Below are 72089 nucleotides of genomic sequence, written 5' to 3' on the forward strand. Positions count from 1 at the left end.
AAAAGATGGGTTTTAAGAAGGCATATCAGTTTCCCTCAAGCAAGTGTTGGCCCCTAGTGGACCAAAAGTGACAACACACTTTTTGACCACGGGTTGACTGTGTCACTGTGTTTTGGGAAAGCGGATTGCTAATCTAGAAGAAAACGAAGGAAAACAAATCATTTTTCCAAATCACATAAATGCGTTGGATGAAGTCACAAATTAATATTAGCAGAATTGACTCCTTGATCAATGTAAAACTTAGCTATATAAAAAACTTCAAAAACAAAAAGTCCAATGACAAACTGGGAAAAACAAATATGACATTCAAATTGTGAACATTCTCAATATATAAAGAACTTTAAAAAAAATAGGCACTATAATAATTAATAAATTTTCAGTTTCCCACAGATATAAGATAAACTTACAAAAATAATAGCATTTCTCAATAACCAATATACAGCAATAACCAACTAGAAAAAAATTAAAAGGAGATATAGGAGTGAAGCAATAAATACCTGGGACCTAACCAGGATACACAAGATCTCTAGGGGAATGCTTTTAAATTCTAATAAGAGACATAGATAATTATATGAATAAATTATTTTAAATAGGTTGATTTAATTTTACAAAGACGTCAAATTTCTCAAAGTTAAATTAAATGTACCCAAATCCAATGTAATTCTATTTAAACTTTCAACTTTCTTTCAGAGAAACTAAATAAACATTATAAAATTAGTTGAGTTTGTCTTTAAGAAAGAAGAGTAAAAAGGAAGGACTTGTTCTGTTAGATACTAAAGCATAGTACAAAGTCACAGTAATAAAAAAATGTATGGATTATAAAGAACAAATAAATGAACCAACGGAACAGAAAAAGAGAGTATAGAAATAGATGCACACATTTTTCAAATTTATATACAATAAAAGTAACAATACAAATTAATGGGAGAACAATTTTTTAAAAATAGCATTATAGAAATTTGTGTACATATAGCAAAAAATAAAACTGAATTTCTGCTTAACACCAACTACTGAAGGTAACCTACTCAGACTAAACAGCTACATTTAACCAGGAAAGAAAAGGATTTTAAACATAATAGAAGGCAACATAACATATACTAATGATGTAGGATGAGAAAAAAAACAAAATGTCAAAAGCACAAATCAAAAGGGAAAAGTTTATAAATGTGTTTGCATCAAAATTGAAGATTTCTATACAATAAAGAAATAATTTAGCAGATAGATGACAAGACTAGAAGACATTAGCAAACTGTAAAATTGATCTGCATCTACTATCTTGAGCAATTGTTTACAATGGAACTTTCTGCAATATGAAAATGTTCTAAATCTACACTATCCAATAAAGTAGCCCCTCGCCACGTGTGGCTATCGAGCACTTGGAATATTGCCAATGCAATTGAAGAAGTGGATTTTTAATTTTATTCAAGTTTAATAAATTTCAATTTAAATAATCCTTATAATGGTAGTTAACCACTGAACAGAGCAGACTATACAGGAGACTTGGAAATCTACAAGAAAAAAAATCAGGTACTATAGAAGAAGATTTATAAAAGCCACATTAGAACAATATACACAAGAGAATATCCGAGCAAAGATGCTCAAATGCCTTAGTAATCATGAGATGCAAATTAAAACAAAAATAAAAATAAATGATCACTTGGACAGGTAAGTATGAAAGGGATATGTGGACTTAGGAAATCTCATTCATTGCTCTTGGAAATTAAGACTGGAATAGCTATCTAAAGAACAATTGACAAGTTTAAAGTAAAATTAGGTATGACCTAATCTCTCTCTCTCTCTCTGTGTGTGTGTGTGTGTGTGTGTGTGTGTGTGTGTGTTTTCAAAAAACTTCTCACAGAAGTTCAACAAAGGTGGGGGGGGGGATATTTATTGTAGCAATTGTAGCATCATTTGCAATGGCAGAGGAGGGAGAAATTCAGGGGGGAATCAGAATGACCCCAGTATGGAGCCCTTTGCAGCAATTAGAAGTAGCTGCATAGTTGAATCTTTAGAATAATTCTAAGGGAAAAAGAAGAACCAGAATTAAATGTAATACCTAATATGATTTGATTTAAATAATCTGAAGATGCATGCTTGCACTAATACCCATTTTACAACTCAATATAAGTAAAAGGATATGAATTGAACAAACTAGGAAATTTGCATATATGTATGTGAGAAGGGGAGAAAAATGGGAATCAAGAATCCAGATAAAAGTGAATAACACTGATGATGTCCATAAAAAGAGGAGTGTCATTAACTCAACCATTTACAATATATGTTCAATAAAAAAAAAATGAAAACCTTAATAGCCTAATAGAAAAAAAAAGGGAAAAGAACATAAAGAGTGACTGTGCAAATAAGGAAAAAAAATATGAGACACAATATTCAACTTCTCAGTATCCATAGAAATAAGAGTATGATGATAGTTTCAACTATCATACAATAAAAATGTGTTAGTGAAAGTATCTTGCCTTTGTTGGAAGAGGCCCTCATAAAGTGCTGGTGGTTTTAAATTGAGAATCCTTTCCTGAAGGCAACCTGGCAGTATATATATCAATAATTTTAAAAGATAATCAAACTGTTTAACTCTGAAATTCCTTTTCAAGGATCTTTTAAAAAAATTGACCACCGAATAAGAGGAAAAAGATGTAAGTATGTCCACAATTTACAATAAAAGTAAAATGAACTAAACCCCCAATGGTGGGTAAAACGTTAAACCATTATGATATGCATCCATAATGAAAGAATATGAAATATGACATGTTCAAATAATATTTAATGCCCAGTAAAATGCTCAAGAAATAGGGATATAGGAGAAAATACAAACTTTTATTTATATAGACTAGAAAGTCAAGTTTATTAAATAAATTTATGTATACAAACTCATTAAAAGCGGTGCCAGAAAATACATAAGATATTAATAACAGTTACTGCTGAATAGCAATATTACTAAGTTTTTAAAATTCTTTCTCTGTACATTTATGTATTGTCTAAGGTCATGGAAAAAATATATGTTTCTATTATGATTTAGAAAATACACATTGATTTAGGAGATATGGGAATATCTTGACTTGTAATGAATGGGTAACCTGAGAAAAAAGATCTATGTAGAAATACTACCTAAGGATGACAAATGCTTGATACATTTTTTGTAGCTACTGTTCTTTAGAAGCCAGACCTTTATGAAATACACAAGAGGAAAGAAATGTGGGCAGGATTCCCATTGTTATTGCCAGATCACTTAGAGGAGCTATAATGTGCAAGCAAAATGAAAGCCAGAGATAGTCTGTATTCTGCTTCTTTTCCATCACAAAATGTCATCACAACACAAGGGGTTTTTGATTAATACATCCAGTGCCCTTTTCAAGCATAAGGGTGCATTATAGAACTATAGTTTCCACCTCAAAAAAGAATTCAAGGTAGTTCTGATAATTTCTAGGAATCTATGTACCTTCATTTCCCCAGTATCAATTACAGGTACACCTGGACATCCAGATTCAGAAAAACTCATTGCACCATTTGAAGAGTTATTAAAGACAGACTTATAAATATAAAGGACATGGAGACTAAGGTACATAAGTACCTTAGGTTATATAACCCTTGAAATGCTATGCCTTTTACAGACTCTATATTGCCTTATAGAAACTCTCTATAGCTGATAATCTTATCTCCAAGGAACATAAAGAAAAAGATAATCAATTTAACTATGCAGTTCTTCTTCAAGCAATTTATCCTAAGTATGTCATTGGATAAGAAAATGTAAATATGTTCACTGTTTACAATAAAAAATAGAAATAAACTAAGCTAATAGTAGGCAAAATGTTAAACCATTACAATACATGCATTATGAAGGAATACATAATATGACATGTTCAAAGAATATATAATATACAGTAAAATTGCCATGAAATAGGTATAGGAGGATAACAGCTGAGAGAGAGAGAGAGAGAGAGAGAATTGATGATGTGTATAGAAAATGTATATAGCTACTAAATAACTCAGATAGTTAATGAACTCAGATTTTAATTCTGGAAAAGGACTTGGGTTTATAATCCATGATGGTGGACAAGGATGCTACCAAGATGGATACAGGACATCAGAAAGGAACAACTGTAGGTGTGTAGCTTGTAGGTGGAAAAGAGAAACTCTAGAAAGGACAGGAGAAAAAAAAGAATAAGGAAGCATGAGAGGGCACCGGTGTAAAAACAAGTCAGCTACCCTTGTCATGTATGAAAACTTGATCATCAAAAATAAGTAGAGCAGAAATGACAAAAATATATCACCTAATGACAAATATATCACCTAAAGAAATACTTCTACACCCAAGTCTCAATGGCTAATGATATAATCTCCAATGGACATGAAGAGAAAAAATAATCAATTTATGAAATCCTATGTAGTTTATAAAATCACTATTTTTATTTCTGAAAGTTAATAAAATAGAGCAGTAATGAGGTGTATCAAGACTCAGTAAAATTTTTCAAGAGCTAAATTAAACGCTTTGCAAACAAATTTTTACTAATTTGTGGAATTGCTTCATAAAGAACCAACTAAAAAGACTGGAAGAATGTTGTTCGATGTTCAGAGGAAAAGACCTATTTGAAAATGTGATGGAAGTGGATGAGATGGAACTCCTGGATGTCATGACTGACCCTGGAAATGAAGGGTCAGAGCTCGGGGAGGGGCCCAGGGCCTATAAGGCAAGACAAGATCCCAAGGACAGGTAGCTTCTTGGAATAAAACTCCACCCTTTCACTTGCTAACTTTGTAACTGTTTAGTAAATAATTCCCATGCACCTGGCTCTTTGCAAGGTTTAGCAATATTATTTCCCAGTGCTCTGATGTTGTCCCTTGCCAAAACTTTAAGTATGGCTTTCTTAACAAAATGTGTAAAGAACCTTTTCTAATTCCTGTTCCACACTAAGTCTCCCTCTTGTCAAAGCAAATTTAATTATTTTCATAATACTATGTTCTTATTTCTAGTATTTCTATTTTGTTACCATTTTGTTTCATAATAAGCTGTTTGTTGCTTTGGGTCTATCTTCTCTTTGGTCTCTGAGGATTTTGGGCACAAGGACAATAATCACTCTTGTATTTGTCGTCCCTAGGGAGTGTTATGCTCTTTGTAAGCACTCTATACTATTTGGTAATATTCAGTTCTGCCCACAGATCTCTGACTCTCTGAGTATCCTGCTTCACAGATTTGTAATGGGAATCAAGCAAGAATCATGTGTCAGTGCTTGGCACAAGCAGGTACTTAAGTTGACACAGGCCTTTCAAGCATCCAACCTCCTTACCCTGGTGACAGCACTTCATTTCCTTTTGGGAAATCACCTTTTTATGTGTGATTTAGTGATACAAAGTCTACTTTCCCCTGCCCTCAAACCTGCTTCCTAAGGTTAGGTATGCCCAGAGCCAGCTTTTTCTCAAGGCCTTTTGCTGTAATAATTAGTAAGATACTGTCTTGTTTCAATGGTGTCCAAAATGACTTAACTATTAAGCTTTGAGCTGGAAGGATTGCCCACATGAATAGCCTGCCTGTGAACACTCAGTTTCTAAGATTTCCTAAAATGCTCTCAATTGTAAGTCAGACCATTATTTTATGTACCACTAAGAATAAAGAAATGTAAGAAAAAATTTTAAGTTACATCTGAATTTCAGGCATGTGCAAAAGAAAGGGAATACATGCATTTCAGAATTGATGTACCAGCATAGAAGAAAAAGAAATGAGAGACATATCACATCTTGATGACACTGTTTGCTCCCTTACATCCATCTATGCCTAAATCCTTGAACTATTCCTGAAATTCTCAAGTATAAGAAGGTGTGTTTAATTAGGGCTGCCATGACAAGGGATCACAAACTGATTGGTGTAAGAAAAAAAAATTCTTTTCTTAATTTTAGAGGCTAGAAGTCCAAAATCAAGGTGTAGGCAGGGTCAGTTTCTTCCAGATCCCTTTGCTTGCAGATGGCCCTCTTCCATCTCTGATCTCCATATCATCTTTTGTTTATGTGCACTTATATACAAATGTCCCCTTCTTATGAGGGCATCAGTCATATAGGATTAGGGAACCTCATTTATTAATGACCTCATTTGTACTGGAATACTGCTTTAAAGGCTCTGTCTCCAAATGAAGTCACATTCTGATGTACTGGGGTTTGGGACGCTCATAAATTTGGGGGAGGGGGTAATGGGGATTGAACTCAGGGGCACTCAACCACTGAGCTACATCTTCAGCCCTATTTTGTATTTTAGAGAAAGGGTCTTACTGAGTTGCTTAGTGCCCTGCCATTGCTGAGGCTGGCTTTGAACTCTTGATCCTCCTGTCTCAGCCTCCTAAAGAGCTGGAATTGCAGGCATACGCCACTGTGCCAAGCCACTCATAAATTTTTGAGAGGGAGACACAATTCAACCCATAATGCTGAGAATGAATTTTCTTTTTATAAAAGTCAATTTGATTTTTTTTTGTCATTTTACAACTAAGGGCTCTTCTGATCAATAAAATTTAATTAATTTTCTTTCCTTAGGTAACTAATTCTTTCAAGCTCCAGCAAGTTTCCAGGAATGGATGATAACACACATAGTTTAATCAGTTCCATTCCTTCTGAGTCATGCTTGAAGAAAGCCCCAGCCAGGATCAGGTAATGAAGGACAAGATCTTGGTTCTAATTTTAATTCTTCCATTACAAATGAAGTTGGCCTAATCATTACTAAAAGAATATGAATTTCATTTTAAAGGTAAGCATGAGATTATGAAAAGGACTATAATCTAAATATGAAAATATCTTTTTGGATGAAAGATCTTGACTTTAATATTTGCTGTATGAAATTGGGTGAGCCACAGGGTGTTGTCAAGAGCTCATCTTCCTCATTTGTAGCAAACTTGGCCTATCTCATTATGTCATTGTGAAAGGCAGATGAAAAATGTGTTGAAAGCTCTTGGCAAACCATAAATCACTATATGCAACTAAAATAATCATAGACACTTTAAACATATTGAGTGTAAGAATCCAGATACTGTACTATAAATTTTGCATGCATTGTCTCATTTAATATTCACAATCCTGTGGAAATGTTGCCTTAGGTCTATTTTCATCCAAGATTTCAGAAAAAGAAAATGAATAATGAAGAGATAAAATACTATTTCTAAAATCATTAAATAAATAGCTAATAAGTAACATAGCTCAGATTTGAATCCAAGTCATGTTTATCCAGAGGTGAAGCTCTTAACCACATAGGGTAGTACGTAAAACATAACAGAAGTTATCTACAGAGATATAGATATGCATATAAATTTGCAAAAGAACAGTGGAAAAACTGGCCACAGATGTTTTGGTGAAAATACTTATTAGATTTTAAGTGGTAGGATTAAGGCTTGTGTTTATCCTCTGCTTCTGAAAATAGAACTGCTGGCTGAGTCAGTCCCTTGGAGGCTGAAAGACCAATAAGTGGACAGAAATCCATTACTCTGTCATTCCAAGAGCAGCTGCTGCATGCAGAATCTGGCACTTATTACTCAAGCACCACTCTTTGCCTTGCAATCAATGTGACTCCTTTGTGTAGCTGAGCTTCTCCATCTTGTATTTCTACTCACTAAGCATTCTGTTGCTGGTTGTTTTTCTCACTCTGTTGATGTATTGATGCTGGTTTTATTGTTTCAGGTTATATTTCACTGAGTTTTCAGTAGAAGTGTCTCTTCTAGCTATCTGGTGAATGAATGTCCTTTATCGGTTTACCACCTTGGAACTACTATTCTGATATCTTATTGCAAGTTACACTTTTCCATTAAAGGCCAACCAGTAATATCTATTTTGTGCCTGTGACTGAGTCAAAAGTTCACAAGGATTATGAATTGCATTCTCTAAACTTCTTGTGTTTTTTAATTTTTAAAAATGTCAAAATCAAACCAAACCAAAAATTTATGTTGAGATGAGTGAATTCTTTGGGCCACAATAAGTTATGATACCACTAAAAATCATTAGAGATGTAATTTCTGCTTCAACAATTGAAAGAGGAGATTCCAATGGACAGTTTATTAAATGTACAATTTATTATAATCTCATTTAATAATGAAGCTTGAAGTTATGATTTCTATAAGGTTCGTCCCCCAAGAGTTCATGTATTGGAAACTTTGTCTCCAATGTGGCTGTATTTGTTGTGGGACGAGTTGCTCAGAAAACACACCAAGTCCAAGTATTGTCCAAATTGAAGAGTCTTTATTTAGCTGTCCAGCCAGCGACTGACCCCTGCAGGAACCATAACTATCTCTGCAAGGAACAGCCCTGAGCCTGAGTATTTTGGGATATTTAAAGGCAAAAATCACATCTGGGTTGACATAGCTTCAAACAAGCAGGTACAGAAGTTGAACTGGGAAGTCGGCAAGACAATGCAATGGGTACATTGGTATTTCCCACTGGACTTTCCAGGTTGGTATAGCAGCAAGTAAGCAGAAGAGAAGTGGACTAAAATGACCCTAGTTCAGTACAAGTTAGAGAATGGTTACTAACTTAATCAATCTCTTACAAGGTACATTGCCCAAGAAAAATGGAAGCCAAAGAGAACAATTTTACCTTGTATAAGAATTGCTATTTCTTGTTGCCAAGTATGTTATGCTCAGTAACTATTAATGGGTACAGAGGCAGGGCTTTCCCATGGGAGAAGCATTTCTCACATGATATGGAATCTCAGGGTAAAATGGAGTCTGGTCATTGCCCATATAGCCTGGCCCATAACATATTAAGAAGCATTTTAACCCTCAAGGGGTGAGTTTAATAGAAGGTAATTAGAAATAATGTAGTTCTTACAGGACTTCAGTTCCCAAGAGAGAGTTGTTACAAAAGAGCAAGACTCCTCCACACTTTCTGGCTTTCTGTCTTACCCTGTGATCTCTCCCTCTTGCATGTATCCCAGTCATGGTGCCATCTGTCATTTTGTGATGCAGCCAGAGACTCTTTCTAGAGAAGAATACATGCTGGTGCATGCTCTTGGATCTCCAACATTGCAAACTAAATAAATCTTTTTTTCTCTAAAAGTTACTCAGTCTCAGATAATTTGTTATAGCAATGGAAAATAGATTAATATGCTTGCCATGATCTCAAGGACCCATCCCATTCATTTACAAGAAGCGTACTTGAGAGTGAGCTTTGAAGGCCAGAGATAGAAAGAGATACCCAGAACTTCTCAGTTGGGATTATGTCTACTACTGTTCTAATTCCATACCCAATTATAGCCTGCCACCAACTGGAATTGTGGACTACTCCTCTTTTGCAGGGTGCTAGCACCCCACTAGGGTAATTTCCTGCTCAGAAGGTTGTGAGACACCTAAGAAAAAGAAAGTCTTAAAGAATTAGTAAAGAAATAAGAGTCAGAGCCAGAAATTAGATTTAAAGGATGTAGAGCACCTGGTAGATCCAGTCCACATAAGAGCTGGAACTGAACAACTAGAAAATGGCTCCTTATTTAAGGGAGAGTACATCAAAGGCAGGGATAAGATTTCAGTGGGAGGAGTCTTACTGCAAACAGGTTGATTGTCATCTTGGCAAGCCACACCCATCTCTGAGACTCTGTGGGGCTGTTTAGCTCCATCAGGTTATCCCATTTCCAGGGCAGTGCTGAACCTGACAGAGCTGAGTAGGAAGCCACATGTAATGGGCAGTCTCAAGCCGGCAGGATTGCTGCTGGGAGTTTCCAGATACCAGACTTTCCTACCCAATGGCTTCCATGTTGATTTGGTTCATGCACATTTCATGGATGGCTCCCCACACTTCTTCTTTCTGGAAGCTCACTATTACCTAGGTAATACCAAACCCTATGTGTCTTAGTGAAGGATATAGACTTTTCAAGTCAGACAGTTCTAGTCTAAATCTTATTAAAATTACGTCTCATAGTAGCTTTAGGACCATAACAACATTATCTATTTCTCTCTGCTTCAGCTTTTTCTTCTGTAAATGGGGAAATAGTAGTTAATTTTCCAGAGCTATTTTGAGGATGCCATGAAGTAACACAGGCCAAACACAGTAGTTTATAAATAAAAGTTGTTTCTTTCTTCTTCCCAAATAATCTTAAAAAGAAATTTAAATCATTATGAAATGGATCAGCAAACTGATAAATTTGAAAAGGCTGCTATGATATATTCCTCTATCACTGCATGAATAAATATATTTAGTGGTCATATAAAGGTAGTAGCTAAAATCATAGACTTTGTATCCAAATAGATTCAAATTCTTTTGTACTTCAGTTGCCTCATTTGTAAAATGGGTATAATAAGTGTACCAATCTTATAATAATGATGTACTGAATAAGCTAAGTACATAGAATATGTTCAAGAAATATACTAATTGCTTCCTAAGTGTTATAATTAATGACATTAATAGTAAAATTTATTATTCAGAAGATGGAAAGATAACATTGAATCTAGTATTTCAATTACTTAAGAAAGGTTTGCTGTATACCTATGCCAGTTTCTCTAAAATGTATATTTTGATGGATGCTATATTATTTTTTATAAGTGTCATTCTGGATAAATACATACATAACATTTTTGCAATAGGAAAAAAAAAGAAATGCTATTTAAAAATCTCTTTTCCTTCACAGTAGGAATAAGAACCTATATTATTTTGTGTACATTATATCTTACATTGTTTAAATATTACTCACATTGACTACTTTTGGGATTGCTTAATTTTACTGTAGAATAGTAAATGTTATATTATCCATATGCCAACCTCTAAAAATGTCAGTGAGTATTCAGATATAGGATATTAACTAATTTCAATATTCATTAATTAATTCATTCAACCGTATTTACTGGGTGTCTGCTGTGTGAAAGGCATTGTTATAGATGATGGATTAAAATTCGTTGCCCTTATAAAGCTTTTATTACAGTGGGTTGGCAGATGGTCAATGAACAGGTAACTAACATTTGTAATATATCAATTATGGTATGTATCACAGAGAAAGATAAATCAGATAATGGAAATTTGGACATTGTAAGACAAAAATAGAATTTGGAATTCAAATGGCATGGTTAAAGAATGCCTCTATTAGTATGTTTCTTGTATATATTCAATGTACTTAGCTTGTTTAGTACATCATTATTATAAGATGGGTACACTTATTATACCTATTTTACAAATGAGACAATAGAATTTCATCTAGAATTGAATCTATTTGGATAAAAAGTCTGATTTTAACGGCTACTTTTATATGACCAATAAATATATTTATTCATGGAGTAATAGAGAGAAGGTATCATAGCATAGATATCAGCAAAGGCATGAGAGAAGTAAAGTTCGGAGCATAGTGGATATGTGGTCGAAGGGCACAGAATATTCAGAAGACCAGAGATGGAAGTGCACTTGAAATGTTCGCAGAATGGCAAGGAGGCTAGACTGACTAAAGTAGAGCAGGCAAGAGTAAGAGTAATAGCAGCTGAAGTCACATGCTCACAATCACAAGATTGTTCAGGGAAGTGTTATTAATAATAGCCCAAATCTGGAAACAACTCAGATATCTATACATGGTAGAACAAATACATGACAATGTAATTATATTATGTTATTCTAGAGGAATGAACAAGAAAAAATTATAGGTTCTCTCAATAATACAGATGAATCTCAAAAACCCACTTTTGAGAAAAGAGGCCAAAATAAATAATTCCGTTTGTGTAATTTTTTTACAAACAAGGAAATATTAACATATACAATAATAAGGCAGAGTACTAGTTACGGAAGACAGAGATATGTGTGCTCAGAAAGGAAGAAAAAGCGGTTTTATGGGGGACTGAAAGGATATGAAAGGAATCATAGCTTGTTTTATGATAATTTTCTTAGAATTTGTGTATCTTTCTGCGGGTATGTTTTACCTCAATTTTAAAAAAAATCTGTAATTGTAGGTGAAAAACTTATGATAGCAAGTATTCAGATAATTCTTGCAAAAGTTTTACTTTAAGGGGAGCAAAGAAATGGGGTGATAGGTGAAGGGTCATTTTAAAGATGGAAAAAAATGAGTGTTTTGGAAAGTTTGCTTTCTTATGTTTGCCATTAATGAGAAAAATCCATCCTATTTTTTACTTAATATGTTTTCTTTAAATCAACTCAGTTTCAACTTAAATTTATTTTTTAAAAATTTCATATTGACACTATAAATACGACTTGCCATACTGTAAAAATATAATACAAAAGTCATTCAATTAAAACAATTTAAAAATGGAAAAACAACTGGACGCAAATAAGAATCAGTGTAATTTAGCTACAAAGATGGGCACCTAAAAATAAATTCCTTGATCAGAAAACTGGAGGTGCTGTAAGCAATTTCTGAAAATTATTAAGATTCAGAGTAAGTTAGGGAATAAATTAGAAAGATGTATGCTACTCAGGCACTTGATAGGCAAAGTCAGGATGGGAAGAAGTTATGTCTAGTATATGGATATTTAGGGTGCATCAGATTCTGTTTAGATAGTGATTATTCTGAAAGTGATTATTTTTTATAATATTCAGATTTTATTTTTCTTTAACTATTGCTATAAAATGTATTGGTTACTTTCTTTCCTCTTTTTATGAATTATAATAATCACACTTAACTCATGTATTTTGTCCATTTATTAAACATTTTTTGTTAACTACTACCATATGGAATACAAAAGATGAAAATATCACATTCTTAGTTTGAAAAGAAAAAAAAATAGAGAGAAAAAGAAAACTGGAGCTCTTAAGGATCAGTCAGAAAATAGGTAACCTGTTCCATATCGGTGTAATAATCACCATCGATGCTCACATTTTCCTTATCTTCTCCTTAGTATTTTAAGCATTTTTTTTATACTGGGAATTGAACCCAGGGGCACTTAACCATTGAGCCACTTCCCTAGCCCTTTTTAAAATATATACTTTATTTAGATACAGGGTTTTGCTGAGTTGCTTAGGGCCTCACTAAGTTCTGAAGCTGGCTTTGAACTTGAAATCTTCCAGCCTCAGCCACCAGACCTGCTGGGATTACAGGTATGTGCCACCATGCCCAACCTAAGAATCCTTAAAAAAAAAAAAAAACACTTATATTGAGTTTAACAGAAGAACAAAATAAAGCAGTCTTGTCCCAAAATGATTAAAGGATGCCGAGCTGGCCAGCACTTGAATCCCTAATTCCAAGTCTTTCAGGTTTGGAGGTAAATCAGCCTTGAGAAAAAGCTTTCCCATACTGCTATCTACCCATACATCTGACAGAAAAGAATATACTCCCACATATTTCTTGGAAAGTATCTGGTGTGCATCAGTGTACATGTGGGGGCAAATGGTGCTCAGCTCTGATTCTAGCAACAACTGAAGGATATTATCCAAAGCCTCAAACAGTCACCCAGAGTCCCAAATCACATGCTGTTTCACATTGTAGAAAATACTGTTTTATAACAATGGAGTCAATATTTTCCATATTAAAAATAAGGACAACCAGATGGATAATTTAAAGTAGGAGCTAAACCCAAAACTCAAAATTATGGTGGCATACCTAGGACATTCGTTAGTACACAAATTTAGATTTTTAAAATAAAATTAACACTACTGACAAACACCAGGTACTCTGGTTTAGATGTGGTTTGATTATATCCCCTAAAGTTTCATGTGTTGGAAGCTTGGTCCTCATTATTGCAGTGTGGAGGTGGTGAGACATTTGAGACATGGTTAAGGCCCTGGGTTTTGTTACGGGATAGACAAATGCAAATGGTGGGAACATGACGTTAAGAGATGTGGCGATGTGCAAAAATGCAACTTATGCAGTCGAGGGGGAGAAATAAAGAATATCCAGGGGCTGGGGATGTGGCTCAAGCGGTAATGCGCTCGCCTGGCATGTGCGGGGTGCTGGGTTCGATCCTCAGCACCACATAAAAATAAAAAAATAAAGATGCTGTGTCCACCGAAAACTAAAATAAATAAATAAAGAAAGAATATCCATATGCTTCTTCCCTTTTCAATGCTTTATTCACTCAAATCACTCAATAAAATTTCACTCTATAGGTTCTTTTTTTAATTAATTTTTTTATTTATATGACAGCAGAATGCATTACAATTCTTATTACACATATAGAGCACAATTTTTCATACCTCTGGTTGTATATAAAGTATATTCACACCAATTCATGTGTTCATACATGTACTTTGGATAATAATGTCCATCACATTCCACCATCATTTCTAACCCCATACTCACTTCCTTTCCTTCTCATCCTTCTGCCCTGTATAGAGTTCATCTATTCCTCCAATGCTCCCCCTCCCTACCGCACTATGAATCACCCTCCTTATATCAGAGAAAACATTCAGCATTTCGTTTTCTTGAGATTGGCTAACTTCACTTAGCATTACTTAGCATCTTCTCTAACTCCATCCATTTACCTGCAAATGGCAAGATTTTATTCTCTTTTATTGCTGAGTAATAGTCCATTGTGTATATTTGCCACATTTTCTTTTATCCATTCATCTATTTAAGGGCATTTAAGTTGGTTCCACAGTTTAGCTATTGTGAATTTTGCTGGTATAAACATTGATGTGGCTGTGTCCCTGTAGTCTGCTCTTTTTAAGTCCTTTGGGTATAGATCAATGAGAGGGACAGCTGGTCAAACGGTGGTTCCATTCCCAAATTCCAAGAAATCTCCATACTGCTTTCCATGTTGGCTGCACCAATTTACATCCCCACCAGCAGTGTATGAGTGTACCTTTTTCCCTGCATCCTTGCCAACACTTACTGTTGTTTGTCTTCATAATAGCTGCCATTCTGACTGGAGTGAGATGATATCTTAGAGTAGTTTTGATTTGCATTTCTCTAATTACTAGTGATGATGAACATTTTTTCATATATTTGTTGACTGACTGTATGTCATCTTTTTGGAAGTGTCTGTTCAGGTCCTTGGCCCATTTATTGACTGGGTTATTTGTTTTTTCGGTGCTTAGCTTTTTGAGTTTTTTATATACCCTAGAGATTAGTGCTCTATCTGATGTGTGAGGGGTAAAAATTTGCTCCCAAGATGCAGGCTCTCTGTTCACCTCACAGATTGTTTCTTTTGCTGAGAAGAAACTTTTTAGTTTCAGTCCATCCCATTTATTAATTCTTGATTTTAATTTTTGCACTAAAGGAGTCTTATTAAGGAAGTTGAAGCCTAATCCCACACGATGGAGATTAGGGTCTACTTTTTCTTCTATTAGATGCAGGGTCTCTGGTTTTATTCCTAGGTACTTGATCCATTTTGAGTTGAGTTTTGTGCATGGTGAGAGATAGGGGTTTAATTTGATTTTGTTGCATATGGATTTCCAGTTTTCCCAGCACCATTTGTCGAAGAGGCTATCTTTTCTCCAATGCATGTTTTTGGCACCTTGTCTAATATAATTGTAATTTTATGGGTTAGTCTCTGTGGCCTCTATTCTATACCATTGGTCTACCAGTCTATAGGTTCTTAAACAAGAAAATGATAATCATTAATGCTAGTCACTGCAATAGACATAAAAAATCATAGTAAAAAATTCTAGATTAATTTTAAGCACTGCAAACACACTTAATCATGACAGGCTCATGACAGGCATTTCCTCTGCATGCTCAGCTCAAGTGTCAGATCAAAAGTCTCAAGCCTTAGGTTCTAAGTCCAGCAGATGCACACTCACTCAGACCATGGTGATCAGATCAGGAACAAAGGCAGGCTTCTCCTGGGGTGGAGCTGACAGCTGGCTGAGGAGGCGGTCATAGGGAGAAGTCCTTTCTCACCAGAATCAAGAGCTGTGAGAATAACGCAGTGGATCAGGCAGATGAGAGGAGTTGGGATGTCAGTACAGGTGCTCATCAAGCTCTCAGGCTGATGTGCATCAGTGTCAGCTGGCTGAATGTTTGTTCATTTGCTCCATCATTTATACTAAATTTTGGGGCTTCTGACCATCCCTTTAATCCCTATCAGCAGCTACCGAATTTCTCAGTGACGTCATTCGTCCTGGGGTTAAAGCATCTGGTCTGGTGGTCCTCACCCTGATTTTCTTGCTTCTCCTGCTTATCAGGATGTGGGCAACAGGCCAGAGACTTCATTTTGAGTTTGTCAGAGTGGGGAGAAGTGACTTGTTTGTGCCTGAGGGCGAAATGAAATACTCCATAGGTGTCCCTGGTGAGACTGCAGGTTTCAAACCGGAGTTTTAAAACGGACCTGCTTAGGCTAAGGCTAAGGCCATCCTTACAAGAGAATAATTCTATAAAATGGGTCAACTAAGCTGACTCCCTGTCTCGAGGGGGCAAAATTGCGAAGTATGCAGTTGAGGGGAGAAATGAAGAATGTCCACGCGCTTCTGCCCCTTTCAGTGCTTTATTCACTCAAATGACTCAATACAGTTTCACTCTATAGGTTCTTAATCAAGAAAACAACAATCCTTAATGCTAGGCACTGCAATACACATAATCAATTCATAGAAAACAATTCTAGATTAATTCTAAGCACTGCAAAACACACTTAATCATGATAGGCTAATGACAGATATTCCCTCTGCATGCTAATTTCAAGTCTTTAGCCTTAGGTTTTATGTCCAGCAGATGCACACTCACTCAGACCACGGTGATCAGGTCCGGAACCAAGGCAGGCTTTTCCTGGTGTGGAGTGGACAACCTGTTGAGGAGAGGGTTGTAGGGAGAAGTTGCAGTTCTCACCAAGGTCCAGACGAGGCAGTAGAGTTTTAGAGTGGTGAGGCTCATGCAGAGGATCAGGAAAGATTGATGACAAGTGATGGCATGTCAGGTCCTCATCAGGCTCTCCATCCTTGTTTCCGCTGGCTGAGTCCCCGTTCATTTGCTCTATTATTTATATAAAATTTGGGGGCTTTTGACCCCCCTTTTAATTCTTATCAGCTACCACTAGGATTTCTCAGTGACATCATTTACCTGGGGTCAGAATCATCTGATCTGGTGGTCTCCACCCTGATCTTCTCGCCTTTCCCTCTTATCAGGTGAAGACAGCCTGCCAGGGGCTTCACTCTGTTTATCAGGGTCAGGGGAAGTAACTTGTTTGAGGCCATACTAGAGAGCTCTGTGGGTGTGCCTGGTGAGACTGCAGGTTTCAAAATGGAGTTTTAAAAATGGAGTTGCTTAGGCTCAGGCCTAAGGCCATCCTCACACCCCCATATCCTTTATTTTCCAGGAAGCAATTTGTCTGAAGTTCTACCTGGCCTAAGTGGACAGGCTGTCACATTCCTCAGCAAAATTTCTGTTATCTGCAGGAGAAATGCAGACCCCCCAAAAAATGTTGATAAGAGGAGCTCAAGTATCCAGAAACTTGGTGGAGATAAGGGTAATTCCTTCTGACCATAAAATCCGTAAGAATGCATGGTTAAGAATCTCTTTATGATTAAAACCAGTCAGCGTGGGCCAAAGTGACCTAGGGTTGTTATAGCCTGGAGAGTTGAGTCTAATGTCATTCTGCTCTAAGTCAAGAGGTGGACCTGGGCAGGATTCTCTGGTCATTTCTCTGGTATCCCCAATAAAATTGGAGTGCAGGAGAGGTACACTGTCCCTCTCCTGAAAGGACCCATTCTCTCCCTGGAGTGACCTTTTCCCCTTTCCTATCCATTCAATAAACTCACTTCTGTTACTCCGAGGAACATATCTGAAATCTTTCTGACTTGATTGCAAGACTTGTGGTTGAAAAGGGGTATCAGTATCTTTGCACTGCCTCAGTTTTCCAGAAGGCCCCAGCTCTAACAGTTTGATCCCCAACACCACACACACACACACACACACACACACACACACACACCCCTCAAAGAAAAGGGAAGAGTAATAAGTTCTCAGGTATTAGGAGTACTGAAATCTAGCCCCATGTGGCCACCAGAAGTTCAAATACCCTTATAAAAGCCTGTACACCATAAGGCCCACTTTACTGTCTGATTATAAAGGTAAAGTTCTCCCCAATTTATGTCTTTGAGGCTGAACTCTAGGTAAAGTGGTAAAAACAGACTTTAATCAATAATACTACTGCAATACAGAGTCAGGCATAAACTGAAATTAATTTCAATTAGTACAGAAGTTCAAGAAAGAATTAAGGAACTGGGGGTGAGCAAGCGTGTGAAACCAAAGGACTAATTTCAACTGGGTTCTTTTTCCTTGTTTTAAGAACCTCAACATAAACACGCAAGGCTCCCAGGGTTTCATCCTCTGGAAACTGACTCTGCAGACGGCGGGAGAACTACAACTCCCAGCAGCCCCAGCGAGGGCGAAACTTCCAATTTCCAAGGCGCCGTTCTCCGTCAGCCTGCAGCGTTAGCTTAGCTCGTGCCTCTAAGAAGGGGCACAAGGTCAGAGAAGGCAGCAGCAGCCCTGGCCGAGGAGTTGCCAGCCCCACAGAGGCCTGCAGAGTTCCCGTGTCAGGACCCGGATAAACGGGAGGCCGCGGGAGGCGGAGCCACGTCGCAGGATGTGCGCTGAGGTCACGTCCGCTGGGTGGGGCTGCAGCGATCCCGCGCAAATTGAAAGGGCCGGCTCTCAACGTGCCACCGGAGCCGGGCTGCCGGTGTTCTGCGTCCCTGGCCCAAGTAAGCGAGGGGCATGGCAGGCGGGCTTCGGAGAAGCCATCTGGCTCTACTGCCCACAGGCGAGCGTGGAGAGCCTTTCTCCGAAAGTTAGGGGAGCTGGCTGTGCGGAGGCTGATGGTCCCCGCGGGGCTCGATATACACGTCACGCCGATTCCCTGCTCCGGATTCAAGATTTGGGGCTGGAGGTGGGTTGTGGCAAGCGTCTGGAGCGGTCTTTCCGCCTGTGTTGCAAAACCCTTAGACCCAGGGAGGCCAGCGGAGGGATGCTTTTGGTGGATGCAGGGAGAGCCCGCGCTCCCTGCAGGCGGGTCCCGGGGAACAGGCGCCAGGGTTGTGCCACATCTCACGTTCTCAGCAGAGGCCGGCAGTCCAGGTTTACATGCACTGTTCCCACTTCTAATTGTCACAAACAAGTAATTTTTTCCCTTAATTACAGGCCAAAGGAAACCTGGTATCTGGAATGGGCTTGTGGCCACGACTGCACGTCCCGGAGAGAAAAGGATGAAGTAGTGAAGTCGTTTCTGCTGTTTCTCCTGTGCCACCGGTGATCTCTATGAGTTGATATGCGCCAATTGGCACGCATTCTTACTATGTCAAAGAGGAAATGTTTACTGGAGGGTATTTACCTTGCTTAGAAGAAACTTACCTGTTTCATGAAATGTATGTCATCTCCAATTTCCTCAGCATGAGCAACAACTCGTGTTAGAGACATTTCTGAGAGGTAGGAGACTAATGGTCAGAAACTGACTTGACCGCCTGCATCCAGATCACCTGGGTTTAAATTCAGGCTATCCTATCACACTCCAAAGGTAGTGAGTCACTGGAGTGGAGCTGAAAATCTGCCTACATCTGAAATTTGAAAACTGCTGGACTAGAGAATCAGCTCTAACAGGGTGGCAAGAGGGTAAGGATGACTTCTGATCCTGTACTTTCTTTTCTTCCTTCCAAACTTGATGTTTCATAGTAGACACTTGTCTTAAGAAATATCAAGCAAATCCTTGGTGCCTATTGCTATCTTGTCTTTATCCTGTGGAGTTGGAATGAGAGGGAGTAGTTGCTTTGGAAAGGACAGTGGCAGCTCTGGAATTTCCATGTAGGTCTCAGTGAAGTATAACCTCATGAGAGGGAATGGGAAGTTAAATCATTTGTCATTAGAGCTATATTTGTACAGCAAGCATAGTTTTAGATTTCTTTGGGGAGTAACTTTTTTATGACTTGTCCCTAGGCATCACCACTGCTTATTATCAGAATGTTTGGTGGTAGTAAATTTTAGTCCTAAAAAAGTACAGATCTCTTTCTGTAATTATGTATTTTATTTATTGAAATCCCTACCTTCCTACAAACTTTTTCTACTCTTATGTGACTTTGCATGTTGGCCTTTTAATGCCTTCTGTGGAGGCAATATAAAACCACAGCAGGCATATTTTGTAGATTTTTAACAATGCCTTTTTTGATAAAAGCAGAGGTTTATCCATTTTTGAGTTCGTTCTGTGTGCTTAGGACTGTTAGTATCTTGGAACACAAGTTATGATTCTTAATATAAAAGCACTTTGGAAAGAATAAATATTAAGCAACTATCAAGTGGCATTAGAGGTAGTATTGTTGATTAAGGTAAATTCTAACCTATGGAATTTGACAGGGAACAGGCCAGTTATTAGCTAAATAATAACAAAATCTCTGTTCGATTGCAAGCTCCTTTTCTTCATTTTTCAGAAGATTTTTGGTAAGCATTTTGCTTTAAATATTGCTCTTTTTCCTTTCATATCATGTAGTTAATTTGGCACTATGGGAATACAAGGACTGCTACAATTTATCAAAGAAGCTTCTGAACCCATCAATGTGAGGAAATATAAAGGGCAGGTAGTGGCTGTGGATACCTATTGTTGGCTTCACAAAGGAGCTATTGCTTGTGCTGAAAAGCTAGCCAAAGGGGAACCTACTGATAGGTAAGTTTGGACCTTATATTAATTCTTTGAGAATTTGGAATCAGACTTAAAGAGCTTACACCCATTCCTTCCAGGAATGGATTTTTATTCAGTGCTAGTAGTTATTAAGAAACAAGAGTGTGTGTTTGAAAATATTGCAAAACCAGGGATGACTTCTTTCTGTGACATAGACTAGTCTTAGTTCTTTGTAATAAGCCAGAGAGTATCAGGACACCAATTGACAGATAAGAGATTGTCTCCTTTATTCTTTACCTAAGACAAACTTTTTAACAATGTTTTGAAAATCCATGATGTTCAGACTCTGTACTCTTAAAGAGTACAGACAACACACTGCTAATCTCTGGCAGCAAAACAAGGCAAAGGGACAGAATATTCTGACTTCCTTTTTATTTCACTTATGGCCAAAAATTGGGGGCCATGTACATATCCAGTCCCAGTTCTGTGATCTCATTTGAGGCAGGTTCAATGTACTAATGCCCTCTATTTTTTAAATAGAAATATTAGAAAATCAAGCAAGTATAATTTTTGGATAGAGATTTTCCACAGGGATTTGGCCAATATTATGAGGGCTTTTTTTTTTTTCCTTTCTTTTAAGTATATAATTTATCTCCTGGATGAAAAACTCATGGATCTTAATACTAATTAATTAAGCATAATGTATAGTAGGTAAATTATGTTAATCCTGTTAGTTTCCATTGAAGAAAGGTGGGGGAGATAATCATTGTTGAATGATGAGTGTTTGGGACTTTTAGGCCTGTCAGGTTAATGCAACTGACAGTAACCCCTATCAGCAGTGTCTGAGGGATCTGAATAAGCCAAGGTACTTCTTCCACTCTAATTGCTAAAATGATCTTTTTCATGCTGGGGATTAAACATAAGGACATTATGCATGCTAGACATGTACTCTAACCACTGACCATGCACCCTCAGCTCCAAGATAACCTTTTTTTTAATTATTATTATTATTATTTTATACTAGGGATTGAATCCAAGGGCTGCTTTATCACTGAGCTACATCCTCCCTTTTTATTTTTTATTTTAAGATAGGGTCTCACTGACTTGCTTAGGGCTTCGCTGAGTTGCTAAGGCTGGTCTTAAACTTGGAATGCTCTGCCTCAGCCTCCTGAGTTTCTGGGATTACAGGAATGAATCACTGTACTTGGCCCCAAGATAATTTTTTGAAAGCAATTCTATTTTTACCCTGAATTTAAACTATTACAATAGTGAATGTCTACAAGTTTTTTATTACTACTTTCAATGTTTCTTTGAATCTTTCTTCATGGGGAAAAAAAAGCTTTATATCTATTTTTTTATAAGTTTTGATTACTAATTAGAAGAGGTGTTGAAAATACAGGCAATATCTTTTATTAATAAAGATGAGAGATGAAATCCACAGGACCTGCCCTGTAGTTGGTGCTTGGTGAATATTAATTGAAGTAAAAAGTTTTTGGATTTTCAACACAGTACACACTGTGTGTTTTAATTTTCCCCTAGCACCTAAGAAGTCACATTTAGAACTGGGCACAGTGGAACATACCTGTAATCTCATCAAGTTGGGAAGATAAGGCAGGAGGATTGCAAGTTCAAAGCTGGCCTCCACAACTTAATGAGACCCCATCTCAAAATAAAAAGGGATAGAGTTGTAGTTTAGTGATAGGGCACTCCTGGGTTCTGTCTTCAGTACCAGGAAAAAAAAAATGTCACATTTGGTATAATTGATCTTTTTCACCTTTGAATGGAGAGAGGTATTAGCCAAAAAGATTACCACTTCAGAAAATTGAAATAAACCTTTATCATTATTATAAAGGTTGAGGTAAATCAGTGTGCACTAACTTGGAAAGATGTGTGTGAAATATTTAAAACAGGATGGCTTGTATTCTGTTTAGTATAAAGAAAAAAAAAAAAGTGACCAGATGCAGTGACTCATGCCTACAATCCCAGCAGCTCCGGAGGCTGAAGCAGGAGGATTGCAAGTTCAGTGCCAGCCTCAGCAACAGTGAGGCCCTAAAGCAACTCAGGGAGACCCTGTCTGTAAATAAAAATACAAAAAATAGGGCTAGGAATGTGGCTCAGTGGTTGAGAGACACTGAATTCAACCTTTGGTAACAAAAAACAAAACAAACAAACAAAAATGTTCTTTAAAGTTAATTATCATTTTGTATTTGCTTTCTCCTAATTTTTGCTTAATATCAGCAGGTGCCAATCATTGTTCTCTACCAATGTAGGTCGATTATCATTGATCTACAACAAATTGAAAAATAAGGATAATGTAATGAGTCTTTCAGTAAGATTCAACTTCAAAGGCTATATGTTTTTCTACTATATTTGAGCTAAAATGTCTTTTTCTTTATGAAGGGTAGAAGTTTGTTGTTAATTGCGTTGTCAGAATAAAAAACTGTATACAATACATGATCCTTGATTGGATCTTGGGTTTAGAAAACTAGTAGCAATGGTATGCTGGATCCAACACATACAAGCTATACATAATCTCTTCCCAACTCAGCATTGACTGACTCTATATTGGTAGCTTTCCCACTGTTGTGAATATTCACTTTAGGGAAATCAGGCACCCCAACTCCCCAGAACTGGTTGTTAAACATTTACCAGGACATCACTGGTATGAAGAAGCCTTATTGGAACTGTTGGATAAATTTTAATGTAGACTATATATTAGATAGTATTTTGTATCACTGCTAAATTTCTTGGGTGTGGTATGCTATTGTTGGAAAAATCAAGTGTCCTTATATTGTTCTTAGAACTTTTTTAGATTTTAAATGATTCAATTTTTTTTTTAAATGAGAGAAAAAGTGTGAGATTGAAACAACAAAATGTCTGAATCAGAAAGGTAAAAGCCCTTCAATCTAAAGATGAGGGAAACTAAGGCTTTAATGTCTAAGGCAGGATTTGAACCCAAGTATGAGTTCAAGTTTCCATTTCATATAAAAACACTTGTTTTAAAAAATAAAGTAAAATCAAAATTGTCTAATTTGGTCTTAAATAGAATAAAAGTATTACTTTAAGAGTTGCAAGCATTTAAATGTGTTTTTCTTTTTCCCCATAGGTATGTAGGATTTTGTATGAAATTTGTAAATATGCTGCTATCTCATGGAGTCACACCTATTCTTGTATTTGATGGGTGTACTTTACCTTCTAAAAAGGAGGTAGAGAGGTCTAGAAGAGAGTAAGTTGATTCTATACTTAATATCTAACTTAACTGTGCTAAAGTTAGATGTTGTAGGCTGTATACCATATTTTTTTAAATCTTAACTTGTTGAAGCTTGTTTTATAATCTAGCACATGAACAGATTTCCTAAAATGTTCTATATTAGATCATTCTTAGTTTTTAAATAAATATCTCAGTTACTGTGTTTTCATTTGATATAAAACATCACTGTGAAAAGGTTTGACAATAGTTGTATGTGTGTTCATGCACATGTGTCTATATTTTAAATCACTTGTTTTTGCTTAGAGGCCCAAAGGATCTGGGTTAATATTCTTGAGCATCTGGTTATGCATTTTCAAATGAGTCAAACTTTTTTAATTGTAGCAAAATTTCCTGAATTATACTCTTATTACAGTTTTTCAAGGAAGCCTCTTAAATATATATTTTTTTAATATTAAAAAAATATTATTACCTTGCAGAAGACGACAAGCAAATCTTCTTAAGGGAAAGCAGCTTCTCCGCGAGGGGAAAGTCTCAGAAGCCCGAGAATGTTTTACCCGTTGCATCAATATTACACATGCCATGGCCCACAAAGTAATTAAGGTAAGTGAATAGAAAAATAAAGCTAAAAGAACAAATGGCTAAAGCTCATTTAAGCTACTTCTAAGTTGCTCATTAATGGAAGGGCAAGAAAATCACAGGAGAAAAATTATTCTTGTCCTAACCTCAAGTAAAGAGGTTAGAAGAAAAGATGAATGGTACTATCAGAGGAGAGGAGTCCAGCTGTTTCTAAGAGAGAAATCCCAAGGAATGAGTAAGGCCTTCCCTCTTGAGGTAAGTGACTTGGGTATATAAACATCTTGGCGTGTTGTTTGGTAGGAATGGAAGGGATGAATTCCTGGGGGTTTTCATTTTCACCTGACTCATAAAATCTTCAGCACTTATTATAACTTGCACTTTTTTAAAAATTAGCACATCATAATTATACAAATTTATGGGGTTCGCAATGATATTTTCATGCATGCATACAGCATGCATTGATCATGTCCAGGCCCACTCCCCTTTCCACACCCAGCTCTGTTCCTATTAATCACTGTTCTACTTTCAATGGCTACACTCAAACCTGTCTCAGTGCCTCAGGCCTATGCCAACTCCTATTATCCTTAATCTGCTTAGAAGCTTATTTCCTTATTTCCTGAATTTTTGTGTCAGCTACTCAGTCCCAGCCCTCAGGCCCCCAACCCTTTCCCCTGTTTTTTTTTTTTTGGTTCCTGTACTGGGGATTTTTATTTAGAGACAGAGTCTCCCTGAGTCCTTAGGGCCTCTCTAAGTTACTGCTTTTCAAACTGCTTGGTAAAGGTGGTATCAACATTTTTAGGATATAGGTCTACTATCCAGTTTCTGAACTAAAATAAGCACTAAAAGTCTTATGGCCATTTCTTTTGTCTTCATGGGTTCAAGTGGAAAGTAAAGATGGGCTACAGGAAAAGATGTGAAATATAGAGGAAGCACGTGCTAGTTATAAGTTATTCATTAATGGGAGGGCAAAGTAGAGAAGAAGCCTGATTGAACACACATAATAGTACCAAAGGATAAGAGCAGATCACCTAATAGACAAGAAAAAGAAAGGAGAAAAAAAACCCACGATTTGCAGAGTTGCTGAAATTAATAGTACCAGGATGCTAATGCATCTTTCTACCTTTCTTAACTTCCCAAAGCCTCTCCTTGGGCTTTGGGAGCTGTGCCTTTGATTTGGAACAAGAAAGGTTGTGTTCTAGCTATTTGTGATGGGGACTGTTTTTCCTGGCAATGTCATTTAAAAAGTATTCTCCCCCTCATTAATTTGTTTTAAATATAATGATTAATGTTTAGAGTTTTATCAGTATATTATTAGGCAAACTTTTGTAGCCTGACAGGGCAACCTATCACTTTTGGGGAAAAAATTTGCAGATCCCCAAACATAAATACTTTTAGAACATACATATAATATTTTTAAGATGAAAGCTTTTTATAATTTGAAATAATTAATTTTGTAGTTTGCAGGCACTCCCCCCAAAAAAATATTTCTTTTCTACAAATTTGTAAATTGTTTTTTTACAAATTTCTTAGTGACTGGGTGCTTAGTATAAAATATGCTAGAACTAAAAGTAGTGAAATATTTCAATGAAATGGTTTCTGAAAATAATATTAGCATGGGCATATTGAAGCTAGTAGTAAAATGAGTTTGAAGTGGAAGTCATTTAGTGCTTTCCATTTGCCTTGTTGGAGATTCACTGAGTTCTCTTTCATACAGGCTGCTCGCTCTCAGGGGGTGGATTGCCTCGTGGCTCCATATGAAGCTGATGCACAGTTGGCCTATCTTAACAAAGCTGGTATTGTACAAGCTATAATAACAGAAGACTCTGATCTCCTAGCCTTTGGCTGTAAGAAGGTACTTAACTGCAATGCTACATGTTACTTTTCTATGTTGATAGGAGTAGTATAAATTAAGAAGCTGAAGTTTTTTCTCTCCAGGAATAATTGGTTTATCTAAAATTTGCAGTTCACATCTGTTTATATAATGTTCATAGTTACTTAAGATGATTTAAAAGTTTAGTCAGGACACTTTTTCAGAGTATGCACTTGAAATTGGAAATGGTTGTTCTTTTGTCCAAGTTATTTGTTTATTTGTTTGTTTATTCTTTCAGTGCTGGGAATGAAAACCAGGCCCTTGCACATGCTAGGCAAGCACTCTGCCACTGAACTATATCCCCAGCCTTTAAAGTCCTTAGTAGAATGTAAACTTACCAGTTTTGCTTTTTAATAGTAACATGCTGTATTTTTTTTCAATTGGTTAGGTAAATTAAGTAACTTATCTACTAATGACATGTTATACAGTTATTTGTAACCATGCATAAAACTGTTTAATGGAAAACTTCATCATGATGAATTATTTGTGGATGACTAGAAGGATCCATATCACAATGCTAATGTTTGGTAACTGGTAAATAAGAAATTATGGCAATTGCTATGTATCTCGATTTTCTAAATAAACATGTATTACTTTATTTTTTTAATATTGTATTTTTTATACCGTTATTTTATTTATTTATAGAACCCAGTGCCTCACACATGCTTGGCAAGCACTCTACCACTGAGCTACAAAGGCAGCCCCAACATGTATTACTTTAATAATAAGAAAAGGTTGATTACTTTAAAATATAAAAGAAGGAGAAAAAAAAAAGGCATTACTATTTGGTCATCATTATGATCTGTGATAAAGAGGTGGAGAGATATTTTGCCAGAGTTGAGATAATCAAGTCCTGGCTATATACCTGTCTCGTTCTGCCCAGCTTCTATTTCTCAGTGTTAAAGGGAGGAATAAGAAAGATTTCTTATAATTATTGTAGTAAATTAGATACTAATAAATCAAAATGGCCCTTCTAGGTGTTAACATTTCACTTTCATTTGAAGGTGATTTTAAAAATGGACCAGTTTGGAAATGGACTAGAAATTGATCAGGCTCGGCTAGGCATGTGCAAACAGCTCGGGGATGTATTCACAGAAGAGAAGTTCCGTTACATGTGCATTCTTTCAGGCTGTGACTATCTCTCATCATTGCGTGGGATTGGTTTAGCAAAGGCATGCAAAGTACTAAGACTGGCCAACAACCCAGATATTGTAAAGGTAAGAGTGATTCACCAAGTTCCCTATTCAATTTCTGAAGCATTTTTAAAATAATAGAATGAACTACTCCGTATATGAATTTTAAGTGTTCTATTCTGTCAGTGTCCTGTAAATGTTATTGAAAGGAGCAACTGAATAAAACATTAAAACTTTGCTTTTAGCAATTAATTAACATTGGAAGACCCATGTTTTTAGCAATTCAAAATTAGTAATTTTTAGCTTGAAGACTACTTAGGGCAAAACATCTGGGGTAGGATTAATGCTAGACTCACATTTTTATTTTTTATTTTTTTGGTAGTTGTAGATGGACACAATAGCTTTATTTATTTATTTTGTGGTGCTGAGAATCGAACCCAGTGCCTCACACATAGCAGGCAGGCGCTCTACCACTAAGCCATAACCCCAGTGCAAGACTCATAATTTTTTGACCTCTATTCTATTGTCCCGTAGTAGTGGTTTTCAAACTTAAACTTAATAATAAACTCATTAAAGGTTAACATAAATCACGTCTTTATGAAAAATAATCATATTTTTAAGACAAAAGTTAAGAGAGAGGAATTATACATTTATCAAATCTCTGTAACGTGGCTTAAAAAAAAGCTGAATTCTCATCTACATCTTTATATTTAATCTCATTTGATATCAGGTGGTAGGTATCTGCTGAGAAATTAAAACAGTGGCCATCACCACTATATAGATTCTCTGATGCCTTTACCTTAAAAAATAAACTGGTATTTGGGCTAGATGGTGTAATTCAGGGAGAACTTGCCTAGCATCCCCAGTACCTCAAAAATAAAATAAATAAACAAATAACCCTACATTAAAGGAGGCTCACTTGGATAGTTTTCTAAAACCGTTAGAGTTTAAAGAGGAGAAATCTCATTTTTTTGGGGGGGGGGGTGTGCATATGATTTATTTATTTGTTTTAATTAGTTACACATGACAGTACAACATAATTAGTTACACATGACATCATACATTTGAATCAGATGGGGTATAATTTTTCATTTTGAGTGTACAGGTTGCAGAATCACATTGGTCATGCAGTCACATATATACATCCAGAAATAATAAAGTCTATTTTATTCTGCTGTCCTTCCTTTCCCTCCCCCTCCCCCTTCCCCTCCCCTCCCCTCCCATCACTTCTTTCTACCCCAAAATCTAATGTGACACACTTCTTTTTTTTTCTTTTTCCTCACTTCATCATACATGTATTCTGTATAACGATGAGGGTCTCCTTCCATCTTCCGTGCAATTCCCCTTCTCCCTCCCTTAGAAATCTCATTTTCTATTTTCAAGAGTACAAGCATGAGTCCTCAGGGCAAAGGGTGATATAGCACAATGGAAAGATCTTTGGGTTGAGAGATAATGGCCTAACTGGGAATAGAGAAACATGCCTCAGCTAGCCTGTGACTCTAGGATCTTTGGTTCTCTGGATCTTTCCTTTATCTCTGAGCTTGATGTGCACCTCTTAACAACAGGGATACATTCTAAGAAATGTCAGTCAATTTTGTCATTATGCAAACATGATGGGGTATTACACAAACTAAGATGTCTCTGATGTCACTAGATGATATAATCTTGTGGGATAACATATGTGGTCTCTTATTGAAACATCATTGGGGAGCTGGGGTTGTGACTCAGTGGTAAAGTGCTTGCCTAGCACATGTAAGGCACTGAATTCAATCTCCAGCACCACATTAAAAAATAAATAAATTAATTAACAACATAAAGGTATTGTGAACATCTACAATTAAAAATATTTGAGCTGGGGTTGTGGCTCAGCGGTAGAGTGCTCGCCTAGCATGTGCGAGGTCCTGGGTTCGATCCTCTGCACCACATAAAAATAACTAAATAAAATAAAGGTATTGTGTCCATCTACAACTAAAAAATAAACTTAAAAAAATATTTAAAAAAAAAAGAAACATCATTGTGCAGTGTATGACTATAATATTTAAGATCCCTCCCATCCTAAAGCATCCATGACCAATAGAAGTTAAATGTCAACTTAGTTTTTAAAATACGATCTTAAAAAAAAGATCTAAGAATATTTTAGTGTTTTTTTTTTAATACTTTTAAGTTGACAATGGACCTTTATTTTATTTATTTATATGCTGTGCTGAGAATCAAACCCAGTGCCTCACATATGCTAGGCAAGTACTCTACCACTAAACCACTGCTCCAGTCCCCTTGAGTGGTTTTTATTCTAAAGTTTCATATATTGTTTGTATTTTTTTTTCCAAAAGAAAGGGGCTTTGAAGATGAATTATAATTCATGTTTATGTTTCAGTTTGGAAACATAAACATGATATATAACTGAATCTTCAGTCATTCAGGTTAACAATAGAAAAACCAAAGAAAATGCTAGTTATGAGACCAAATTTTAAGTGATGGGACGTGGTTGTGTTTGCCGTTGGTTTTTTAATGTAGATGAAAGCATTTGGTTGTTTGGTCTCCGCTCATGCTTTTCTGATGTAAATCAGTCAGTCTTGGGGATTACATGCTGTCTGTTCTTTAGTCACAGATAAAATAATTTTGTTTCCATTGTTAGGTTATCAAGAAAATTGGACATTATCTCAAGATGAATATAACAGTGCCAGAGGATTACATCAAAGGATTTATTCGAGCCAACAATACTTTCCTTTATCAACTAGTTTTTGATCCCATCAAAAGGAAACTTGTCCCTCTGAATGCCTACGAAGATGACATTGATCCTGAAACACTAAGTTATGCTGGACAGTATCCTTTCTGAATCACAATGATAGAATTTTGCATTTCTTTTTTCATTATTATGACAATGAAAATTTTTTTTTTTTTAGTGAGACATCCAGTAAAAAAAGAAGAAAATTGGGTATTGTTTTTTGCTTTTTTTAATAATGAAAATATCAGTATTTTGTTTATTACTATGCTGGTGAAAACTTTTCTTTAAATCTGATGCTCACCTGCCATAGTATATTGATTGTTTAGATTGACTTGACAGGGCTAGGCACTGGGTCAGTCACTTATGGCACTCATTCCACAATGAGAACCCCTCATTGCAAACAATTTATCTGGACATATGAGTGCACCAGGAGAGGATGTCCTCCTACAGCCACTGGCACTCAGGCTGATGTGGATCCCTGAGTCTTTAGGTGATTCCCGGATTTTCCCCCATATCTCCCTAAAAAGGGGGCAAGTGCTGACCCGGGCCTTTGCTATTGAAGATGTTCTACTCCTACAGAGACCAGCACACTATGCCTGTGATTGTAGTAATGCTGGTATAGAAAGAAGGATCCATTTAAATCATAAATCTTCAATATTTTCAATGACAATCAAAAACATTTTCCTATCATAGTTCAGTTTCATTTGATTAGTTGTTAATGTAGACATATTTCCTTAATCTTATCAACCTAGGTATGTTGATGACTCTGTAGCTCTTCAAATAGCACTTGGAAATAAAGATATAAATACTTTTGAACAGATTGACAACTACAATCCAGACACTGCTATGGTAAGATTTTAATGGCTGCTATATAAAAGCACATTTTAGTTATATCTCAAAAACCATGATTAAAGATTTATCTTTGTTTAGTAAACATCTCTGAAGCATTTTTGTATCAAGACACTATGCAGAGTATTCATTGAATCAACTTGATCCTAGAAAAGTTATAAAGAACTTAGGTATATTGGCAAGGTTTGTTGTTGTTGTTGTTGTTTTGTTGTTTTGTTTTTCTTAAGTTAGTAAGTAACCACATTGTGTATTACCAAATGTAGACTTTAGTACTCATATGATCACATTTGGTGCCATTTTTGTCATCTCACCCTATTCACCCTCTGTGGCATTTGGCATTGTTGAAAACCCAAATCCAGTCACGTTGCTTTTGAGAATATAAACTATTTTTTTCCGTCATTCGTAATTGAGTGAAGTCGTTGAGTACCCCTGGTGTCTTTGAATCCTTTACTGTTTTTTTCATTGTATTTATCCCTTTAGATGCAGTCCTGTTACTCTTCATATTCCTGTTCATATTCTGTTCTCCTTTCTGTTCATATTTATTCCATGTAAGTTCTTTTAGTTATGCCATTTATGCAGAGAGCTCACATGTGTTTGTACCTTTACCCCCATTGCTTGCCTGTGTACCAGCCTCATAATTCCCTTTGTGATTTGGTCCCTACATAAATAGTTTCCACTAACTTAAAATCTATCCCATAGTCAAAACTGAACTCTGCATGGTTTATCAGTTTCTCTTAATAACATTTCTTGTGTTTTTGTTTTTGCATATTTATTTCCACATAACAATACATCTCTTTTATTGTTTATTTACTCTTTTTCCCCAATAGACTATAGTCTTTATAAAGGTGTAGTTTTGTGATCTTCATTGCTGTATTGTATTTACCACATTTCTTTGTTGGAATGAGTGAATGTCTCTTGCGTGATCTCTTATTTTCTCAAACTAAAAAACTTGGAAATAAAGTTTAGCATTCTTTTGATTGCTAAAGCTTCTTGCTTCTTTTAGCTTTCTTTCTGGTTGATATTTTCTGTTTTCTCCTAGCTTCCAGTCTAGCATAGGTCTTTTTCCCCTTGCTTACTAATTCAGTCCTTTACTAAGCATTTATTAAGTACTGTGATGACATAGTTAAGTTAGCTAGGGTTTTGGAATATAAAGAAAAATAAAATACCCTCCTTGCCTATAATGTGCTCATTTTCTAGAAAAGGGAATGTGATTATATAGAGAGAAATGTGGAGAGTGCTATAATAGAGATGTATTCTAGGATCTGTGAAAACAAAAGGCATAGACCTAACTCCACATGAGAAGAGAATGCTTCCTGATAATAATAACAGTTTTTGACCACGTATTATTTTTCTAATAGTATTTTAAGCACTTCAAAATATTAACTGATTTATGTTTCAACAAGCCTCTGAAGACAGTACTATTCTCAATTTGTAGACAATTAGAGAAAAGTTGGGTAACTTGCCCAAGTGACACATTGAATAAATAGAAGAACTGTGATTCTAAACCAGGCATTCCACTGTCTGCTCACAGAGAAGACAATGTGTGTCCTTGGTCTGCATGGATTAGCAAGGATTTTCAAGGGTGAGTGATTTCAGGCCAAAGAAAACAGCATGTATAGTAGAAGATAAAATGTTAAGGGAATTTTTGTGTTGTTCATTATGGACAGACCAAGAATGACTTAAAGTTAACCTTGTAAAGGAATCAGAGCTCCTTGCAAAGGAGAAAGCAGTGAACCTGAAGAAAATGCTCACTAACAATCTGGTGACAAGTTGAGCATTTAAAAGTAATCATGCCAGGTGAGGTGGTGCACACCTATACCCAGCAACTCAAGAGGCAGAGGCAGGGGCAGATCCTTAGGAACTTAGCAAGACTCTGTCTCAAAATACAAAATAAAAAGGACTAAGGATGTAGCTCAGTGTTAAAGTACCTTTGGAATTAATCTCTAGTACTAAAAACGGAGAGAAAGAGAGCACCATAGTCCTCATAATGATACCAAAAGAGAGCTGTATGTTCATCAACTCAAATTATGTAAACTTCATACTCTGATTGCTATTTCTTTATTTTGTTTTCTAATCTGCTGTCCAGCATGGTAGGCACTAACTACATGTGGCAGTGCACATTAATTAACACATTAATTAAAATTAAATGTTTGGCTAAGAGTATATCTCAGTGGTAAAGCACTTGCCTAACATAGGTAAAGCCCTGAATTTGATCTCCAGCAGCACCAAAAAAAAAAGAAAAAAGAAAAGAAAGAAAGAAAAAGAAAAAAAATCAGTTGCTGTTTTAATTTTTCAGTTACATGGGCTACCTTTCATGTGTATTGGCTATCATTTCTATCACTGCTGAAAATTCTATTGAATTTTTAAATTTCTACCACATCTAAGTATTCCTGTAATTGTACTTTTTAAAAAAAGATTTGTATTATGAATATAACTTAGAATCACTCTCCAGTAATATTAAATATAATTTCTAGGACATTTTCTTTGGCTGTTTGCATCATCTCTTTTTGCTTTGAAGGTATTTTTCTGTTTATTTTGGTCTTTTTTATAGTAGAGACTTTCTTTTTTCCAATCATGTTTGAGAGAGACTGAAAAGCTCATTGGAAACCAGTGTGTGGAGGAAAGACTTATAGTCTTAGACTTTACTCTCGGTTGATCTCATTTATAACAAGCTGGCTTTGCTTGTTTGTAAATTCTTTGGTGTCAGAGAATGTTTTCTCTGCACAGTTACATTTTTCCAAAAGGGAATCCTCTAGTGTCTACTTAAAGTATATAAACCTGACTCTGCATTTTGAGAGCAGGATAGTAGAGTGAATTGGGGCAAGCTGAGTGATTCCTTACCATTTATTATTTAGCTTCTCATTTCATTTTGTTTCTAGGAAAAAAGAATATCTTCATTTTCTAAATGCCTATTGTTTTATGTTTGTTTCTATGTTTCAAAAGTCCAATCATGTGGTTGTGAAGTCGGTAGTGTTAGCTGACTGTATGGTCAGGTTGGTGATGGGGACCCAGCAAATAACAACCCCTTTTCAACCTTCCTCCATCTTTGGCCTTCAGAGTCCCTCATGCCTTAAATTCCTGAGCTTTTCTTCAGGTTTCTGCAGATGGAATTGGCTTTTCATTGATATTCTCTTCTGTTGATACTTAGGTTTGGTATTTCTTCTGCTAAGTCTTTTGACACGTTTATCTTTTATCTTCTGTAGTGTGGAAGTATCTGATGTAGTATGGAATTGTCTTTACTTCAGAAAATAGAGTATGGATAAAAGTACCTCAAAATGTTATTGTAGCTAGAGTTTGTGCTTGTATTTCTTGTCCTTACTGTTTTGTGAAGTGATTGTTGGAAGAAAGAGTCTGAAAGTGTTCACTCTGCTCCGCATGTGAATTAGTGATACTATAATTTCACCAGTTTTTCATTTCAGAAAGTTAAATGTAGTTGTATTAAATATGTCTAGTTCTGAACAGCAAGGTAATGGCTTATTAAAACAACCATCCTTCATAAGCCCAAATCCCTGTCTAATCCTTCCCTTTTTCATAGAGAAATTCATTATACACCAAACTAATTTTTTTCATCTAAATTTATTCTTCCCTGTCTGATTTTCTACTCACCTATTTCTGCTTTTTCAATAAAACTATCAGTGGGATATAATTCCTGGAACAATACTGCTAAAGTAGTTTTTAATACTCATTCCCTTAATTAAGTTACATTCCTTGTTAATTCTCAATATCCTGATTAATGTCATCTTGGTTGATTTATACTTATTTTCCTTTTTATTTAAGTGCAAAATTTAGATTTTAGTTTATGTGGGAATTTATCACCTGGGATTCATGCCTCCCAGTTGACATTTTTTTTGTTGTATCTCCTACTCCCCCCACCACACACACACATACTTTACCTGTCCGTTTTTAAATAAGACTATCATTGACATCCTTTTAGCAGATCATTGTCTTTGAAAATGTGTCATAATTGGGAAGAATTCATATTGGCATTAAAAGTGATTGCCAATACCAACTGGCATCAAGCCATGCCCTTTCTCAAAAACTGTCATTGTAGACCACAGTAACTTTTTATTTCTCACCATTGTCCACTAAAGATGGCATCTGGTGTGGATCTAATAGAAACTAATGTTATGTAACTTTCACTTGTTTTGGGTTGAACTCAGCCACGTTCTTAAGGTAGGATACTTGATTACATTAAAGTACATGATTTTATGATCAGGTGCATTTTAAAGGTTACATATATGATTATTTGTAGACATATTACCAGTTAATTATTTAACTAATTAATATTGTGTATTGAAATAGTATTCCAATTTAAAGGTGACTTTTTTCCTAACCACACTTTGTCAATTGCGATCTCATTTCTTACACTATTCATCTTAGGAAATTTTGTTTTTTATTTCTTACAAATGGGTCACTAGAATGGCTTAAGTCTCATTAGAAGAAACACAGACCTGGGAACACAAGACACATTTATAGAAAAATATAGGGCTAGCTAAAAGTATAAAATGTTGTTAAGGGACAGATACTTCAAAGCTGATCTTTTTAAGGATAATTTATTTAATTCTAATCTATATCATTACAGAGGGAAAAGAATTGATTATCTTTCTTCTTCGAGTAACCTTTTTCTTTTGTAGTCTGACCTATCAAGAAGTCATAGTTGGAACAACAAAACTTGTCAAAAGTCGTCTACTGTTAACAGCATCTGGCATAGGAATTATTGCCCTAGACTTGAGTTGGATAATGTTTCAGGTGCTACACAATTGAAGGAAAATCCAAGTACTGTGGGCATTAAACAAGTGATTAGTACTAAAGGATTAAATCTTCCAAGGAAATCATCCATGGTGAAAAGACCAAGAAATGGTATGTCTTTAGTTTTTCATAGAATACTAGTGAGTATTGGTCATATTTAAGAAATTTTTGTCAAACCTAAGATTGCTAAAATCTTCTTTTTTTTCCCTAGAAGTTTTATAGTTTTGGCTCTTATATTTAAGCCTGTGATCCATTTTGATCTAATTTTTTTAATATATGATGTAAGGTATTCCTTACCTTGCATGTGGCAGTCAAGTTCCAGTATCATTTGTTAAAAAGTTATCGTTTACTCAATTAATTGCCTTGCCACAGTTACTCCAAATCAGTTGATCCTATAAGAGTGTGTCTTTTTGAACTCTATTATTATGTGCTATTAATCTCAACTTAGGATCAAATATATTATTTACCACTATAGTTGTAGTACATTTTGAAATCGGGTAGTATAAGTCTTCTAAGTTTGTCCTTCTGTTGAAAAGTTGCTCGTGTTATTTTGTGTTCTTCATATTTCCATGTATATTTTAGAGCTAGCTTGTTAAATTTTTTAAGAAACAAAAAAAAAGCTGTGGGAATTTAATTGGATTGATCTATCTGTATGGAGAGAGTTAGTGTCTTAACAATATTGAGTTTTCTAATCCATTTAAGCCTTTAATACTCACTAATTTATAATATAGAGATCTTACACATCTATTGTCAAATTTATCCTTATATTTCAGATTATAAGGATAGTCTTTAATTATCCTTAATTAAATGATTAATAATAATAATGCTTTAATCGTATTTTTATTTCAATTTCCAGTTCATTGCTAGTATATAGAAATATAGTTGATTTTTATGTTAATCTGCTGTTTTCCAACTTTGCTAAAATTGCCTATTCTAGTATTTCTTATAGACTCTAGGATTTCTACATAGATGGTCATGTCACTTATGAATAAAGACAGTCTTGCTTTTCCTTTTGCAGTTTAGGTGCCTTTTTCAAATTTTTTTTTTTTATTTTTTGTAGTTGTACACAGTGACTTTTATTTATTTTTATGTGGTGTTGAGGATCGAACCCAGGGCCTTGCACATTCGAGGCAAGCGCTCTACCGCTGAGCCACAACCCCAGCCCCAATATTTTCTGGAATATTAGAACCTCCAGTAAGATGTTGAACAGAAGTACTAAGAGGGAGCCAGGCATGGTAGGGCATGCCTAACTCCAGCTACTCTGGAGGCTGAGGCAAAATGATCTTGAGTTCAAGGCAATTTAGCAAGATCCTGTTTCAAATAAGAAGGACTGGCGATGTGTCTCAGTGGTAGAGGTTTGCCTAGCATATACCAGGCCCCAGGGTTCAAACCCCAGTATCAGGATGGCAGGAGGGAAGCACTAAAAGTAGAGTACTAGGTATTGAGAAACACAGAAGTTTTTTTCACCACAAAAGTGGGAAAAATAATTATAATCTCTTTTTTCTCTCTTACTTCCTTCTCAGCTACATTGATGAATGGAAGACTAACAACAAAAACAAAACAATGACCTTTGCAAAATTTTGGTACATACTTATTTTTAAGCTCGGTATAGATTATATGCATTTGGCCAAGACATTTTGATTTCTTATGAAGCTAAGTCTTTTTCATGATATTTCTGAATCTTTTTTTATTCATATGAAATGGGAATTATGATATATGGTATATAGCATAAAAATACGTGTGAAACAGCAAATATACCATACTTTTTTCCCCCTTTTTTTTTCCAATACAATACAGATAGGCTATTTATTTTCTGTAAATGGCTCATTATCAGTGAATTCTTTATGTTGCACTAAGTTTGCTTCTTTATAACTACCATTTATCGATGGATTTTGTCTCCTAGGTGTGCACAGGCACACATACCCACAAATACTGGAATAAGTTTAATCCCTATTTTTATGACAGTCCTACAGGTACTATTGATAACAGTTATGACTTTTATAAATTTCCTAAGCTAAAAGTTCTTTATCAAGATTGTGTTTTAGATGAAATATAGTTTTTTAATAATTGTATAACTACTACAGTGAGTACAATTCTTGAGATTCGGTCTACTTATAGTTGTAGCATTCCTTCAGTCTTTCATCCAGAGACTGTGTTTTCATATGCAAACTGAGATTGCATTAGTTTTTATTAGCATTCTTGACATTTTCCTGGCATTTACCAAGTTTATAATTGAGTTCCTTGAGTTGCTATTGAACCAAGTACAGTTATATTTTAAACTCAAGTGTGGGTTACATTACCCTTGTTGTGGAAATTTCAATTCATGTTAGTTTTTAATCTTTGTGTTACCATCTAGTGTATGGGTCATTTGAAAATTATAAAATATATATGGCCTCCTATGTTTTAAAGTTTGTGTTAAAACTTGTTTATATAATGTCTACCAGAATTGGAAAAAGTACAGGAATCTAGAGCGTATGAGACCAGCTTCTTTTCAGACCAAGCATTGACAGTAGTCTCTTTGGCTGTAGAACTTGCTGCAGATCCACATAACTAATACATAACAGGTACTGCTCTACATTGTCCCCTAGGATAGTATGAGAGATACTGAGGTATCTTGCCGAATTCAAGATATGCACACCTTCTGGAATTCCCCTAAACAACTAGACTACCAGACTCATCATAACAAGAAAATGAGTTTAGTCAACAGACTAAACTGCTGTTTCTTCTTGAAGAAGCCTTGTTAGGTATCCTAGAATACTTGATTTTTCTTTTTCTGAAGGACTCATAATCCCCCACATAATGAGCAAACTTAGCCAGGGATCAAGATAAAGTTTACTGATCTATAACTTTTGAAATTTCAGTAGTACCTTAGTGCTATTTCTATATCCTAATTCTCAGGCTTTAATCTATTAAGCTTATTCAGACTTATTAAATGTATTAGAATCATTCAGTCTTGCAACTTATTACAGTACCACAGAATGCACTTGATAGACAGGAGTCTCTTATCTAGGTAATAACAATCAGATGTTTAAAGCAAAAATCACTTTTGACAATGTGTGAGCCACATATACTTTAAAAACTATAAAACATAAATGGTATGGATAAATAGCTGCTGGTTTTATTGGAACACTTAAAAATAAGTTATTATTTATATGTTTATCTGTGAATTGCCTTTCATTTTATTTACATACAAAATTAGGCCTTTATTATAATAAGCATATAACCATATAGAAATGTGTCCTGAAATTTTGAGTAGGGTACTTTCATATTAAATCGTACAAATCATTGGCATTGAATCTTAACCAATTTAGAAATTGTAAAACACAGCTCAGGTAATTGTTTTTGAGTCATTCTCCTGTTTCCTTTTGTGAAGCATAGTTTTAAAAAAGTAAGACTTCACTGTTAGGACAGTGGATACAGACCATGAAGTCAAAGCCAAATCTCTAGGATTTACAGATTCTTTTGTTTTTATTTAGAAGAGCTGTCAGAAGATGATCTGTTGAATCAGTATTCTCTCTCATTTACCAAGAAGATCAAGAAAAATAGCTGTGAAAATAATGAATCATTGAAATCTTCTGAAATGTTTGTGCCTGCCCTGGAAGATGGAACTATTCAAACAAAAACTTTAAGCACACCACCTCAGACAAGAAATAAATTTGCAACATTTTTACAGAGAAAAAACAAAGAAAGTGGGGCAGTTGTGGTTCCAGGGACCAGAAGCAGGTAAAGATATATCTTCAGAATGTTGTTTATCTGATATATTATGTAATGGGTTCATATTTATTTTGTCTTGAGTTAACATTGGCTTTAGAGCCAGTGAGGCGTAGGACCTGCCTTAGTATGTCTACCAGCACATGAGGCTTCAGCTTAGGATTTTGGGACTCTGATAGTGTGAAAGTGATATGTATTCAGTATAAATGGTACTTTGATTTTTTCGAAGGGCTTTATGCAATTTTGTGAGTCTTTTTGGAAGTATATTAAGATATAGATAACTGTAGAGTTGAATATTAACTGCGAATCCAATACCATGCTGTGTGTTGTGATTCCAAAAATGAGATAGACATACTTTTTGTTTTTGAGACATTTGTGGTCCAGGTGGAAAAATAAGTACATAAACAAAATTTTTCATTTATTGTGGCAGTGTGGTCATTAAAACACATATAAAGTGTTCTGAGAGCATCAAAGGGGCAGTGTTTAGAAAGCATCAGTGTTGGATTTGCTGGTAGGGTGAAGCTGACAAAGACTGCAGCCAAACACCTTCCCAGTAGAGCCAAACAGCTTGAGCAGAGGTTTGGGGATGGGAAGCAGCATGGGGCATGGCACAACTAACTTACTATGGATAGTTGCTGTTATTACTACCAGAAAGAAAGTTTGGAAGAGGGAGGTGAAGAGGCAGCAGTAGTAGGTGGGTGCCAGCTCATGAAAGGCTTGTATGTCAAGCTAAAACCTTTAGTCTTCTTTAGAGGTGATTGGAAACATTTAGAGGGTTTCTTATCAGGAGAGGGTTGTGATTTGATTCTCATTTTAGATAGACCACTGTGAACACCCAGAGAAAACAAGTTTGAGAGGACCAAATGTGGAACACAAAGATCTGCGGGGCTGTTCCCATAGTCCCTGTAAAGGATGATGAGATTTTGAAAAGTATTACAATTTGGAGGTTAGGAATTTAAACCCCTGCATCAGACCTCTTGGATATGAGTCTTGTCATGTTCATGAGATGTTTGACTTGGGCAAGTTTACTTCTGGGTGTTTTACTTTTGTTTTGTAAGAAATAGAGCTTTCCAAAGTGTTGAGTTCAGTTCAGGCAACTTCCCTGTTCTGTTAATTAAACTTTGGTACATTGAAATAGGCCAGGAGAGACTATTGGATAGAAAGTGTTATTCTATTCATTTACCTCCCAGCCTACAAAAATAAAAATTTTAGAAATTTTTTAACACAGTTGTAACAACCCCAGTGTTGTTGAGACAATTAATTAAATGAGTTATGTTAAGTAAATTGCCTAAGACAGGACCTGATGGTAAACACACAATAAATAACATTTTATTGACTTTAGATGGTTGTACTGTATTAGTCCATATTCTGTTGCTGTAACTGAATACCATAGACTGGGAAATTTATAAAAAAAATAGAAGTTTATTTAGCTCATTATCTTATATTTAGTTCATTATCTTAGATTTCAACCAATGCTTACTAAAGGAGGTAGATTCTCTTTTTTGAAAGGTTCTTTCTCCTCCTCTTTCCCTCTCTTCTTCCTCTCCCTCTTTTTTCTCTTCCTCTTTTCCTTCCTTCCTCCCTTCTTTCCCTCCTTTCTTTATTTCTCTCTTTCATTCTCTCTCTTCTTTCTTTCTCACCCCACCCCCTTTTTCATTCTGCAATATTGGGGATTGAACCCAGGATCTCACAAGCACTGAGTTGCATTCCAGACCACTTTTTATTGTATTTTTAAAGTCTTTGTGTGTGTGTGTGTGTGTGTGTGTGTGTGTGTGTGTTTGGTCTTTGTTAAGCATTCTACCGCTGAACTATGTCTCTACCCCCTTATTGGAGTTTTTTGAAGCATTTTTTAAAGCTGCTCCACTGAACAACTAATATTGCTTTAGTAATAACAGATTTAGTGATTAATTTGAAAGTTTTTATATTTAAAATAGCAGAAGTTGATAGGGTATAAAACAAGCTGGTAGATTAGAATACTACTTCAAGTTCCCAGGTGATTTGATGCTAGGAGTAAAAGATGATAGGTAGATGGCTAATTTATTTTCTTTCCTATAAAATATGAGGTAAGAGTTGAAAATTGTCCTTTGTGTTATTCATGTGTATGACTGCCAACCATGTGTTAGCTCTTCTCTTAGGTACAATGAAGATGCAAACACATAGACAATACCTACTCTCAAACAGCTCGCTTTCTCTTTGGGAGTTAAAAGAGTTAAAGCAGGGCTGAGGAGTCAGCTCAGTGGTGTCACCTTGCCTAGCCTGGGCTAGGCCCTCGGTTCCTTTCCCAGCAGTGCAATAAATAAATAGATAGGTTAGGGGAGAGAACACTTATGTAATGATTAGGTCTAGATTAAATATTAGGTCTAGAAATTTCAAATACATATATAGAGAGAATTGTTTTTAGGAAGGCCTGTTTAAAAATTGATTGTATAAATAAATTCTTAATGTGAATGTTGGCATAATAAAAATTAAGCTTTGATTGAAATTCCAGCTCTATATTGCCTTTACTTATAAAATATTGAATCTTGTTATCTTTGTGAGAAAACTCTAAAATACTTAATAATCTATTCTTCCTGGTTTTTTGTTAGGTTTTTTTGCAGTCCTCTGGATTCTGTGGATTGCATATCAAAGAAAGAGAACAGCCAGCCTCTAGATGAAGCTTCTGTCACAGATAAAGTGACCAATCTCAGTGAGTCAGATTGTCGAGACCTAGAAGGCAGGAAGCTGGTGGATACAAACATAGCACATAATTCAAGTGATCAGGTTCCAAAGGATGTGACTGTGTTTGCTGATGAAGAGTCCCAGTCTCTTACAACCAGCAAATTCACAAGGACTGTTTCACCACCAACTATGGGAACTCTAAGAAGTTGTTTTAGTTGGTCTGGAAGTCTTGGGGGTTTTTCCAGAACTCCAAGCCCCACCCCAGGCACAGCGTTGCAGCAGTTGCGCAGAATGAGTGATTCCCTCGCTGCTATGCCTGAGAACAATGCAGTGCCCCAGACACCTCAGTCAAAGAGTGATGAGTCTGGTGGTGAGTCTCCACCCTTACATGACGTTGAGCGGTCTTCACAGTCTCAGGAAAGTGAAGAGTTATCATCACACAGTTTAAATACTTCAAAACTTTCTCAGCCTTCCAGTAAGGATTCTGATTCAGAGGTAAGTCATATCATGAGACCCCTGTTTTTAAATTTATGTGTAAGAAAGAAAAAGGTGTTAATCATACGATTGAGGGAAATGTGCCTACATTATTTAATTATTGGTTATCTTAATTTTTCATTCTGTCTAGAAATTTAACATTTCATTGATTTGAAGAACTTCTCTCTGTATCTTTCTTTTTTCCAACTCCTGTACATTTAAACCAACTCTATACTTCTACACCACTGTGTGTTCAAGTTTTGGCACCGTTAACACCTAGGCAGAGGCCCCAGGCACAGTGGCACACACCTGTAATTCCAGCCCCTCTGGAGTCTGAGAAAGGAGGATCGTGAGTTTAAAGCCAGCCTCAGCAACTCAGTGAGACTATGTCTCTAAAATACAGAATAGGGCTGGGGACGTGGCTCAGTGGTTGAGTGCCCCTTAGTTCAATCCCCAAAAAACAAACAAACAAAAACCACCTAAGCAGAATAATCTATAGAATAAAAATTTATTATAAATTTGCTACTTAAATTAATATAACTTAAATTCAGATAACATTTGAGACCTTATAAAGAAATGACCCTATTAATGTGAAGTTGTCTGTTAAGTTTTAGTACTTCAGAAAATATATACTTTCATTTATTTTTATTTCCTAAACTTTACTTTATAATAAAATAAAATAGTAATATCAGTGATTTTATAAAGCATCCTAACCACTTTTTTCTTCTGTATAAAATATCTTTTATTCTGATTTTGATTTTTTTATTTCTGACTTTGATTTGACTAAAATCTCCTAATAAGTACTGCTCATAAAATCCAAGTGACATAGTTTAAAATGACCTGGTGGCATTATCTCAAATTTACCAACATAACATTCTGCTTTATTTTTACTCAAATAATTACCACATTGTAAGAACAATTACAAACACAGTAATATTTGACAATTTGATGTCTGATAATCCTGAGTGTCGAATGACATCTAATAAATCAGTACAGCTTATGTTCTTTAAAAAGAAAATATTTAAATTCTCAAAGGAAACTTGAATTATATTGGGTTCTAGTTGAAGGAAAATACCAAGTTAAAAAGTGGAAATAAATTGTTTTCATTTGAAGAAAGCTGAAATCAAAAATTTATATAATTGAATCATCAGTCTTTCATCTGTAGCATTTTTTAAGCCAAACCCTTGACTGTCTTTGAGACTTCAATATTCTTTTCTCTGTTTTACTTTTTTCATATTGAGTACTGTCCTTACTAGTCTAGAAGACTGTTTCTTTTAATGTGTGTCTCCATTTTAGTGCCATCTTTCTCATTTTTCACGCATACTACTTTTCCTCTTGGTGTGTTTTGAGTACCACCACAATTGCTATCACTGGAACGTTTTTAATAAAACATTTCTGTCAAGGAGAATACTTGCAAGTCTGCTGAGCACCTTTGGGGCATTCTATTTCTTTTTATGGTGTGCATCTTTGTTTCACTTTATAAAGTTTTACCCATGTCTTACTGAGTAGCCGTCTTTATCAGCTCACAGACAGAACTCTGCACACTTGTCTGAGCTAACCATTTTTTATATTGACCTGTTATAGAAATATGAACCTTTATCCTCCAAAAGTAAACAAACCAAGAATAATTCATTGAGTCGTCTCTTTTGCTGCCAGATATAATAAATTTCTCTTAGGATAGATTGTTAATTATAGGCATATGTGTATAACCTCAGCTATTTGGGAGACTGAGGAAAGAGGATCACAAGTTCAAGGCTATCATGGGCAACATAGTGACAGCCTGTCTCAGGAAAAACAAAAAATATGTGTCAGTTTGATCATATGACTGTGAGAAATGGGAGTCTTCAGGCTGAAAGTTCAATGTAATCTTAGGATCTTTCTCAGGATCTTTATTGTAAGAAATGGTTTAGCCCAACTGGGCACAGTGGCACATGCCTATAATCCCAATGCTTGGGAGGCTAAGGCAGAAGGATCACAAATTTGAGGCCAGCTTCAGCAACTTAGCAAGACCTTGTCTCAATAAGTAGAAATAAAAATTTAAAAAATGGGGATGTAGTTCAGTGTAAAGTACCCTTGGGTTCAGTCCCCAGTCACAAAAATTAAAAAAAAAAAAATGATTTGGCCCAGAGTCACTGCTACTGTTATCTATGAGGAAGAAATATTAGAGTTTCTGTAAGGTACAAGTCAGTGGAGTCTTATTCACTATGATTGTGGTGGTTGTTTGAGTATATAATACAGCATAGAGTTCCAATATTTTTTTTTTAAATCTTGAAAAAGGAAGAAATAAAGCTTTTTGAGTGTTTACTCATCCTTTTTTATTTTATAATGTTGAACATGTTACAATTTAAAGAAGAGATGTGGAGCTACATTGGTTCAGCTTTTTATAGCTAATAATTTATGAAAACTATTAGTCTAGTATGGGTAAAGCTATAGTATTATAGTAAAAGATTCTAGTTTTATCTGAGTCAGCATTTTGACAAGCTGCTCAAATGTTTCAGAAAAGGAAAAGCCTTTAAAATTTTAAATATGTGTTTTATACAATTTACTTCTCTAGGTGAAACATTGCCTAGTTTCTTCAATGAAACTGGCAACTATCATCCTTTCCATATTAAATTTATTTTCTTTTATTAATTCCATGCCATGTTTTTAGTCTTTTTCTGTGAAATTATTACTGATTTTCTCATCTTATTTTTCTTCCTGTTGAGTATTGGTTAGTTGTCATGAAAATACCACTAGTAAAAATCTAATTTATTTTCTTTCTGATCTGGGGATATAGGAATCTGATTGTAATATGAAGTCACTTGATAATCAAGGTAATCAGAACTATAAGCAGTGTTTATCTCGTTTCTCAAAGAAAGACACACTTCTAAGGAACAAGGTAAAATATTTATTTATTTTTAATTTCAGAAACTATACATGCTTACAACAAGAAAATGAAAAATATAAGCAAAACTTATAAATTAAAATACTTAAATTGTGATTTATTTTAAAAAGTCGACATTCTTACTTTCTAGAATAGTATCTGTGCTTAAAGATAGGTATTTAAGGTGTTAAGTTGAAACTTCTTTTACAGGTAGTAAGATCTTTTTCCAAGTACTATTATATAATCCTTTTGTAGTCATTTACCCTTAAAATTTTTTTGCTATAGTTAAACAATATTACAACCAAGATCTTCTGGGTAAATAGTTGAGTACATACCCTGATTATCTGTAGGGATAAATTCCATGGAGTGGTATTATTGGTCCCAATGTATGCATGTTTTAATGCTTTGACATGTATTACAAAATACTTCTAAAATCTGTGGACCCAGGATAAGCCAGGTTTTTTTTTTTTGTAACTTTTCCATTCTTTATACACTCTTTGCCAGATTCTATACCTTCTATTTTATATATCTCTTAATTATACTGAGAATCAACAATAAAACATCAATGGCTCCATATTGTCCACAGAATGAAAATTAACTCTTCAATGGAAATAAAAATGTTGATAGAAATTTAAGTACATAATGCCACATGTGTGCAATGGAAGAACAGGCAACTTATTCAAAATAAAAGTCAGTTCTACATGTGAAAAAGAAAAATCTCTAAAATATATCATTCATTAAGTGGAATCAAAGAAAGCAAAGTAATTATTGTATAGTCTGCTGTCAGTTTTGTGTGCATGCTCATGTATGCAAATAATTTAGTGGATGCACAGAAAACTGGTAACAGCAATTGCCTCTCGAGAGGTAAAGTAGAAATAAATGAGACACATTCCTCTCCGTTCATTTATGACTCTTAAATTTTATGCTAGGTGCAGGTATTACCCATTAAAATATTATGATTATCTCTATAGTAGTCATTTGTAAATGACACATTTTTATACTTTGTTTATGCATTATTTTTTGGTACTGATGAATAAACAATACTTTTAAATTAATTAAAGGTAGTTGCCTAATAGAGTAATGATAACATGAGCATTTAATCTTTAGGTTCCTGGGCTGTATAAATCCAGTTCTGTGGACTCACTTTCCACAACAAAGATCAAACCTCTAGTACCTGCTAGAGTCAGTGGACTAAGCAAGAAGTCATCAAGCATCCAAAAGAGAAATCATCATAATGCTGAGAACAAGCCAGGATTACAGATAAAAATAAGTGAGCTCTGGAAAAATTTTGGATTTAAAAAGTGAGTTGTCTTGTTCCTTGTTCTGAAATAAGATGAGCTATTGTTGTTTTCCACAATTCCAATCCCTGTCTCCCAACTCTCTCTAGTTTCATGTGAATCAATTTCTGTTTCTCACACCATCAGTTTTCAGTGTGGCTTCTGGAGTCTCTGTTTCACCTATTACTTTCCCAGGCCTTAAATGTCTCAGCCTTCTTTCCTTCTTATTTCTTAGAATTTTAATGAGAAGAAACTTTTAGAGAGAGGGTAAGAGTGCTGTGTTATACTTCCCTAAATTATTATATCTAAAATGGGGAGAATCACAGAGTTTACTTGATGAATTTGCTAGATTTCTAATGTATGTGGTAAGCATTGTTTTAAAATAAATGATCTTTAAAATTGCTACATATTCTTCCTTCAGTGAGACTTCAGAATAAAGCCACAACACAGCATTAATTTATAATTATTTTCTTATACTTTCTCAATAAAGCAAATGTGCTGATAAGCTTAATAAATATGTGTAGCGGAGGAGCAAACATGGGGATGATAGAATTAAACTTTACCTGATAGAAGTATTGTCATAGTCAGATGAACTGGTATGAGTAGAAATACTTTTCAAGTATTAGACAATTGTTTCTTATTTTGTGTATATGTATGTAAAGTCTAATATTAAACTCAGCAACAATTCTCAAACTTTATTTTCAGGAAACCTTTATACAGGAGCACTTAACTATTCCAGAAATGAGGAAAGACATTTAACAAAATACTCAATTTTTAAATAACAATAATAAGCCATGTGAACATGCCGTACTTTTTTATGAAAAAAAAAAATGCTATATTTTCCAAAACAAAAAAATTTAAAAAGAGTGGCATTGTTTTTTAAAAAAAAATATGTAATTTTTTTTTTTTTTAGTTGTATTTGGACACAATACCTGTATTTTATTTATTTGTTTTGATGTGGTGCTGTTGATTGAACCCAGTGCCTTGCACATGCTAGGCGAGTGCACTACTAGTGAGCCACAACCCCAGCCCAAGAGTGGCATTGTTTTACATTTGCAGATGTTTTTGTGTATGATGTTTTGGTTGAAAAGTATATGAAAAAATATAACCCAACACATATTTGCATTTGGAAAGTGTTTATTTTATTTTACTTTTTAAAAGATTTTTGTTGTTAAGTTGTTGTTGTTGTAGATGGACATGATAAATTTTTATTTTATTCATTTTTTTATGTGGGCTGAGGATTGAACCCAGTACCTCACACATGTTAGGTGAGCACTCCACCACTGAGCCACAACCCTAGTCCCAGGAAAGTATTTATTAGATAATTATAAGCTTCTTTCTTTGCCATTCCACCAAATTTCAATAAATAGTAGTTTTTTTAAGGTTACTTACAACAGACTGTGAGTTCTATATCCATTGATTGTTTGGGAAATACTGGTTCATTGAATTGTACTTTTCTTACAAATCATTTTATAATATAAGGAACAAAATCACAATTAGCAGTCTTAAACATTTGGAAGCTTTCCAGCAGAGGACACAAGTTTTTCAGAATTTTAATTTTTACTTAAAAGTTTGAAATTTATCTGGGCAATGAGTATTGTTATTTATTTCCTTCATGATGATGCTCTCTTTGTTCCTTTGCCAAATACCTAAAAATTGTTGGGCGTTTTTGTTGGTTTTTGGTACCAGTGATTGATTTACACATGCTTTCTATTTTGTCACAAGATATTAAGTATACCAAAGGATTGAGATTTTTAAAAATTAGTGGTTTTTACTGCTTCATCAAGTATATTCTTGAAACTTTTTCTGGGTGTTTTTTTGTTTGTTTGTTTGTTTTAGCTGCAAGTGCACAATAATGGAAAATACAAGAGCACTAGCATTACTTAAGAAATTTCATGTCACTGCTTTGACTCATGCCAAGTTGCTGGCCATTTTACCCAATTCCGCTTTAGCATTAGTACAAATGTCAGCACAGTGGAAAAACAGATAAGGTCTAAAAATTATTATAAAATAATTTCAATCTTACAAACTCCCGGAAAGTGTCTTGAATCTCCATGGCCCATGGAACATATTTGGAGAACTGCTGTTGGAGAGAAATGAAGGGTACAACAGTATTACATGCCTTTAGAAAAATAAGACTTACTGGTGTTTAATTTTGTTAACAGGAAATAGAAATATGTAATCTTCATAATAAGATTAATTTGTAAGGACATATAGCTGTCTTTCATTAAAAGCAAGAAGGGATAAAAAAATTGGGTTTAATCATTTGTTATGCTTCACCTATATTGATTCTTAGCCAGACTTGAGAAGAGTCCTACAGAGAAATGAATTAAAATTTCTCTATTGGAATCTTTCTGCCTTAGCTACTGTATATCTAGTAATGGCCTAGCACCTACATTGAAAGGCAGGAAGGGACTTTAAGAAGAAAAACACGAAATTTATTGAAAATACTTAGAGGAGAATCTGAATGTGATCCACAATGAGTGAGAGATTATCCATTAAAGGGTTTTATCCTTTCCATAAACCTCTATTTTTTCCAAGTATTTTATTATCTAATAATCATTACCATAAAAATACCTAATTTATTTTATTGTATTTTGCAGAGATTCTGAAAAGCTTCCTTCTTGTAAGAAGCCCCTGTCTCCAGTCAGAGATAATATCCAACTAACTCCAGAAACAGAAGATGATATATACAACAAAGCTGAATGTTCACATGTTCAGAGAGCAATATTTCAGTAAATTCAGACTACTGGGAAAATCTGATCAATTTGAGCTCCCTATTTGAAGATGAGGGAGTTACCAGCCTGAAAGATTGGTTCTTAAATGTCCCTTTTTAAATACAATACATTTGTGTATATTAACTACGTAATTGTTTCTATTGCTCAGCTTTTTATATTTTCATAAGAAGCTAAATAGAAGAGTAATTTAGTCTTTGACAGTTTTTTTTGAAGCTTTTATGTTAACTGGGCAAATCCACTGTAGTTTCTAAAAATCTACAGACTTTTATAATGTCCAGTATAAGATAGTAAATGGAAAGCCACAATTCTATATAATCTTTTTGTTATAGAAGAAATCACTTTCTTAAGCCTTTAAATATTTCCAGTTGCCTTTCTTGTCTATCCTCAGCATTGAATTGTAAATAAAGCTACTCGGATGGGAGGGGTAGTTGGAAGGGTTAACGGTCATTACACAGATGGAAGGATGCTCTATTATCCCTGAAATTTGGTTGAGTTATGGGTTGACAGTGGAAGAAAATTATTTTCAGCCTCAGATAAAAGAAACTACTTACATTGTTAATATTCTTAAACTTAAAAATAGCTTCAGTCTTTTTTTTTTTAAGTATGGACTATAAAACACCCTTAAACATTTATTTAAAATTAGTTCCTGAAATGCTACATAAGATACTAAAGCTGCAGATCTGTGAAAGGTACACTCTACAAAGAAATAGGCAGATGCCTAGAAAAAGAATAACCTACACAAGTGAAGATCTGCAATGACAGGAAGTAGAGACATCACTAAAGTATTTTTGATATAGAGCATAAAAGAGAGGGACCCAGAGTATTTTAATTTTTAAATAAAAAATAATATTAAAGAGACCCAGTCTGGAAAAGACCTAATCCCAAGAGCAAAATATTTTAATTCCCTGTGAATGTTTCCTGTTGTAGAACAAATTAAGAATGTGAATCAAACATTTTCTACAAACATCTCATTCATAATGATAACTTAAATGGTAGAAAATGAATAATATACTATAAATCCACAAGGGTTAACAGAATGGAAGAAGAGACATCAGGTATGGAAACTGGATTGGGGAGTAGAGGTAAATGATTTACAAAGAAATGATTTTTTTTTTTTTTTTTTTGATGCCAAAGGCCAACAAGAGAATTATAGGACTGAGGTTGTGGCTCAGCGGTAGAGTGCTCGCCTAACATCCATGCGGCACTGGGTTCGATCCTCAGCACCACATAAATATAAAGATTGTTTCCACCTATAACTAAAAAATAAATATTTTTTTAAAAAAGAATTATGCTAGGTGGAAAAAAAGGAGTACCTACTGGATTCCACTTATGAAAAAGGTTTAGAAAACATAAACATAATTAGAAACAGAAAGCATATCAGTGGTTATCTGGGTATGAAGGGTTGGGGGTAAGGGAAGGACCATAGCCAGGCACAAAGAAACTGGGAGGTGATGGATATGTTCACTCCCTTGATTGTTGTTATTAGTCAGCTTTCTTTTACTAAAATAAATAGATGAGCAAATCAACTTATAAAGACAAAAGGTTTGTTTGGGCTCCACTTTCTGAAACTGACAAGATGGCATATTGTGGTGGGAGCACAAGAGGGAGAAAAACCACTCACCTCATAGCCAAGAAGCAAAAGAGTGAGGAAGAGACCTGGGTCCCACAATTCCCTTGAAGGACATGAGGACGTCTTATTAGACTTTACAGTCTCTCAAGAACACCACTGTGAGGACCCAGCCTTTAACACATGAACCTTTGAGGGACATTCAAGATCCAAACTGTACTAATGGCTTCATGGGTGTATGCATTAAATCGAAACCTGAATTGTTTATTGCATGCCAATGATATCTTAATAAAAGCTATTCGGGGGGGAAAAAAGATAGTCTTGGGGAAAACAAGCTGAGTTGTTTGTGGAGCCTCAGATAGAACCCAGCGTCTCATGCACACTAGACTAGCACCCAACCACTGAGTAAGCGCCCAACCCAAGCTGTTATTCTATTCAACACAGTAGACTTTCAAGTGTAAAGGGCAGAAGCAACTCACCCAACATAGAAAATTGGGGAAATATTCCCCTTAAGCTCTTCCTCAGGAATGTGCCAGAAAACCAAAATAACGAGATATAATAATATAAAGACTGGTGGTGAAACTCGTGTGGTGGCAGGTACCTGTAATCCCAGCTACTTGAGAGGCTGAGGCAAAGATGCTAAATTAGAGGCCAGCCTTGGCAATTTAGCAAGACTGTCAAAATGTGAAGGGTTGGGAGCTGGGGAATGTAGTTCAGTGGTAGAACACCCCTAGGTTCAATACCCAGTACTAATAAAAAAAAAATAAGTGGTGAGCATTAAGTATAGTAACCTGCAATCAAACTAAGAGTTACAAGGGAGGCAGTATAGTAGATAAAAGCAAATGCAAAAAAAAAAAAAAAAATGGTTTAGTTGGTAGTCTGATAGCGTTGTTTTGACACTGTCTTGTGTATAATGTGGAATAAAAGAGGTTGAGTATGTGGGATTCAGGCATACACTGGAGATACTGAGTTCCCTTCCAGACCACTTGGATAAAGCAAATATTGCAACAAAACAAGTCATAAAATTGTTGGCTTCCCAGTGTATATAAAATTTATGTTTATGCTACTATAATCTTGCAAGAGCATGTCTAAAAAATGAGTATATGAACTGTAAAAATATTGCTAAAAGAATCCAATATTTATCTGAGCCTTCAGCAAGTTATAATTTTTGCCACATAAGGGCTTGCCTCATATTGATGGCTGCTGACTGATTAGGGTGTTGGTTGCTGTTCTTGGGTGGCTGTGGAAATTTCTTAAGATAAAATACCCGTGATTTGGTGCCTTGATCGACTCTTCCTTTCATGAAAGATTTCTCTGTAGCATGCAGTGCTATTTAATGGCACTTTACCTACACAGTAGAACTTCTTTCAAAATTGTAATTAAGTCTCTCCAGTCCTGCCTCTGCTTTATCAATTAAGTTTTTGTAATATTCTAAATTATTTGTTGTCATTTTAGCAATGTGCACAGCATCTTCACCAGGGATAGATTCCATCCCAAGAAACTTATTCACCCTCATTCATAGGAAGCAGTTTCTCATTCATTCAGATTTTATCCTGAGATTGCAGCAATTCGATAACATCTAAAAACTCCACTTCCAATTCTAGTTCTCTTGCTATGTCCATCACATCTGTAGTTACTTCCTCTACTGAAGTCCTGAACCATTCAAGGACATCTATGAGGGTTGGAATCAACTTCCTCCAAACTGCCATTGATGTAAATGTTTTGGCCTCCTTTCATGAATCAGGAATGTTTTTAGTGGCATCTAGTATGGTAACTCCTTTCCAGAGGATTTTCTATTTACTTTGCCTGAATTCATCAGAATTATTATTTCCTATGGCAGTTATTTTATATATATATATTGGTACCACGGCTTGAACTCAGGGGCACTGGACCACTGAGTCACATCCCCAGCCCTGTTTTGTATTTTATTTAGAGACAGAGCCTCACTGATGGCTTAGCACCTTGCTAAATTGCTGAGGCTGGCTTTGAACTTGCAATCTTCCTGCCTCAGCCTCCCCAGCTGCTGGAATTAAAGACATGTGCCACCATGCCTCCCACAAAATATATTTCTTAAATAATAAGACTTAAAAGTCAAAATCCCCCTTCTCGGACTATACCCAAAAGACCTAAAAAGAGCATACTACAGGGACACAGCCACATCAATGTTTATAGCAGCACAATTCACAATAGCTAGAATGTGGAACCAACCTAGATGTCTTCAATAGCTGAATGGATTAAAAAATGTGGCATTTATACACAATGGAATGTTACTCAGCACTAAAAAATAACAAGATCATGGCATTTGCAGGTAAATGGATGGCATTAGAGCAGATTATGTTAAGTGAAGTTAGCCAATCCCTAAAAAACAAATGCTGAATGTCTTCTCTGATATAAGGGGGGGTGACTCAAAATGGGATAGGGAGGAAGAGCATGAGAAGAAGACTACCATTAAATAGGGAAGAGAGGTGGGAGGGAAAAAGGGAGAAGGGGAGTTGCACGGAAGATGGAAGGAGAACCTCATTGTTATACAGAATACATATATGATGTTGTAATGAGAAAAAGAAAAAAAAAAGTGTGTCACATTAGATTGGATAGAGAGAAAGGATGGGAGAGGAGGGGAGGAGTAGGGAGGATAGGTAGGGTAGCAGAATAGAATAGACAATATGATTGATGTATATACATTCCATGTATGTATTATATGTCAAAATACATTCTGCTGTCATGTATGACTAAAAAAAATTAAAATAAAAAAAAAGTCAAAATCATTCCGTGATCTCTGCCTGCAGGATGAATGTTGTGTTGGCAGTCCTGAAAACATTAACCTTATACTTCTCCATCTGGGGTCATCAAGGTGCATTGTTAATGAGCAGGAATGTTTTGAAAGGAATAGTTTTTCTGAACAGTGGGTTTAAACTATTCAGTAAACATGCTATAAACAGATGTGCTATAAATCAATTTTAGTTATTCTACTTACAGAGCACAGGCAGAGTAGATTTAATATAATTCTTCAGGGCCCTGGGATTTTCAGAATAGTAAATGAACAGTGGATTCAACTTCAATTTACCAGCTTCAAACGCTCTCAATAAGAGTCAGCCTGTCCTTTGAAGCTTTGAAGCTAAATATTGACTTCTCTCTAGCTATGAAAATCCCTATAATCACAGCAACTTGGGAGTCTGAGGCAAGAGGATCACAAGTTTGAGGCTAGCCTCCGCAACTTAGACCCTGTCTCATAATTTTTAAAATGAATAAATACAAAGGGCTAGGATGTGGCTCAGTGATAAAGTGTCCCTGAGTTCAATCTCCAGAAAACCCAACCCTCCAATCTAAATCTAGTTATGAGAGTTCTAGATGGCATTTTCTAATAGAAGCCTCTTTGATTTACATTGAAACCCATTGTTTAGTATAGCCACCTTCATCTGTTACCTTTGCTCTATCTTCTGGGTAAGTTGTTGCAGCTTCTACCCTAGTACTTGCTGCTCCACCTCGCTAGCTTTTGATTTAAAGTGAAAAACTGCAAGTCCTCCTTTCACTTGAACACTTACAGGCCATTTTAGTAGGTTAATTTTGATATTGTTGTGTCTTGAGTAAGGAAGCCCCAGTAGACAGAGACATGGCAGCAGCTGGTTGGTGAAACAGAATACACACAACATTCACTGATGAAGTTTGCTATTTTATTCAGGTATTGTTTGTGATGTCCCAAGACAATTAGAACGATAACATCAAAGATCACTGATCGCAGATCACCACAGCAGACTTAACAAAATGAAACATTTGAAATGTGAAAATTACCAAAATGTGGCAGACACTATACTATTAGATAAATGGTGCTGGTAGATCTGTTTGATGCAGGGTTGCCGCAAACCTTCAGTCTGGACAAAATGTTTATTGCAAAGTGATATAAGCCTGATATAACAAGGTATGGTGGTGATGCACACCTGCAATCTCAACAACCTAGGAGGCCGAGGCAGGAGAATTCCAAGTCAGAGGCCAGCCTCAGCAATTTAATGAGACTAAGTGAGACCCTATCTCAAAATGAAAAACTGAAAAAGACCTGGGGATGTGACTCAGTGGTAAATCGTCTCTGGGTTCAATCCCCAGAACCAAAAAAAAGGTATGCCTGTGTTTTAATTTCTCCTATTTTTTTGAGAACCAGGGTTGTTAGCATGGGGGAAAGAAGACAATATGAGATGACTAGGTGAATTTTAAAAAATTTTTGGTAGTTATGAATTTGAATTAACATACTGATATAAATTTATGAATATATATTGATTCTCTGTGCATGTACACATATTCATAAATTTCTACCACTATATCCAATTCAAGTTCTTAACCACTATGATCTCTAGAATATTTGCCAGCGGAAACAAGGACTTCTTGGGGCAAATAGTGTCTGCCAAGAAATGTAAAAGATAAGCCTGGGGTATCCTATTAAGACAGACAGACATTGGAACTAGGGACATGGCTCAGTGATAGAGTGCTTGCCTACCATACATGTAGCTCCAGGTTTGATCCCCAGCACCTAAAACAACAACAACAACAAAAAACAGACATCATCAAAGGCAACAAGGTAATTTCAAAAAGATGTAAGAGCCAAATTAAAGGTACTCTTACTTTAACATAGATGCTATTTTCAAAAACATTAAAATGTCTACCCTAGAATAGAGAAAATGCAGCAGTTACACCACAGTTTCTGTCCCTCATGTACAGAAGCCTCAATCTGTTTCCCCAACAGAGATTTGAAGTTTTCCATTCATAATTGGTAACAGATTGCCTCTGATCTTAAAAAACATAAAACACAGCCAAGTGAAGGTAAGGGACTATCCTGAAAAGAGTGGAGAAAATGACAAAATACTGAACAGTATTATTCCCAGGCCTGTTCCCTCACGTAGCTCCTATTTTTTCACTTTCTGGGATTCCAATTATACGTTTGTTACACTGTTCAAATTTGTCCCGCAGCTCTTGGATGCCTTTATGTTTGCTTTCTGCTCTTCTGTTTTTCAGTTTGTGTTTCTATTGACCCATCTTCAAGTTTAGTGATTCATTATTTCTAATGAGTCTAGTGATAAGATCTCAAAAGCATTTTTTTTAATCTCTGTTGTGTTCTTTATTTCTAGCATTTCTTTTTTTTTAAATATTTTTTTAATTGTAGTTGGACACAATATCTTTATGTATTTTTATGTGGTGCTGAGGATCAAACCCAAAGCCTCATAAGTACATGGCGGGCGCTCTACCACTGAGCCACAGCCCCAGCCCCTATTTCTAGTATTTCTATTTGACTGTTCCCTTTTTCATCTCCCTTTCGGACATTCCCCCATGTGTTTCTATATGGTGTTCATATTTTCCATCATACTTTTAACATTTTACTCGTGGTTGTTTTAAGTTCCTTCCCTGATATTTCCAACATCTGAATCATCTCTGAATCTGGTTCTGTAATTTGTGTCTTGACAGTGTTTTCTTTGTTCTTGCTTTTTTGTGTCATAGAGTTTCTGATTGAGTTCCATACCTTGACGTAGGATAGTAGTGACTAAGATAAATAATATGTACCCCTGGAAGCGGGAATGCTTCTTCCGCTACTAGGCAGGTAGAGCAGGCACTGGAAAGTCTAGTAAGGAGTTTAATTGGGTTTAGGTTTTGTTATTGCCTTGAGCATTATTTCTCTGTAGTTTCTTCCTAGGTCTCTGGATCCTGGTGGTAGGTTTTTAATGATTCTGTTCCTTTTGTAGTGGTAGAGTTATAATGAAAAAGGCTTAACAATTTCCTGCCTCTTACCAGGGACAGATTTATTTATTTATTTTCTTTTTCTTTTTCTCAGCTGCAATTGGGCTTCATCTGTGCCCTGGCACAACACGGTTTGCTGCTCTTGCCACCACAATTTAAGGCTTTTGTTTTGTAGGGCAAAATAGTTAACATGCCGGCACCTCCTAATCACATATTTGGAACTGGTAAATGAGTTACTTGTGGTCGAAACAAATCCTAGTCACTCCCTAATCTAATAATATCTTAGCACTTAATAACTAACACTAATATCTTAGCCATTACCTATTTCCTACCAATACCCAACATTTTACGTTAAGATATTGCTTAATGACAGCCTTGAGGGTACCATCATTAAATATGCTGATTAAATTAGACTTTATAATCAATGATGGATGCCGCAGTCTGGCTGGGCACAATCAGGAGCCACTTGTCAAAAGAAACTAACTTTATTTTTAGAACCACACACGCCAAACAAAACAGCCTCTCAGGAAAAACCCTCAGAGCCTCAACTGCCACCACCGGTTTTCCACAAGCCTCTCTCTCCCACACAAGCTTCTCCCCACCTCCCACAATCCTCCTGCTCTTGAGGCCGATTGGCTGGGTCACGTGGGCGGAGCCAAAAAAGCCCCCCAATGAGCAGCTCCGTGGTCTGAAAGGGCAGGGAAACAGCCCAATGAGCATCACTGCAGAGGAGCCAATCAGCTAGATGTTGCTGGGGCCGCTGTGAGCCAATCATCAGCCGGCAGCTGGAAGTTTGCTGGTGCCCCTTCGGCTGTGGCTCTCAACAGATGGAAGCATTATCTTTCTTTGTTTCTCAAATTTCCAACAAGATCCTGGAGACATTGTCAGCATTTCACATTTTTCCTTTTCAGTGACTACTAGCTACCAAGTTCTGTATATTGAATAGCATCTCAAGTCTTTCTAAACTTATTCAACACTTGCTGATTCATGGTTTTGGGAGACAGAAGAAGTGAAAGGGATGGGCTGGGGCTGTAGCTCAGTGGTAGAGCTGCTAGCCTAGCATACATGAGGCACTGGTTTCATCCTCAGCATCACATAAAAAAATAAAATAAAATAAAGGCATTCTTTCCATCTACAACTACAAAAAATAATTTTAAAAAGAAGTGAAAGGATTCTTCATAGGAATCAGAAGACGTGGTCTGTAATTATGACTTGCTGATTATTCTTAGGGACTGCAAGCTGAGCATTTGTTTCCTTCTTTTTACTTACAGGACAAATGTTAGGTATTGACCTCTAACTCTGAAATTGCCACTCCAAGTTCAAAAAGTTCTTTGATTTATAACCATTTAAAGACTATTAAAAAATCTCCACAAGAGGGCAGCTCCTTCACACTGTTCAATGTCTGAAGAGCAATTCTGAATACCTTCAAGTTTATTATGAAATCACCTTTTTTTACAATATTGGTTCTTTTCTTTCTTTTCTTTTCCTTTTTTTTTTAATTTAGTTTTTGCAGTCCAGGGGTGCTCTACCACTGAGCTACATCCCCAGCCATTTTTATTTTTCATTTTGAGACTAGATCTCTCTAAATTGTCTAGACTAGCTTTGAACTTCTAATCCTTCTGCCTCAGATTCCTGAGTCACAGGATTACAGGTATGAGTCACCATGCCCAGCAATATTGGTTTATTTCTTTTACTTATTTAGGTAAATTACAATACATTCCTATGTATAAAAATTCCAACATTATAAATCAATTTTCACTGTTTTGATTAATATCCCTAATCCTCATCCCATTCCCTATTATGAGGTTAGTTAGAATTTTATGTTTCATGAAGTTTTGTTACCTGTGACTTTTTAGAAACATCACTTCTGCAATGAGTTTTTAAAATACATATATGATTTAAACATTTTTCTTTTAATAAACAGATAAATTTGTTTTAATTTCTCTTATTAAAATACATGTCATAACTTATTTAATTATTTTAAAATAAGCTAGGCACAGGGGCACACACCTGTAATCCCAGCAACTTAGGAGGATGAGGCAAGAGGATAGCAAGTTCAAAGCCAGCCTCAGCAACCTGGCAAGGCCCTAAGCAACTTAGCAAGACCCTGTCTCAAAATAAAAAATAAAATAGAAGGGATTGAGGATGTGGCCTAGTTGATTAAGTGCCTTGGACTTAATCTTCAGTATCTAATTAATTAATTAATTAATTAAAAATGAAAAATAAGCTAAAATAAGATTTTTTTTATTTTTCTTAGTACTCAGTGCTGTATTGAGTATTTCAATACTGCATTCTGAAAAAATGTGAAGTCTCACAAGATTTCATAATAATTACTATTTTAAAGCTAATTCATTACATTCCAAAGTAATGAACTTAAAAGTAAAAATGTCTTAATAATTTTACTAGCCAAAAAATACATAAAGTCAATTTACAGAAGAGAGACTAGAAGAAGAGGAAATACTTGGCAGCTTTCCTTGGAATCATTTAGGTTTAATTCATTCCATGATGTAAATCATGCCAGGATGCCCTTCCTGTTAAGGCAATTTACCAGGTATGCTTAGACCAGATTAGAACTAAAGCAACAAATGGTGCAGGTAATGAAGAGAGCAGAAAGAAGAAATGATCCCGTGAGGCGGGGGCTGTGCTGTTACCTTTGCACCCACCACAGTGTTAAGGAAGTATTTGCTGGGAATGAGCCAGAGCCACTCCTATCTCATGCATATCAGAAAAGTTAAATCGAATTGTGTCTGACAATACTAATGTAAAGTTAGCTGTACCTGTGTCAAATGTTCCTGAAGAAAAGGAGAAGTCCTGAAAGGGACCCTTTAGTATTTGAAACTTGACCAGGCTTGATGCATGAGTTTGAGATTGATAGAAGGCAAGGAGGAGGGCTGCTTTCTAAGCTTAGGGAAGGGAATGAACAAAATATGTTTGCAGCAAACTGAGGAGACTTGACTGAGCCCAATCAGAGAACTTGCTTCATGGAGAGTTAGAAAAGGGTTGGAGATTCAGGTAGGATATCAGACTGAAAGGTCTTCCATGGAGTGCAACTCCACTTCTGGAATGGAGAGAGTCAGTAAAGGTTTTTTTTTTTTTTTTTGAGTGATTAATTTGTCTACCTATCGCCAGTCTTAATTTTGAAAATTTGAAGTTTCATTGAGCTTTTATTGTATGTAAGTGAGTAGAAAACAGTAGGGATGGGTATGACCAATAATTAATAGCTAGAATATAGTTGCAATTTTAATCTGTGTGTGTGTGTGTATGTGTGTACACGTGTGTATGCACGCACGCATGTGGTGCACACACTGGGGATGGAACCCAGGGTTTTGTGCATGTTAGGCAAGTGCTCTATCACTGAACTACTCCCCCAGCCCTTCAATCTTACTTTTGCTTGTATGTTCATTTTATCGTTGCCTTTCTACTCAGTAAACTATAATGCCTCTGAGAACAGAAAGACAATAGCTACAATGACTGGTTCTTGCTTTTCATTGAATCCTCACCACCCACCACAGTGCCTGTTATAGTAGAGGTATTTAATAAATCTTTGATATTTTTTTGAGAGTTAGTGATTGAATGAATGAAAAAGTCATTGCTGTGAAGTCAAAATAGTTATTTTCATTTTTACAGAAGAATAAACAGAAGCTCAAAGAAAATAACTGCCATAGTAGTTAGACTTCAAGATAGTCCCCAGTGATCCCTCCCACTGGTATTTAAGTCTTTACATAGTGCTTTTCTACATTGACTAGGGCTCATTTGTCTAAACCATAGGATATAATAGTAACTACCGTGTGATTTCTGAGGCTAGGTTACGAAAGACTTTGTGTCTTCCACCTTGCTCTTTCTCTCTAGGATCAATTGCTCTAGAGGCACCCAGCTGCCATGTCATGAGGACATTTGAAATGGCCTTTATAAAGATGTTCAAGAGGAAAAGAATGGAGGTCTCCTACCAACATCTAGCCCTGACTTCCTGGCCATGTGAGTGAGCCATCTTGGAAGCAGATCCTCCAGCCCCAGTCAATTATTTAGATGATTACAGTTCCAGATAATATATTCACTGCAACCTTACAAGAAATTCCACTCAGAACCACTCAGCTAAGCTGCTACCTGGACCCACATGAGCTATGTGAGATAGTAAATTTATTATTGTTTTAAGTCACTAAGTTGTGGGATGATTTGTTATGCAGCATAACTAACTTATTTGATGCTCATGGCCCTACAAGGTAGATATTATTATTATTTTACCCACGAGATAACTGATATAGGTCCTAAACATCCTGAACTAAGATAAAAACATCTCTGGATAATGCCACATAGCTGGGGTCACACTGGGAAAATACCCAAGGTACTAGACCTTCAGGTCCTGAAGCTGACAGGTGCTGCATCCTCCTCCCAGCCTTGAACACTTAAAGAGGAGATTTATTAGGAGGCCATAGGCCAATGTTATAATGTACAACAGGGTACATGATAATAAATGCAAGAGATTCAGAAAGAAAAAATTTGCTCAGGATCTTAGAAAAATGGGGTTAAAACTCCCTTTGTGGAACCACCCCAGTTTCCAAATTATTTTTCAGACCCATGTTTTTTCTTCCTACTTTCCTGCATCTTGGGAATGCCTATGTGTCAGAACATCTTTTGTCATCCCAAAGGATAGGGCACAAATACTACCAAATTGACTTATGACAAAGATGAGAGATTATGACAGTGGATTGCGGAAACAGGGAAAGGGTCTTGAATCTTTTCCCCTGACATCCCAGAGGAACTGGAGGCAGTGTGTGCTCCTCCACTCCCACATGCCATGGTCTAATGTCTAAATAGACCATCTGTGTGATGGCATTTATGAAACTGGGAAGAAGCAGTCTCCATATTTGGAGGGACAGAGGGAATTCTCCATTTTGATCTAAACTTTGAAGACCCACACAGGGGAGGGAACAGAGGGTCTGGTTATTTAAGAATTGCAGGGGTAAAAGACTGTCTAGAGGGATGTCTCTGGAAATATTTTCCTTCAGACCATAAGGTTTTCTACTAGCAAGTTCTTTATTTAAAATTCAGCAGAACACATTCTTTCAAAATGGAATGTGCATGGTCAAATCTCGCCAGCTGTACAATCCAGAGCATAGTATTTTGCTTCTCTGAGTTTTACTTCTAGTTTTCAGAAGAAATAACTGAGAAAATGTATGTAGTTATCAGCATAGTATCAAACAAAAAGTATGCCTCCTCTTTATTCCTGTGAAAGATAACAATGATGATGATGAGACTGGGAATGGGCCGGGTTGTCTGGTCCAACCTTGTCTTGTTCATAGACTCTGGGGAACGTCTCTGATTTTCAGGCTCTTCATCAACAACATGGTAAAAATAATAATTACTGAGTAGCATGTGTCAGGCACTGTTTTAAGTCTTTTTTTTTTACATGCACTAACTTATTTGATGCTCATGGCCCTACAAGGTAGATGTTATTATTATTTTACCCACGAGATAACTGAAATAGTGTATCAATTAGCCCAAGGTCATACAGCTAGTAGGTGAGAGAACTGGAGTTCAAACTCAAGTGCTCCAACCCCAGAGCCCAGACTCTTTTGTGTGTGTGCGTGGGGTGGGGGAATAATCATTGTAATGGAGAATAACTGTACTCACCAATAATCAATTGTAGGTAGGGTGGTATGCTTCATGTTTATCAGTGGAAGGTGAGTGGGTCTTATCGGGTGCCACTTTAAGCACTTGAAATCTGAGGCAGTCAAGAGCACATTATTTCCATCTATTTTCTCTTCTGAAATTCTAGAAACAAATGACTCAGAAATGACAAAATTGCAAGTTGGAAGCAACCTCTGTACCTGAATTTCTTGTCACAAACAGCCAAATCGGAGAGCCTTCCAACATGCATTGAACCACAGTGTGGGTTAGAATATGCGCTTCACTGTTGAATTGTGTGGTGTATTTGATATTGTAGCATAGCCTATCCTGACTGAATCATTACATGGTAAAACCTGTATTACTTTTCTCAAATAAAATAGACCGAGGAGGAGGAGGAGGAGGAGGAGGAGGAGGAGGAGGAGGAGGAGGAGGAGGAGGAGGAGGAGGAGGAGGAGAAGGAGGAGGACGACAACGACAAATAACCATGAAAGGAAAATGTTGTGAAGTTAATATTAAAAATGTAGAATTTTTTCTTCTTGGGCCACTAAATGAACATTTGGAGAGCCCCAGGGTTCAAGGAATTGGTTAAATGATACTTGGTGGAGAAAGGAGCCAGGAGAAAAAGAAAGAAAGAGAAAGGGACCCAAAAGGAATCATGTCTTTGTGGATGATATACCAGGCTCCTTCCTAGACTTCAGCATCCAGACAGGCTATCTAGACCTGGTGTAGAGCTTTATTAAATAAGTCACTGCCCTGACTCACCACTGGGCCCAGGCAGAGCTAGGGAAGACACTGTCCATGGTGAAGGCTGGGGAGATGGAGGCCCACTACAAAACTTGACCTCCTGAGGTCAAGTTTTCTTCCCAAGTTCCAGAATGGGCTCAGAAACCATTGTCCCAGCTTCTCAGGCAGAAAGAAAGGCAATTTTTTTTAATGGAGGATATTTTAAATCAGTCAAAGGCAAGAGCCAACTACTTTTCCTTCTATCCCTCAATAAACCATCAAATGATTTGGCATGGAATAGTACCAGGGAAGACCCCAGAAATCAAGAGAACTCCATTAACAATGCAGGAGACACTAATGGTGCTGATGAGTCCGTATCATAAAGAGGGGCCAAGGCTGGGTGCGGTGGTGCATGCCTATAATCCTGGTGGCTGGGAAGCTGAGGCAGGAGGATTGTGAGTTGGAAGTCAGCCTCAGAAAAAGTGAGGTGCTAAGTAACTCAGTGAGACTCTGTCTCTAAATAAAATACAAAATAAAGGTGGGGATGTGGCTCAGTGCTTGAGTGCCCCTGAGTTCAATCCCTGGTACCCGGTCTCCCATGCCCCACCAAAAAACCATCAGGGGCCACTGTGCTCCTGGGTCTGAGGTGAGGGAGTGGTCAGCAACAATCACAATATTGTTTTCTAGGTACTGAAGCAAAGGATGGAACACCCTGGTCTGGGAATAAGAACTGTGAATGACTAACCTTCCATAGAACCCTAGGCAGGTGAATTACTTTGTGTAGACCGCAGTTTCATCATCTATTAAATGCAAAGTCTTGGTGTTAATAAAAACTGTTCTACCCACATTCCTGGACATATATAAATATAACAAAATTTGTTAGAAAACTTCAGAGCATAAGACCATTTTAATACATGCCTGGATTTTAGCCCCAGTTTCACTTCTTTTTATCTGGGTAAAATTACTCAACCTTTCTATTTCTTACTGTGGAAAAGAGCAACATAGTTCAGGTTCAGGTGACTCAATCTCGTATCTGCTTCATTACTATGATATTAAAAATATTGTCACCTGGGGCTACTTCTATTCAGAGCTCCTTATCTAGGGCCTGGGACCTTGTGATAGTGAAGATCTTTAGCAAAGAAACGTCTTGGACTGGTCATGAATAAAAAGACTTTCTTTGACCAGTGATCACGTAACTATTTCATTTCCATCCTCAGAACTGACCTCCTGCTGCCCAGAAGGCTTGGGGGTGGGGGGGAGAAGGGAAACCGAGGAGAGCCTGATGTCACTCAGCCCTACATAATGGCCTCTTTTAGGCTTCTGCAGGCAATTTGTTTTTTTGTTTTTAGAAATATTTCCCAAGAGACTTACAGAAAAGGGGCAAAGCCCTAATCTATGCATGTGCCCTGTAGGCAATTTGGAAGTAGGTGGAGGAGTGAGTCAGGTCCAGTGTGGGATTTTTTTATTATACTATTATTTTTAAAGATAGACATAGCTGAGCACGGTGGTATACCCCTGTAATCCCAGTGCCTCAGGAGGCTGAGGCAAGGGGATCCCATGTTCGAAGCCAGACTCCACAAAGTAGTGAGGCTATAAGCAACCTAGTGGGACCTTGTCTCAAATTAAAAAATAGAAAGGGTTGGGGATGTGTCTCAGTGGTGAAATGCCCTTGGGTTCAATCCCTGGTACAAAAAAAAAAAAAAGATACAAACACAGCTGTTGGGTAAAAAACCACCTCCACAAACCTCAGAACTTTCAAGCAGAAGAAAAGCTTAAGTAAAGTACTTGCAGGACTTTACCAGAGAAAGAGTAAAAGCCTGCTCTTACTGTCTACTTATTCTTTTGTACTTGAACTATTCACAGCAATCAGACAGCAGAAAGTTCCTGGAATCCCGGCAAAGTTCCCAAACAAGATCCCAGTAAGACTCCACTGTACTTCCTTAGTGGGGCCTGGGATCCTGTCCTCTGATTAAACAAAAACCATAGGGTTGGAGAACATAGCTCAGTTGTAGGGCACTTGCCTAACTTGCCTAGCATGTGTGAGACCCTGGGTTTAATTCCAAGCACCAGAAAAAATGAAAATGAGAAATAACAAAGGCCAGCCAGTGGCCTCTTTCTCTGTGCCAAGTTCCTAGACAGAGAGGTCTGTCTCATTTTGAAGGACTGAAACTCTTTTTTTTTTTAATATTTATTTTTTAGTTGTAGTTGGACACAATACCTTCATTCCATTCATTTATTTTATTGTGGTGCTGAGGATTGAACCTAGGGCCCCGCACGAGCTAGGCGAGAGTTCTACTGCTGAGCCACATCCCAGCCCCAGGACTGAAACTCTTGACAGGTGATACGTGGAGCAGAGAACAAGTCCTGTCCTTGATGGACAAAACCAAGTTACTGGTCCCATAGGAGCTGACCATGACCCAGTTGCTCAGCCTCATTCAGTAGGTGGTAATGCATGTGCACGTTTGGCAGAGGGATAACAGGAATAATTTACATTCTATCTTTTCTCTTCAAATGCACCTTTAAAAAAGATGAATAACTGTGGGGGGCTGGGCCTGATGCTGGTGTTTGAACCCAGGGCCTCACCAATGGCTAGGCAAATACTCTACCACTGAGCTACATCCCCAACCCTTCAAAGAGCCTGTTTTGAAAAGGTGGGAAATACCTTTTCAAAACATGAGAGCTCCCAATTTTGACCTAATAGCAGTTTTATATTTAATTTCAATATTTAACTGGTATTTTAATTTATTGAACTTCTCTAAGAAGTTTCCAAAGGAATATTTGATAACAATCCCAAAGACCTCTAATTTCAGGTATTTTTAAAATCCAGTAAGAGCATTTTTCTCCTACTATTTCTTTTACCTCCTGATGGCAGGGTGGAAAGGGAAATGCTCAGTTCACCTCCTGAAATCCCTAAGCAGAGGAACCAGACTGTCCCTGTAACCACTCAGGACAAGGCCACGCAAAGCTAAGCAAATGCTGCTGACTATTTACAAATAAAGCTTAAGGGATTAAGACTGTCATCTGCCAGCTGGACTCAATAAAAAATATTATGAAACTAAAAATAACCGATAGGTCTCAGTAAGTGCAGGTGGCTGGTAAGTCTCCCTGAGCTGGAAGCAACCTCTTGAAGGTTTTGGCCGATGCAGACAGCTTCTTCAGAGCATTCATTAGGGTTTTTTAATGAGCTCTTCTAGAACACTCTGCATTCTCTTCAGATCTTCTAAATTAGGTTAATCCAGTGGAAAGTAGGACCAACTAAAAGAAACCAAAATTACACTTAGATTTCAATTTCTTTTTTTAATATTTATTTTTTAGGTGTAGATGGACACAACACAATGCCTTTATTTTTATGTGATGCTGAGGATCGAACCTGGGTCCCGCCCGTACTCGGCAAACGCTCTATGCTGAGCCACAATCCCAGGCCTTAGATTTCAATTTCTATCAGGCTCCGGGATAATGTGAGGGTTGCAGTGGCTTCGCCAAAAAGTGACACAATTTCCTCCTTTTTTCCATATCATATGCATCCAGATTTCATGCACCTCCCATTCTCCATCCCTGCAATATACATTTCTACATTAATATATTTAGACATGTTTATATTAAGTACCCATAAAAATATTTACATGCTACCAGACACATGCGAGGCTGTGCACATAGATAGCATCCAATATACAGTTTTCAGTATTGGGGCTCAACAGCCTTGATAAAAGGAGACCCTGGTAGAAAAAGAGAGCAAACAGAGGTGGATTTTCTGGACACAAGAGCCAATTATGAAGCAGTCTATCTTTAGCCCCAACTTTCCAATGTGGAACTAGCATTGGCTCACAACACAAAAACAGAGCAAAGGTCAGAGCTTGGTCTTTGGATTATCTAGAGTTAGTTAATGATTCTAAAATGATTGCTTCTCCTACCCACCATGTAAACTTAACCCCTCCAGTCCCTGGAGGCTGGCAATGGAATTAAGCAGAGAACCAGGACATGCTCCTGACACTGACAGCATGAGGGGTATTGGTTGTTCAGGTGGAAGGTACTACAATTGAGGATCAGCTGTTACTAAGGGATTTAATTTGCCATGCTATTAAAATGATCCAGAATCTCTACAATGTCCAGCCAAATGCAGCTGCTGCAGTGGTACTGTAACCCATGGGGAGGGATTTTAGACTCCCAAGCTGTTTAAGCAAGGTGTTAGAACATAGGACATTATGCATTCCCTTTGCACCATGTGGGGAATTCTTAACTTTTAATTAATAGCAAACAGACATATTTGCTTAGCATTTTTGAGCTATGAGTACATTTTCTAGTTAATGATAGGAAGGCCTTGTACTTTGAGCCCAACTGAGAATCCTCAGCATTTTAAATCTTTAGGAAGGTGTTTGGAATCATATAGTCGGTTTCTATCTCATTGCCACAGGGATACTGCAAAGAGCCACTTGGGTCTTTTAACATCTTTTATTTTTATTATTTTAATTATGATAAAATATCACTAACATAAAATTTAGCACATTAATCAGTTTCAAGCGTGCAGTTGGGTGGCACTAAGTGCATTTATACTGTTGTGCAACCATCACCACCATCCATCTCCAGAACATTTTAATCTTTCCAAACTGAAACTGTACTCATTAAATGACAACTCCCCATTCCTCCTTTCTTTCAACACCTGGAAACTTCTATTCTACTTTCTGTGCCTGCGAATTTCACTGGATAGCTCGCATTCATCTGCCTCCCCACAGAGTGTGGTCAGGAGTTTATTTCATGCAACATTATGTCTTCAAGGCTCAACCACGGTCTAGCATGTGTCAGACTTTCCTTCCTTTTTAAGTCTGAATAATATTTCATTGTATGGATGTGCCACATAAAGTTGATCCATTCATTTGTCCATGGACACTTGGGTTGTTTCCACCAGATCCTTTAACTCTGTGCCTTGGTTTAACTGTCAGTAGGGAACCATAAGGAATATGGGCTATGGTTTTGTATAGAAATAAGTAGTGGTCAGATATAAATTGTTAATTCTAGGCTGGGGATGTAGTTCAGTGGTAAAGTACTTGGTTAGTATATATGAGGCCCTTAGTTTGAGCCCCAGCTCAGAAAAAAAAAAAAGAAAAAAATTACTACTTCCCCAGTAACTGGTGTAGGTAGCCAAATAGATTTAAATGAGACTTTTGAATAAAAACAAGTGGAAACCAGGCTGCCGGTGCTTCTAAAACAATGTTCATGATGGCTTCGCAGTCATGTAGATTACCAGGTTGCTTCCCTTGGATCTATTAACTCAAAAACTGAGAGGTAACATCTAGAAATTTGTATTTTCAATAATTCCTTTTTTGGGAAATCTGACTGCACCATGAAGTCTGAAAAACTGAGTCTTTAGGGTTGGGAACATGGGACATCTCATCTAATGGGAAAATATATTTTTATTGGCCAAATAAAGGTACAGCTGTGGTCCAGAGCCTTATCCTGGTTCCCTCCTCTTCACCCTCCCCTCCATTACCACCCTCCTCAGCTGCATGGTCCTAAGGGCCACTGAAGCCTTTTACCTGCTGGTGAACAACAAGAGCCTGGACAGCATGAATGTGACCATGGCGGAGATCTACAGAGACTACAAGGATGAGGATGGTTTCGTGTTCATGACCTACGCCTCCCAGGAGACATTTGGTTCCTTAGGGTCAGCAGACCTCAGTGACCCGGCAATGGGAGCAGCCTGGGGAGCAGATCTTCAATCCTCACTAGCCCATGTCCAGAAAAACCTGTAATTTGACCTATGCAAGAAACTAGCAGAATAGACGGCTCTTCAGTGAAACTTTTTGAAGGGTTCCTGGGTAGCAAAGATGGCTTGGATGGACAGCCTTAAGAAATGGCACTGAAGTCATGGATCATTTCTTGTTCAGTTTCTCTTCTCATGTTCTTTCTTTGGGTTTAAACTGCTCTTGGAAATTTTGTAGGGCATAATTGGGCTTTGCATAAGAAATGGTGTTATAGCTTTAATTTTAAATGTTCCCCAAAGACCATGTGTTGAGGGCTTGGTTGCCAGGAGGTGGTGGAAAGTGGGTCCTGGAAGGAAGTTAGGTCATTGCAGGCATGCCCTTGAGGGGATATTGGGATCCTGGCCCCTTCTTTCTTTCTTTGCTCCTCTGCCACTGTGAGGTGAGTAGCTTTGTTCTACCACACTCTCCTCCATGATGCTCTCTGCCTCACCACAGGCCCAAAAGCAGTGGAGCCAACTGACCGTGGACTGAAACCTCTGAAACCAGGAGCCAAATTAATCTTTCCTCCTATTAATTTGATGATCTCAGATGTTTTGTCACAATAATGGAACTACTACAACTAATACAAATTGTTTGTGTGATGAGCTGGAGATATCTTCTAAGTCTCCTGCAGGGTACGTGGGAAGGCGTTTGAAGGGTTTGATTTCACCATGAGTATAGTCAGGAGTCCTGTATATGGCTGGCTCTCAGTAGGCTAGACTAGCTCCTTACACGGTAGTTTCAGGGCTTCATTCTAAGGGGACAAAAGTGAAAGATGCAAGTTCTCCTGTTACTTTGACCTTGGGAATCGCACAGTATAATTTCTGCCACATTCTTTGGTCAAGGCCAGATTCAAGGGATGGGTTCTTCTAGAACATCATAATTTAATTTTTTCACTACATTCTTTAAGACCTTCCCATGATTTATTTCCATATTTTCAAGTAACATCCATAGTAACTTAAAGGCACCAGCCTCCAAACTTCACTGACTCCTGATGGATTCCAGGGAGAATGCCCTGTGATTGCCACCCTGATTGTGCTTTCTTGGTAAGTATGCCTGTTTATTTTTTATGAAGTACATGGAGGTTTAGCCTTTACCTTTATGATCCACCCCAATATCCTCAAATACCAAAACTGAGATGGGTTCTGCTTTGGAATATCTTCACAATATAGTGCCTATTCATATTCTCCAATATAGTGCCTAACTACATATTCTCTCTCTCTCTCTCTCTCTCTCTCTCTCTCTCTCTCTCTCTCCTCTACCAGTTCAAATAGGTTTTAGAAAGTGGCATAACATAGTCTCATAGTAAAATATACATTTTCAAACTTTATTTTATTTATTTAAGAATTTTTTTATTATGTGCTCACAATGGGCATATAATGATTTTATATGCTTACATTACAAAGAAGGTATGGTAAGGAGAGGCAATGTTCTTGGTAGCCCCTATAGCATCTAGCTAAGATTTGGATTCCAGGAATAATTCCCGAAGGAAGCAACACCTAAGCAAATATATAATGAGAAGAATTAGCCAGACCAAGATAAGGAAAAGCATTCCAGGCAGAGAAAACAAGATGGAATATTGGAAGAACGAAAATTTTGGTATGGCTGGAATTTGAGAATTGAGTGGAACAAGTAAGAACTATGAGATGAGGCTGGAGAGGACGCCAAGGCTTTGATCAAGAAGAGCGAACTCCATCCTGAGAAGACTGAACAGGATGGCTATGTTTCTGGGACTGGGAGTGCTACCAGTGGTTCATTTTCCATTTTAGAAAGCTCACTCCACATAAGAAAGTAAGCCATTGAAAGTTTCAATTTCTTTTTTAGAAAGCCCACTGTCTGCAAGTTACCAAGGATGTTATTTCAATGTGTCCTTGAAAGGTCATAAGGAAGATAGAAAAAAAAACCCTAAATATGTATTCTGGAGTTATAATGTTCTAAAAGAAGCTTAACAGAACATTAGCAGCTGGAGCAGGTTTGGAATAGAGATAAAAATCCAGGCATCAGGAGCTCTGTGTCCTCTGGGAGCTTCCTTGAGCAAAAGAGCTTTACTAGCCCCTCTCTAAAACTGGACAAGTCATGCAGAAACTGGACACTGATAACATGCAGGACACATTGTTCCATTGTCCTATGAAGCTCAGGTGAAGTTCAAGAGGAAGACAAAGTGCTAAGTGGCTATAGGATGGGGTCTCTATGGCCTCTTCTCAAAGTTTGGGATACTTACTACAGAATGACCTGACAGTTCTATCCTGATGGAAGATGTTTCTTTAGGGGAGGCTTCAGGTCACCGGGGACATCTTCCCAGTCCCAAAAGACCTGAATCAATCTCTGTTTGAGGAGAACACCGTGACCCTTTTAGAATGCCTGGACACTCCTCTCTATCACAGAATATAAGAGTCAGAACTTAAAACACCATTTGGCCTCGAACTTGCAATTCTTCTGCCTCAGCATCCCAAGTAGCTGGAATTACAGGTGTACCCAGCTTGTACTAATTTGACTTTGATTTCATGTGACTTTTTGCCTTTAAGAATGTACTTGTGAGATTTTCCAGAGGCCTGGAATGAAAGTGCCTTCATTCAGAGAGATTTTGCATTTGAAGCTGCCAAGCACCTGAACACTAGAAATCTAACCATTTAGATTTTTAACCATCTCTTGTACCTGACACTGAATTTGAGGGGCAAGTGCTCACCAGGATCAGCATTAGCTTTTCAAGTTCAAGGAAACATCTCTTTCATCACTAGACCCCAAACTCTTCCCACTCAAAGGGAACAGGAAAAGCGGGGTGATGCCCTTCTGGTCCAGCCCACCCTTAAGCCTCAGTTGAGTTTCCCACCTGTCTCCAGACAGATTTGCAAATACCTTGGGGAAAGAGTGGGCAGTGGTATGCCAGTATCCTCTCATTTCTTGATTTCTTCTGTAGTTTGAATCTGGAATGTCTCCCAAAGGCCCATGGTCCCAATTCATAGCACTTTTGGAAGGTGGTTGAAGCTTTAAGAGGTAGGACCTACTGGAAAGGTTGGGACCTCAACTCCTTCCTCTTCCTCTCTTTTCCTTCCCAGCCACGATGTGAGAGCTTTGCTCTATTTCTCACTCCTGCCATGATATGCTGCTTCTACACAGGTCCCAAAGCAACGTGGTCAACCAACCACAGACTGAAACCTCTGAAATCATGAGCCAAAATAAACCTTTTCTCTTATTAAGTTGATCATCTCAGGGTTTGTTTTTTTCTTTTATGATAACTAAAAGCTGACCAACACAACTTTCAAATTTTGCACTTTCTGAGAAACTTTTAAGACATTTTCCACATTCTGTTGTTTGAAGTTGTCTTCAATAGGAATGTGGTTTAAGTAATAAAACCCGCTATCATCAGAAATGGAAGTCCCAAAAAGGATTTTTTTAAAATATCCATTTATTATTTAGTTGTAGTTGGACACAATATCTTT

The 72089-nt window shown here is 36.6% G+C and overlaps 1 protein-coding gene and 1 non-coding gene across 3 annotated transcripts; both read left to right on the top strand.

Annotated features, from left to right (window-relative positions):
* The first annotated feature begins 18460 nt into the window (after positions 1-18460).
* On the top strand, positions 18461-49886 carry Exo1 (exonuclease 1). Of its 2 annotated transcripts, none has more exons than XM_048809214.1 (15): positions 18461-18540; positions 18977-19444; positions 20313-20486; positions 23548-23667; positions 24129-24252; positions 25943-26080; positions 27103-27315; positions 29867-30054; positions 30709-30805; positions 35440-35665; positions 39031-39277; positions 41851-42418; positions 45174-45275; positions 46368-46561; positions 49141-49886. In XM_048809214.1, the coding sequence occupies exons 3-15, from the start codon at positions 20326-20328 to the stop codon at positions 49274-49276; spliced, it is 2514 nt and encodes an 837-aa protein (XP_048665171.1). In that variant the 5' UTR covers positions 18461-18540; positions 18977-19444; positions 20313-20325; the 3' UTR covers positions 49277-49886. The 2 variants fall into 2 exon arrangements, with proteins under 2 accessions (XP_048665171.1, XP_015339027.1); XM_015483541.2 differs by having other exon boundaries at positions 18470-18725.
* On the top strand, positions 40334-40464 carry LOC125618595. The gene has a single exon (XR_007349932.1). It is a non-coding gene; the product is annotated as a small nucleolar RNA SNORA36 family (small nucleolar RNA).
* Positions 49887-72089: the final 22203 nt, after the last annotated feature.

This window comes from Marmota marmota, unplaced genomic scaffold, assembly GCF_001458135.2.
Source record: "Marmota marmota marmota unplaced genomic scaffold, marMar, whole genome shotgun sequence".
Taxonomy (NCBI): domain Eukaryota; kingdom Metazoa; phylum Chordata; class Mammalia; order Rodentia; family Sciuridae; genus Marmota; species Marmota marmota.

What these genes read in the sequence shown, in the direction of transcription:
- Exo1 (XM_048809214.1), top strand. Translation starts at nt 20,326, where the DNA reads ATGGGAATACAAGGACTGCTACAATTTATCAAAGAAGCTTCTGAACCC. An exon ending in GTTCCAGGGACCAGAAGCAG is followed by an intron (nt 39,278 to 41,850) that starts GTAAAGATATAT and finishes GTTTTTTGTTAG; the next exon opens with GTTTTTTTGCAGTCCTCTGG. An exon ending in AAAAATTTTGGATTTAAAAA is followed by an intron (nt 46,562 to 49,140) that starts GTGAGTTGTCTT and finishes TGTATTTTGCAG; the next exon opens with AGATTCTGAAAAGCTTCCTT.